Source organism: Bidens hawaiensis, unplaced genomic scaffold (genome assembly GCF_021521415.1).
Source record: "Bidens hawaiensis isolate Kalapana, Puna unplaced genomic scaffold, B.hawaiensis_p1.1 tig00045515_1, whole genome shotgun sequence".
In the NCBI taxonomy this organism is placed as follows: Eukaryota; Viridiplantae; Streptophyta; class Magnoliopsida; order Asterales; family Asteraceae; genus Bidens; species Bidens hawaiensis.
Genome location: NW_027498111.1, coordinates 1 through 55,612, shown reverse-complemented (window position 1 = coordinate 55,612; position 55,612 = coordinate 1). Strand labels below are relative to the sequence as shown.

Here is a 55,612-nt window from a genome sequence, read left to right as displayed (position 1 = left end):
TATAAATAAACATGCGACATGAACAATAAAATAGAGTAAACACGTATGAACACACGTATAGGACCCTAAGCATAACAATTCTAGGTCGTTACGTCTAAGCACCTATCTTAATTGTCATGGCTCTGATACCAATCTGTCACACCCCGACCAAAGGCGGCGGAACATGTCGAGGTGTAACGATTGCCCATAAGCGCATGACACTATTTAAAGCGACAATATTTAACAAACTCATTTCATTTCACAACATCGAAAATGTCACATAACCAAATATTCATAAGTCAAGTACAACAAAATATAGCAAAATATAGCAAATCAAATATTGTTCATTTTTGCTAATATCCTAACGATATTTGTGACGTTTTCTTCACCGAACTCCATAATCAACCTAGATGCAAACCTGTAACATTTCATAAAATAAAGTTTATCAACACAAAGGTTGGTGAGCAATTCATAAGTTTGAACAATATGTATATAGTATGAAACGCCACAATCTTGTATACAAAACCACAGATAAATAACAATAATTTGGATAACATGAGGTTGCTAATAAGAATACATTAGCGGCACCGTCTATAAGAGAATACCAAATAGATTCGGATTTCATGAAGTCGTTAATAAGAATACATTAACGACACCGTGCTATAAGAGAATACTAAATAGTTCACGAATTTATGAATCAACCTTCCAAAAGCGGTAAACACATAAGAATATAATCATGTAAGCATAGAACACCAAAACGAGCATTTATTTAAGTAAAGTATACAATAACGTTTGTGGTTTAAGACTCAAGTATAAAGCATTTGATTTGAATAAGTATGAAATGTCACCCCAAAACAAAAATAGAAAACGGGGTATGAAGTTACTCACGTTCCAGTATTAAACTTGAAAGATTGATTATTTGGAGATTTGCCGGAACGACGAGTTAACGTATGAAGCCTAAAATAAAAGAAGTCTTGAATTTAGCAAGGTTACCTTGAAGATCTTTAAATAAAATAATTGTTGCCAAAAAGTAAACAATTTAAAGTTCGAGGTTTAAAATATAACTATTTAAGAATTTATAATAATATCCCTTTAAAAATGTGAGTTTGCTCAAAACCGGGTTAAAGTATCTAACCTTAATATTTACTTAACCAATGTTAAGTAATAAAGTAAGAAAAATGCTAAAATGCAAGTTCCATTGGGACAAAGATACTAAAACGGGTTTTTAACGAGTGTTCGGGTTGTCGGTTCGGGTCTAGACAAGTGGTCAAACCCAAAGTCAACTTTCCAAAATATTAATTATTATGAGATAACTCATTAAAACATAATAACAGTTAACCAAGTATGTAGATCTATTGTTTTAGAACTAACAACGTACGTTAAGCGAGTGTTCGGTTTTGTTGGTCCAACTATGTTATGAGACCAAGTTGGATCCAACATTTCCAAGTACTTAAGAAAATGATTAAAATCAGTTTGTAAACTATTTTTAAAGAAATGTACAAATCTTGATAGCTAAAAACACACTTGTGTGTCTTAAGCGAGTAAAATCGGATCGGTTCGGTTTCCATCTCACAACAAGTTCATAAATGGATTCTACATACCCATATATCATAGATCTTGTATAAAAATGTACAAATGAAAATATTTAAGTTCTACAACTAAAAAGGCCAACAACAAGTCTTTTTAACAAAAGTTCGGTTTGATTCGGTTTCCATCTCACAATGAGTTCATAGATGGTCTCCACATACCCAAGACTTGTAAATGTGACTAACAAACTAAAATGAGCAGAAGTTAGACATAAATAATATGTATAAATAAGTTATGTCTGTGTATATATATATCAAGAACACGAAGTCCTCCATGAAGCCTTGCCTTATGACGTTCGAAACTTAACCAACCGGAGTCGGTGAAGTAACTAACAAAGGAAACAAGGGGTGTGTATTATATATATGTTGTACCACCATATTCAAGAGTTAGTAATGTTAGATGAACAAGTTAGAATTAAAGATAAAACTCAGTTTGACTTTTAGAAGTCAAACCTTCAAGAACACAACGAAAATAACCTTAAGATCTTTGAATTTGAGAGAGAATTTGGAGTTGTAGCAGAGATTAATGGATGGAAAGGTTGGTGTATATATAGGGTAAGTTGAAATGGTCAAGCATAAAGGGTCTTGCATGAAAATGGGGTGGTTTGGTCACATGTTTACATAAAAATAAGCCAAAAACGTGCAGCTGTGCAGGTGTGCCTTCGCGCTACGCGACCGGATAGGGTGTCCCCCGTCGCAGGGCGCGACGGGGTATATTTCCTGATTTTCCAACTTTTCAAAAATGGCAGTTTTGGCCCCCGAAGTTCGTTTTAAGTGATTTTTTAAGCGTTTTAAAGACCGAATTGAATGTTTTCAAGACCCAACAAGTGTAAAACAATATTGTAACATAAAATCCATCATTTTTATTATACCCCAGGTTTCGGTTTACAAAACGGGTCGGTTTACGTCAATAAAGTTTACAAAACGAATACGAATCGAGACCCGAAATTGACGAATGTCACATTATGAATCATCAACATAAAAGCTTTGGGATTCCTATAAATCATTAATTGCTGAAACTTGTTTTTTCTGTAGATTGAAGCAACTAATTGGTGTAATTTTAATTTTGTAATTTGATTGTATTTGGCTATGTTTTGATAAACTTTTTGTCCTATCTGTCTTTTTTGCTAGTTTTTAGAAAGCTATTAAATCCCATTGCTGTTTAGAAGATATTATCAAGAAAAGAAATCTAAAATAGAAGTCAATGTAACTACATCACATTCCAAAATAAGAGTCCTCGTCAAGATTTTGTGATGGTTCAACAAACTGGGATTGTTCACCTCACCAATCCATCACTTCATACCTTCATTTATTTGATTACAACTTAAATGAAATATTAATAAGTATTAAGTATTTAAGCGTATTCCTTTTATAAAATACATAGAATTAATCCATAAAGAAATGATGATGATATTAGCTTTTACCAATGTGGTTTATGGTCCATTGTTAAAGACATCACCTTTAAAAGCCAAGCACGTTAAAGAGGTATTGAATTCAAGTATCCCAGATAATATAAATTCATCATTCATAATTAAAAAAAAAAGTTTTTACTATCGAGTTATAATAACACATGAAGGCATGTTCATATTAAAGAATTGAAATGAGCTTCTTCTTCAAATAAGTTTTTTTGTTTGTTTGTTTTTTTTTGTTCATCTGATGGTAGGATTGTACAGCATATATATTATATAACAGCGCCAAACAAACGGGACAAATGTAAAATGAGGCATCCTCCAAATAAAAGTACATGTTTTGAGGACGTTATGCCCGCGCGATGCAGCGGTGGACGCACAAACGCAACCGGTGTTAGTACATTTGTAAACTCGCAACGATATGTGTGTAACTCGACGGTGGTATGCATTTAAACGTGCCATCGGACGCGTAGCCAGTGTCAGTAAGCACGCCACACAATGCCTAGACGCGAGCAAATCGATATGTATAAACATTGTTATCTGCGCAACTGATGCTTGAGTAATTGGTGGCGACAATCAAGAAACGAAGATGAAAATGTACAATAGTTTCAAATAAAGTACTTTTTAACCCAATTCGTTTTGACGGACTTGTTCCAACCCAAAAATGTTTTAACTCGAAACCCTTTTTGACATGGCCCCTTTCAATCTAAACCCATCCCAACAAGAACTAAATTAACCTTTTTTGTATTAAACTTGTTCCAACCTTTGCCCGTTCTTACACCATTAGCCGAACTTGCCCAACTTATTGCCGGTAATAACTGGTAATCACATAACATGTCAGTTTTTTTTTTAAATTTATAAACTATAACAATATCATACTCAAATTAAAGAGAATAAAATGCTCTTTTTTATGGTGTACTTTTTTAGAAAAAATATTAATGTGTGAAAAAGTTATGGTCGTTAAAAAGTCGTGGTGGGTAGTTGGTTTATAAAGGGGGAAATGTGTAACCAGTTAATAAATTAATTAAAATTGATTGAAGTTGAAGGACTATTATTGTAAATTATTCTTGAATGAGCGAAGACTATATTACCCCTACATTTTTAAAATTCTATGAATTGTTAGTTGTATAATATGCAACAAGAATGATACATTTTAAAATTTAAAATGTCCCTCACTCCTATATTATATATAGATATAGATATAGATATAGATTTCTATTTACTTAATCCACATTCTAATGGTCTAATACCAAAAATCAATACAATATTTTATTACATTAAAAATGTTAACTCAACATTTGTACATTAAAAAACTTGTTTAAAATGCACGTTATATACGCAGTTATAGTTCCAATATAAATTTTTAGTAAAACATATTTGTATTTGAAATAAAGTATTTTCTAGTATCCTAAACCATACAAAGTGTTGTTACCTAACTTTACCGTAACGAGCTGATTGATACTGACCGACTGATACAGTTACCGGTGTCATTCCCAATGAACCTAGTATTGACATTCGTTTTTATGTTTTTCAGTCAATATAAAGCACGTCTCAATATCGTTCACAAAATTGCAGCATAGGCACGAGTAACGATATTATCGAGACTAATATCATTATTTGTTTAGTTTTGATCAATCTAGAACTCCACTGCAACGCAATGGTATATTTACTAGTTTATGAATAAACAATAAGTGTCGCTTACTAGTACAATCACTATACATTTGAAGGCTATGTAAGATGATTCCCATTGATGTATATAAACCAATATTACTAACATGAAACACTAATTTATAATCTTTGATCAGTTTAAACACATATTCATGCACTTGTATATGATCGGAAACGTACCCACGCCAACATATTTTATAAAAGTATTCAAGTCCACACGTATATCATTTGATGTGAAATGTAAAATAAATTATAAAATATAATCACATGTCACAAGTTAGGTATGTACACAGTAATGGTTATGAATTTAAATAAGATTTTAAACATATTGTCATACAAAGTATAATCATAGAATAAAATTAAGATTATGGGCCTATGGTGTACGTCTCTTTGATGCAATATGAAATTGAATCAAATATACTCATACTAGTTTGTAGGGGTTCAAGAAATCCGAAAAAAACTGAACCAAAATTGAAATAAACTGATCCGAATTCTTGTTCGGACATTCGGATGTATCAATCCGAATATTCGCACAACTAACGGATCGGATTCTGATATGGAATTTTTAAGAAATTGGATTGTTCAGATTATTCGGATATCCATTTAATCCGAATAAAAAAACATGGTTTTAGTGGTATTTTCCGGTTTGATATATTTATTAGACTATTGTTTGAAGTTTGAACTTTACATTTGTGTTCAAGAGTAATTCGTATTTTCCAGTTTGTATGTTTATTGTGATTCTAAACTATAATGTTAGGAACAAAAAATTAGGAAATCTTTTTTGGTTTATTTCGGTTTATTCGGATAGTTTCAGATTGTTCGGATATTATCCGAATCCGATCCGAATTGAATTCAGATAGATTTAGATCAGATAGAAATATTCCTAATTCGGATCGGATCTCAAACAGGGTCCTACATTTTTAAAATCCGAATAACCCGAACCAAATAATCCGTAATCTGATCTGATAAACACCCATACTAGTTTGAATCCCCTATGTTACATGGGTTTATCTAGATTTTTATTTGGAAAATTGGATTTTAATAATCATAACTTAATGCAGTTGGCCAATAATAATCCCAACTTTGAAAATAGCTGTCACTGGTCCCAACTTTCACACTATTTGTTTTCATTGAACCTTCGTTAAAAAAAACTTAACGGCGTTAGTTTTTTTCAAATTTCAATATGATATTTTAGGGTTTTTGATCTGAATGAGGATACGAGTCAATTGATGTAAAACTTACCTCCAAACAGTGGTCCAAACAACTAAATGATGCTTTAATTATGGTGTTTAAACTATAAATTTAAAAATATCAAGCTGTTTGAAGCGCCGTTTCAAGTTAAGTTTTACATCAATTGACTCGTATCCTCGTTCCGATCAAAAATACTAAAATATCAGTTTGAAGTTTGAAAAAAACTTAACGTCGTTAAGTTTTTTTTAACAAAGGTTCAATGAAAACAAATAGTGTGAAAGTTGGGATCAGTGACAGCTATTTTCAAAGTTGGGATTATTATTGGCCAGCAGCATTAAGTTGGGATTATTAAAATCCAATTTTCCTTTTATTTTTAATCATTTTTCTATTTTATATTTTGTAATGATCCGTTTACGGGCAATCCGGGTTTGGTGAGACTCATGACCTGAGAAAATTATTGTTTAATGATGAAATAGTTTCACAAATAAATGAGATGTCATAACTCATTTAAAAAGTATCCGATGGTGAGACCCACACCTACAAATTATGGTCAAATGTATGAGAAATCTCAAATCACAAATCAAGCAATATGGTGGCTTAAGATGGGGTGTGGTGCAACCAGAGAGTGAGACATTGATTTTTTTTTAGACATTTAGATAGATAGATTTTTTTAGAACGACTTTTTTGTATATGGTCTACCACACTATCCAAATTTTGAGAGCCCTGATGCCCCACTCTGGCCAGACTATGGTGTCTTAACCTAGTCCACGCTAGTTTCAGATTTGGGTTGGGCGTTCTCTCGGAAACCCATACCGTCGACCGCCACTTGACAGTCGTTGTGCCACCACAAGAGGATAACTCTCTAGCGTAACACACGGTGGGGCGAAAACCCGGCGGGCTCAGAGTTTGAACTGATCACAACCTTTGCCTAAGGCTTAGCTCAAATCCTTCATTGCCAATATCTATTCAAATGTGACACAAATAAGATTCGAACTTCGGTCTCCACTGAAAATCCAAGCCTCCTACAACTAGACTTATAAATAATAGTATTAAAATAATCATAAGAAAATGATATGAAATAATAAAACATTGGGAGACAGGCCAGACTGGGCCGAGGCCCAACAAGAAAAAACATAGTAGATATACTCTATGCATCTCATGTGTGAAGGCCCAGCCAAATTAATATTATTTAATGAGTTCCACACGTGTTCCCGACCAGTCAAATACAGCATGACGTGGATATCCTCCTTCAACACATTTCAGGCGTCGGTTTATTTACGTTTTCTTGGATCAACGACTTAACGGAAAATCAAATCTGTGACCAATAACGATTGTACCCTGTTCAAATAATAAAGTTTTGATCGACAAATAACAATAATATGGATAATTGCATAACCAACCTGAAAAATGTGAGAGATGATACAAGTTTTTTTACATATTCATAAACAATCTCAACTTTTAATTTGTTACCCACTATTTCCAACTTTCATCGCATTTGTTTCTGACACTCCCGAACTTAATGGACTCAAACTCCATTAGTGTTTTTGCTGACGTGGAAATTATTATTAATAGAAACTAGACTGTGGATCCCATATTCTTTCTTCAACATATTACATCTTCACCGACCTTCAACAATTCAAAACCTAGACCTCAAAACCCGCCACCATTCCACCTTTCACCGCCACCACTCCACCACCCAAAGCGACCACAACTCCACCCACCGCCGCTGTCAGTGTCTTTTAAATCCTTTGCTCGTCGGAAAAACAAGTTGCAGGCTTTCGGCGAGCACCATATTCATATTTTCACCGCCCACCGCCACAACCTCCACCCCCCGCCATCAACGTCGCACCCAACCATCTTCCAGAATTGTTTGCTCATCGGCAAAACAAGTTGCAGGTTTCCGGCGAGCACCATCTTCATCCTCTCTCCACCGGCGCATAATCTCCATGATCTCTATATCTTTCTACACCTCTGCACCATCTCCATTGTCTGAAAAACGAGGTCGCCAAAAAAACCAAATTCGTCGGAAAAATGAGGTCGCCGGAAATGGAGGTTGTTAAGGTTTTATGTTGAAGAAAGAAGATAATGTGGGACCCATAACCTACATTTTATTAATAAAAAATTCCACGTCCTCAAGAAAACTTACGGAGTTAGGGTTCGTTAAGTTTAGGAGTGCTAGAAACAAATATGGTGAAAGTTGGGAGTGGTGGATAACAAATCGAAAGTTGAGAATGTTATCATCTAGCAAATGAAAGTTAGGAGTATTAAAACCAATATCCCTAGTATATATAAAGGGAGGTTTAAAACGAAATAAAAAAAGGATATTGATTTTAGTAATCCGAACTTTGGCTAATTAGCCGATATTAATCACAACCTAAGAAATTCCCTAAGTTAATCCTAATTTTTTCGGGTATAGATTAGATTTTTTAAGAGGTATTTTTTGGGTACAGATAGTGTATTAGAAATGCTCGGTTTCGGGTATTGGAAAAAAGCGGCTTTTGGTATGGAACCGGTTCGGGTTTTCGGGCATTACCAGGTATAAATTGGGCCCGGTTCGGGTTTTAGTACAGAAATCATACCCTATTCCTATCCTATGAGTAGGTTCAGGTACGGGTTCAGGTTTTTTGTGCACCTCTAGTTATCTCTAGTTATGGGGAAAATCCACCAGCCCGAATGCCAACTAATGGTAAAATCCAAACACTCTCATGATCAAACTGAAAATCACAAGGTTTCCGGTCTTCATTACTTGAGCCACCCATGCCCTATACAAATTGTTGTCAGTGAGGTTTGAATCTGAGTCTTTATTAAGAAACTCTGGATTTCTTACCACTACACCACAATGTGTGTGTGACACAAATTTACGTATTTTTTTTTTCGAACGGTGACTTTCGTAGTTAAGATATATCACACTCCTCGGTCCAACAGGAGGAGTCCCGCCACCCCACTAGGGCCACACTATGTTGACATAATCGGGATCCACGTTGACATCCGAGTTTGGCTTGGCCGTTCCCGGTAAAACCCAGTTGGCTCACCCCGCCCGAAGGCACGACATGTTTTTTGCTCTAGAAAAATCCGGTCGGAATCAGGACTCGAACCCAGAACATCCGGATCATCCATCATATTCCTGGCCATTGAGGCAAGCCCCGCTAGTTCACATATTTACGTATTGACACTTGATAAATCAACATAGTTATAATTTCCATTTAAATATTCTTATAAACTAATTATCTTAGGATAACCCTATAATTTTTTTAAAAAGTAATTCCACAGTTTGTGAGGTGGGAGCAAGAATCTGACTTAAATTGTACATCATATGGTTTACTATACTTCTTTGATTGCAAATAGGCTACTTAGATAGTCCTACTTTATTCACTTTGACTTTTATAAGTCAAATATTTTTTTCTTTTTCGGAAAATTCCAAGAAAAAAGTAATTTTGCTATAAACTTGATGGTTATTTTATTAATATTAATATTTATTTTATGTAGAAGAATACCATCTTGTTTAAAGAAGATATATAGAAAGATAAATACTAAGATCATCATCAATAGATGGTGTTTTTAAAGTTTACTCCTTGATATCACATAAACACTCTTTTTCTTCTCTCTCCCCTCCCTTCTCTCTCATTCATGTCTCTTACAAATACATTCTTTATCTATTTTTTCTCAAGAATCTCTCTACACCATCTCTTTTTCACATCACACAATAGAGATGAGCAAATTGTGTATTGGTACCGGCGGTACTGAAACGGTACCCACGTTTTGAGTTTTTGGTACCGGTACCAAAATTTTGCGATTTTTGGGATCAGTGTTTCGGTACCTGTACCAATATGGTACCGATCTCATCCCTATCAAACAATATCTCTTGCACATCATTCTTTTTTTAATTTTCTCAAAAACACCCCAACGAATCTTCTATTGTAATGCTCTAAAACGCTGTCTAATTGATATTTGTTTGACCATAATACTGAACCACCACAATTCATTCACACAATCACACCCTTGTAATCTCAATTTGTAATATTTTATTAAGGAGCCTAGAACATGCAACTATTGTATGAAAAGTGAACGTTTTTGTTGAAACATTATTGATTTGAATGTTGAGTACACATGTAATAGTCTTTTTGTTTGTTTGTTATGCATAAAGTGTATACAACTCAACATATACAATCTATGGGGTCGGTTATCTGTTATCTTGCAGGTACTACACATGTAATAGTCTTTTTGTTTGTTTGTTATGCATAAAGTGTATACAACTCAACATATACAATCTATGGGGTCGGTTATCTGTTATCTTGCAGGTACCGGGCAATAGGCATAACATACAACTTAAGTGCTTAAGAAGATATTGAATAGGTTTGTTAGTTTGTTAAAAATTATGCCTTGATATTCCCAAGTAGGATTAATGCCTACAATATACAACTTAAGTGCTTAAGAAGATATTGCAAACGGAATGCACAAAGACCTAACATATCTTCTAATCTTCTAATATGAAAGATGATTTAGATCACTTAAAGACGACTTGACCATCTTAAGGTTAATTATGAACATGCATCACCTATTCTTTAATACACGTGCCTTGTATACTGAAATACATATAAGCTCTTTATTGACTTAAGAATTTTCTACTAGTTTAGTTTAATTAGACATGGTATGCTCAAATGATCGACGATTGAGCTCGAATGACGATGAACCGCCCATCGGCCATGGTTCTTCTGCTACTTGGCTATTCAAATTTCAATAAGATCCTTGTTAGATACATCGACTTGTATGACATTGCATCGACTACATATGTTCTTTTTATGAAATTCTTTCATTTTTGATGTTTGTTTGAGTTGATTTTATCTTTACAAGCTATTAATGATGGACTATGCATTAGCCATCCCTCTGGTTCTATATATCATGATTTTCTTTTCACTTGTTTGATCTTTTGAATACTTATTGTGATGATTTAAGAATATAGAATATGAATATAAATTTAATTATTTATATCTATGGATATTTAGTAAAAAATTATAATCTCTCTAACAAATCAACTGATGCATGAAACATATTCCACTAAAATTGTTTCTAGTTTTAGATTTGAATAATTGTCACTATGAAACAATTAGCTAGTGACTCTGGGAACGATCACTAATGGTGGCATTTTAGCCTTAGGAACAAACATATATTTGCAATTCTGTATTCTAGATAAATCAATGTAACACTTCAAAGGTCAATATTACACCTATACATAAACTTTTCAATAAAATGTTTTAATGACATTATTTCACTAAGATTTCCACTATAACTTTTTCAGCATAAAAAACACTGACGTTTTCACGCTAATCTACGAAATCATCTAAATCGCAGATTGTGATGATTGATGAACAAATTATCTTGAAAAGGTTATGATGGGAAACCATAAAAACAAGATTTTAACATGATACCACTTACCACCACATAAAGATTTTATTTGACGAATTTCTATGAAGTACACCCTAAAAGCATTGTACTTTTAAGACTATACATAGAGTACCTACAAGCACCGGTAGATGGGAATAACATTATTTAAAAAACTCCTATATATTCTAATGTAGTCATCGCTTATCTGATGCACTGTTTAATCCCCTTACTAATTTTTAACTTGTCAAACTAAAATATATCCTTTAACAAAAAAAAATTGAAGTCGCAAATATAATTTTTATAGTTTAGGAGGGTTGATCATAGGTTCAAGTTCAATAGACGTCACTGATTAAAAAATATTCGCCGTTCAAAAAACAAAGTTTAAAACTTTTAAATTTAAATTCAAAGTTGTAAATTTATACAACACAATATTTTTATACGATATAAAAGTTTGCAACAAACATTCAATTTCGGCTTCAACTACTGATAGAGACCCGTAAATTGGAAAATACTCCAATAGCAAGAAGAGAACAATTTTGAGACAACTTTTTATTATTTTATTTCTCAAAAGTAGATTACAATTTATAGGAAAAACATTGCATGAATATACCTTAATAAGAAAGGTAATTAATAGATAGAATTCAATTGTAACTTGTATTGCAAGAAAAAAAGACTTATTTCTTTATCAAGAAATAAAAAAAATCAAATTGGTAAAGGTAACTTTATCCCAAGCAATGTATCATGAACTTTCACCATCACGCCCATCGGCTTCAATTTTGGCCGAAACATGATAATTTCCCTAGCGGGTGCTACATTCAATGGTTTGAACAATGTATAATGCAATGTATATAGTCCAATTCGAAATGCAAAAATATTAAGGGAATCTAATTTAGACAAGAAGTTCAAGGCTCATGCATCATGCCCATCGGCTTCAGTTTCGGTCGAAACATAATAATTTCCCTAGCGGGTATTATATTCAATGGTTTGAACAATGTATTATGCAATGTATATAGTCCAATTCGAAATGCAAAAATATTAAGGAAATCTAATTTAGACAATAAGTACAAATCTCATGTCGGACCAACCCAAAAGGGTTTGTTGTTCATTTAATGTACAATCAACAAATACGTGTAACGACATTCTCTGATAAAGATCTCGACCAATGAGAGATACGGGACCAACCCAAAGGGTTTGGTTGTTCCAATAAAGGAAAAGAAAGCGTGAACTTGTAAAATTGTTAATAGTGTTTAAAACAAACACCAACTTTTGACAATTTATTATTTGATGCAACATAAAGGCTTTAATATCAATGTGATACATGTGTTTGGTTTAAAAAAAACAGAATTTATATTCAAAGAAAAACTGAAACTAGTAAGCCCTTAGGGGTGTGCATAAAAACGAAAAAACCGAACCGAAACTGATAAAACCGAAAAAACCAAACTGAATTAGAAACCGACGGTTCTGTTTTGAACTTTAGCAAAAATTCAAAACATTGGTTTTGGTTTGGTTTTGTATTTTTTTAAGAACCAAAAAAACCGAACCAAAAAACAAATATCTTATCCGAAACCATTAACACAAAATCTACCGACGACCATTGATTTAGTTTTAACATATGGTTAATCAAATATATTTTGTTGCTACATATGGTTAATAACTAATAATACTAGTACTTTTAGTTTTAATATTTAATATTTTATTAATCATTAGTTTAAAGAAAAAAATAATGCCCAATTTCAATATCTTAGGTGAAGTTTTTTTTGGACCAAAATGTTTTGGCTCGATTAGCAAAAGTGCAAAACCGAAAAAATCGCATCCAAAACCGAACCGAACCAAAAATCAAAAACCGAAACTGAACGGTTTAAAAAAACCACAAAACCGAAAGTTTGGTTTTTAATTCAGTTTTAGTCAAAAATCGCACCGAACCACACCACGCATACCCCTAGAATTAGTTAGCGAAAATTAAAGTAAAAAAGGTATTTTTGGCTAGTTCATTGAGGCATCCAGCTAGTATTAACCTTTCGGTTCGTATTTGCAAAGAAATGCTTTTATTTTAATAACATATTAAACAAATATATTTTGTAGTGTTTTATGTACAGTAGAAACTCGATAAATTAATACTCGATTATTTAATAAATTCTCTAAGATAATATTTTATGCCGATCCTGACTCAGGGATAGGGTGCTAAATTAATAATTCACTAAAATTATAATATAATACATTTTTGATAATTTCTTTAGACTCCATATAAAATATAGATTAATAATTTCTTATATATAACATATTACATGAATGATTTATGAAGGTTTCTTGAAAAATGACTAAATCATCTGTTGTTTTTTTGTTAAAATCAATTTCCCATTGAAAAATGAGCTTGTATTTATATAGAAAATATTTTTAATGTCCATAAAGTGATACATTAAAAACAAGAAGCATAATAAGGTGTGAGATTGAATGTTTCTTTTAAATTGGGCCGTTCATTTGATATACATGCATTGTATACAATAATTAAGTGGAAGCTTGAAAGGTGTTTGTAAACTAAGTATTCTACTATAAATTAATAAAATATTAATTAATAAATTTTGGTGGTCTCAAGTGTATTATTTCATAGAGTTTCTACTATAGATGAAAGGCTAATTATGGATAATAAGAACAAAAAAAGAAAGAAATTATTAAGTTTTAAAGATCTGCTAAATATATCTAGCCGTTTGGTAAAAAAAGACATAGATTTAGCAGATTGAATACTTGGAATACATCCAATCAACCCGTCGTAGAATCTGGTCATTATGTTGGGCAAGTACTAAGAAAGTTTAACGCGTATAATTAACTGTAGTCGAGAAGTGAGAACCGATATATTAACTTGAGCATTCCTAAATTATGGAAGTTAATTAACTAAATTTGTTATATACTTATATCACAATTTGTATAGCATATGGAGCAAATAAATTAAGGATATAACCTAATCATGGTAACCACTTTGGACTACAATCGTAAGAGTTTTATGGTAGTCAAAGCACACCTTAACTTATTGTTAGGGCATATATATATTTTATGTTGAGGATACTTTATCCTTATATAACTTGTGGATCATTTATTCTTGAGATATGTTACAGGTTGCGAAGGATCAATGATCCTCGGTATTATTTGTTTACTAACGATTGTGTTTGAATAGTGTTGTGATTAATAGATATAAAGGCTATATGACCGAGTCTACCTAATATCTCGCTATTGGACTCATTCAGCATGTGGTCAAGAGGCGTGGATGGAGCTAATGGGAGAGTGGCGGATTAATAAGAATTTTAGTTAGTTGTTATTTTTGTTTATAACCGAGTTTATGATCAGCTAGGACACATAATTATCACTTCACACACATTAGCAGTACTGATAGCTCTCTAGAATTACCCACACACTTAGCATTCGTTGTATTACTGATCATAATCTCCAACCTTTTAATACCCTTTTGTAATTAATAAAGTGGTGATAGACGATTTGTCATTACCCGGGGTTTTTGTGCCGGCGATCCGACTGATGACCGTTGTTTGAGTCATTCAAAAACCTAATTAAACTATATAGATAGAGTAAGTAATGTATCGTATCCACCAGGATTATGTGGTCAATGCAAATCGTGTAAACAATATTTAATATTATGAAGTAGCAGATTTTAGTGCTGATCACACAAGCAAATGGTTTGAATTGAGAATTAAGCAAACAAGCAAGTAAACAAGTTTCAATCAATTAATTAAAGCAAATCACACCTAAGACTTCAAGTAAGTAACTTACAATAATCTCATGCAACCTAACAGATTAATTATTAACGGTTAACTACAGACTGATCAACTAGACAAAACCTTAGGCAACAATAATCGTTATACACATGACACTGGTTATCAAACAGTCCCTGCCAGTGTGACTCAGTTAAGGGCAATTATATGCTTTGTCGTATTCAACCTAATCAAACAACCCTATGATAAATTATTATAGCAACTGGTAACTAATCGTTCAGATCAACGTAAACCTAAACCGATTGAACACATAGAAATACTAAACATCAATAATCATAGATTAACCATAAACAATTATACATAAATGTTCTTAGTCACATGAGGAAACTGAAATTGTTACAAACTTTACATCCCGGGTATGATTCGGAGAAGACTAGCCGAGCATCGTCATCGATAGATATTCAATTATGATGAGGAAAGCCATTAGGATTGATCAAGAGATGAAAGTCGTAACAGCTGCTGAAAGTCGTAATAACTGATTAGGGTTCGTAAAATAGAAGATATAGGTCAAAACCCGTTTTTCCTGTTTTTTATGTCCATCGCGATACGCGATGGCCATATGACCATCTCATTGCGTATCACGACCTAAGAAAACCTCATATTCAGATTCCTCTCGTCGAGAAACCCAAAATTCATATATTATGGCTCCCGTACTCATTTTCTAGCCTAGGATATGCCCGTTTTACTTCTTGGTCGCGTTTTGTCAACCCATCTTGTTCAGTTTAAGCATCGTCTTATGATTTCTCATCCATACTCTTCCCGAATCCTTGTAACACTTCCCAAGACATCAAATCATTCTCCAGTCTTCCCGAGATATCATTCCATGCTCGTACAAGTCTCTAATTTAATATCTTTAACGATCAATGACCTGAAATACAAAAGCACGTATGAAGTACCAAAGTTCTAACAATATATTCAATAAAACTACATAATTAATACACTAATATATATACAAAATACCCGACCATCACCGACCATGATCAAGGGCTTTTCCTCGCAACAAATCATTGTGTTCATACATATTTCGTTTACATATTCACCGTTATCATTCAAGCACTAAACCTCAGTTTACAAATTTGGTTACATTATCCTGATTGATTTTTGACCAAAACAATTTGGTGCCCACCGTGGGGCAATTGGTGCTATAATCCAGAAAATACCCTATCAATATTCAACCTTTTTAATCAATACCACCATCAATGGCTTCTCAACAATCTTCTGCTTCATCCACCATGCCTTCATCAGTTTCTCACCCACCAAGAACTTTACCACCGATGCCTTCTCCGCTAACAGGAACACCAAGGGCTACTGCTGCTGGAAACAAGACATAGCTTCCAGTTTTCCAGAGCTCAAAGACCACTGCTGCCACTTCTGTGGTAAACTCTAACAATGATGTTTCTGCTATGTTTTCACAGGTAAAGGCACACATGGAGCAGCAGAACAAGACCAACCAGAAGATCCTACGTGAGATAGAGGATCTCAAGAAGAATAAGAGGCCATTGGAGGATCAGAATCCTTTGATGCGAAGGATGCTGGATTTCACCATTCCAGGATCTGTAGCTCAGCAAGTTCAAGGATCTTCGTTCCTCCAGCAAGGATCATCCATCCTTTAACCTTGATCCATGGGTCAGCATACTCAAGGATCCTCGATTTTCCTGCAAGGATCATCTGTCCTTCAACCAGGATCCATGGGTCAGCAAGCTCAAGAATCCTCATTCCTACATCAAGGATCATATATTCTTCAACCAGGATCCATGGGTCAGCAAGCTCAAGGATCCTCTTTCCTTCAACAAGGATCATCCATCCTTCAGCTAGGATCCTCTGGATTGTATCATCAAGGATCCTTCAACTTCCAACCTCAAGGATCCTTCATGCAGAATCAGGGATCCCCGAGACTTCAACATCAAAGGTCATCGGAGGTCCATGAAGGAGACATCATCCCTATGCAGACCATTGCCTCTGGTGGACCAACTACCATAGCAGATGCTTCCTATCTTGGCTATTCTTCTGGGATGCCAACGTTCAGTCAACAAAAGAGGTAATTCTCACAATCATATATCCTTAGACACTAACCTTGGTTCCATGCAGGATACATGTATCAATCAGGCCTTGGCTAAGGAACTTCAGAAGCTTAAGGATATGATATCCAGCGTGCCAGGAGTGGTCCGACCCATTCCTAAAATACCAGAACGAAGCCACAAGCTATCAAAATTTGCTCCACCAATATATGATGCTGAAATCCCAAAACGCTTTCAAACCCTCAATATGAATGTGTATGATGGTACCACTGATCCAGAAGAGCATGTGGCTCAGTACCAGGAGAGGATGGAGATCAGTCCCATTCCCGAAAGACTCAAGGATGCCTGCCTATGCAAAGGCTTCGGGTCCGCTCTAACAGGATCTGCACTCAAATGACTGCTATGTCTTCCTCCCTATTATGTTACTTCTTTTTCACACTTAGTTAATTTATTCAATAGCCAATTTTCTTGTAGTATAAAACTTGAGAAATTAACTAGTGACCTATATAGAGTTGTCCAACCTTATGATGTATCCCTAAGAGATTTTGTTACAAGGTTTGGCAGGGAAGCCCTAGAGATCCATAATCTTGATATGGATACGACTGTTGAGGCATTCAATATGGGGCTACATAGGGGCTCCCCATTTTATGACGATCTTGTGATGACCACATGCATGACGTTAGATGAAATCAGAAATAGGGCACACAGATTTATAAGGATAGAGGATGACTAGAAGATCCAAGAACGGTTAGGAGCTCCAACAAAACAAGAGTCCCCTGACAAGAAACAAGGATCCTCATTCAGAAATAATAACTCGAAGCCTTATTCAAAATTCAACAATCAAAATGTCCGAGCAGTTGAAGAAGGAGAAGATGATAATGAAGATTATCCAAGTATTTCCGAGTATTGCTTCTCTGTCGATACTCATGGCTTAATTTGTGCCATGAAGGATCTTGGAGAGAAAGCAAGGTGGCCTCGGAAGAATGAGAAAGCAACATCCTTCAAGGACAAGTCCAAATGGTGTGCATTCCATGAATATTTTGGCCATATGACTGACGACTGCATTGGTCTAAGAAGAGAAATTGGCTATCTTCTAAGCAAAGGCCACTTCAAAGAGCTCTTAGGAAGAAAAAGTTCAAGGATCCAGGATCCTGAAGATGTCCCACAAAAAACAACTCCGCCCCCACCTGATGCACAAGTCATCAATTTCATCTCCGGTGGCTCGGATATATGTGGAACCTCCTTCTCCTCGGCCAAGAGACATGCCTAAAGAGACAAAGTTGGAAAACGGAGAGCGACCTGTCATATCCACAACCTTAACAACTGATAAAAGAATCTTTTTTGATGAAGAAGATAAAACAAGCATCCGGGATCCTCATCACGACGGTTTGATTGTAACTCTATTTATTGCTAATCATTATGTGCGCAGGATCCTAGTCGATGGTGGAAGCTCAGTCAACATCATTCAACATGATGTACTCCAGAAGATGAATACCCAGACTCAAATATCGTTCCCCGAGCATCCGTGCTAGTTGGTTTCAGTGGCGAAACTAAGAAAACAATGGGTCCATCAAGCTCCCTATATACATTGAAGGGTTAAACTCTTATAAAAAATTTTGTGTTATAGATAATTTGTCTTGTTGCAATGTAATTCTTGGCAGACCATGGCTACATGGAATGAAGGCTGTAGCATCTACTTATCACCAATGTATAAAATTACCAACTCCTTGGGGAGTAGTGAGAATATATGGCGACCAAGTGGAAGATAAGAACTATTACTCCTCATCCATGAAGCCGGCGACCAAAAAAACGATATCATAGCAACTACAACAACATCCTAAGAACGCACTGGAAGCTCGAGAACAAAACCTAAAAGAAGTATCCTTGGATCCTGAGGATCCACACATAAAAGTTTTCCTAGGATCTAGTATCCCTACTAGCATTGAAGAGGATCTAGTATCCTTCCTCAAGCAACGAAAATCTACATTTGACTTCAAGCACTCCGACATGACAGGTATTTCAAAAGAGGTAATTAATTATAAATTAGGCATTGATAATTCAAGTTTAGCATGGAAACCGAGACATATTAGGTTGAAAGGAAGGCCCTATAGGGGCCCAGGGACTTCCGGCCGCAATTAAGCCCCCCCTTTAGATATTTTGTCATATATATTGTTTATTACTTGAACCATTTTCACACCAAAATATCACAAACTTTCTGGCCAGCTTGTTCTTCATTTTTCAAAGCAAAAACATCAAGTAAGATCATAATTTTTGCAAGTTTTAACCTTGTTTTAATCAAGTTATAATCATATAAACATGTTTTGATTAGTGATAATCATGTTTAACCATCCAAAACCTTAAAAATCACCTAAAATCATGTTTTGATCTTAAACATGATTACAAACCAGAAACATATGAATTATTGACTAAAAACACGGATTAGAACGTTGATATAACGTTTTTACGGTTTAAAAGTTCAGTTTGAAACCCTAACCGAAACCCTAAGTAATAAGGCCTGATGATGGATTCTTTATGCTTGGTTTTGTTGTATTTGATCTGAAGATACTTGTTTTAGCTAACCAAGGACCCGAAAAATTGAACATAAAGCTTAACTGATCGAAAAACCGACAAGGCATTACCGGTTTACCCGTTTAGGGGCTGTTAGTATTAGTTTGTGATGTAATTGTTTTTATATTGTGAAACTTTTCAGTGACATTATGGATCATATAAGTGAGTCCTTGTTCAATTTTGGTAGTTTTTCGATAAATGGAGAATATTTGGCGAATTTATTACTGTTTATTATCATTTTATTATGAAAAATAGTTAAGACTCTTGAAAAATTACGAAATTTGGATTAGAACTCAGAAATGTTATGTTAAGATCACAAATAAAGTTTGTAGTCATTTGGAGATATCTAAGTATAGTTTGTGCATTAGCGTTTAATCGGGTTTTAACAGCCAAAAATGCACAAAAAAGGTATTTTGGCCAAAGAATTAGGTTCTGGAATTTTTATAGGGGTTATGTTATGGAATTGTGATCACTCAGTAATATTATTGGGTTTTCGGGAATCGTTTGGTATAAACGGGTTATTTATCGGTTAATTATAACACATAAAATGAATTTTTATCAATAAATAGCTAATTGTAAAAATTCTGAAAATAATTTTATAAAATTCTAAATATTTTAATTTATTTTTTATAATATCTCATAATTTATATATAATTATAAAAATAGTTATGATAATTTAATGATTTAAATTATATATGTTTTGAAAAACCGACATTATGTTTAACGAACTGACTGGTATGTCAAAATGTCAAAAGTGGTCAAATATCATAGTTTTGAATGAATTTGATAAAAACTAACTTTTTACAAGATTTTCGGACAATTCGGGTGGATTGTACGCGCTTTGTATTATCAAACCCGTATGACAACGGAAACGAACCGTGCGACCAATCCAGATACTGAAACCTTAAATTTCTTTTATAAATCAAATCATTTTATTAAATAGTATGTTTACTTAAGTTTGTGTGATCTTACTACACGTGTAACTGATCTATACTACAATAAGGTGAGTTTCATGACCCCACGTTTTAAACTGTTTTTTGAACTTTTGGGGTGGAAAACATGTTTATGTAATTATGTATACCTATTTACTTGGAAATGTTATATGATGTGAATTATCTAAGTGCTAACACTTGAAAGTCCCCCCAACACAAGTGATTAACTTCGAGCCCATGGCATGTGAATAGTACTATTGGTTTGACAAACCCAATTGACAGGGCCGGTGGGGTATGCCAGAACATGTTTTACAATTGCACATGACCACACGAACCTTTTGTATCATGTTATGTGGTGTTAGACATAGTTCCTTTGGGGCACGTGGCAGTTGAGGCCACGGGAAGACGCGTGGGCAGTGGACGCCACGTACGATAACGTGTCAAGGATTCACTTGTGGCTTAGTATAATTACATACATACATACATACATACATACATACATACTGAGTATTATGATTATAGATACTGATCTCGTACAAACTTATGAAACTCACCAACTCTTTGTAGTTGACCCGTTTTAACATGCTTTTCAGGTGAGCCGAAGTTGGAATAATTTGCTTATGTGCTCGGTGCTAAGAATGAAATTGAACCGATGTAGATAGATACAAGTATATTAATAAAGAATAAACAGCCACGAGAACTGGTTATGTGTTTTCGCCTAGTTTGTAAACTTAGTACCAATCAATGTAATATGATATAATTAGTTTGTAAATTTTCTTAATAACAACGCGGTTGATACCAGAGGGTTCTGTTACATTCCCGTATTACGTTTCCGCAATTACCTAGTCAGGGTGTGACAAAAAACACAATCATTATCAGTACAAGAATTATTTAGTACAAGACTTGTAAGGTAATACTTACTCTTGTGACCACACTTATGTTAGATTCTATAGCTTACTTATAAAATCTTCTCTATCATTAAAGCTAGTATTCACAATAAGTCATACCATAGCAATTCACACGACAACATACATTCAAACACAAGAACTTAGTTGTGCACTTTATCACATATTTTCATCGTACTTTAATCACACTTTCTAGCATTCAAATATATCATTCTCTTTATTACGCACGAGCTTGCTTGAGTGGCCTACGGTAATCCATGCTGACGTTCTTTTTCGGTCCCATTTTCTGTTTGAGTATAAGCATGTAAGGATGCTTAAATCTCTCAACCTTTTGTTATGATACCAACTTGTAAGGCTCCGGACCCGGGAGCCCTACTTTAACGTTGACTTTGCTCATAAACTCGGTTTATTACATCGAAAACACATATAATTTTCAAATTAAGTTATTCTCCCAATTTGCAAACCAAGTTATTCTTTCAATTTAAAAATCAAGTTAATCTCCCAATTTGAAAATTAAGTTATTCTCCCAATTTGTAAATCAAGATATTCTCCCAATTTGCAAATTAGTATTCCCAATTCACATTCTCATTTTTCCTAAACTCCTTTTAACGTAAAGCTTGAGACTATACTGAGCGTTTACTGCAAAATTGACTTCATTTACCACTCCTTTTTAAGAACCGAATACTATTCGCTTTACCCGAACCCTGATCGGCTCATTTATGACAACTTTTGCAACTTTAACACTTATTTCAACCCAAGCTAACATCCAATCAACTTTTATGGCGATTTGACATCAAATACATAACCTTTTTTTTAACTAAAGCATACATTTTCGAAGTCGGTTCAAATTTGGTTTGAGGTTGGTTCAAATTTGGATTTGGATATGGGTTTAATATTGATCTTTCTTCTTGAATGCATTAAAAATGAATACTAGGTGATTCTTGCTCAATCATCTGTTTCTAGATCCGCAGTGGCGGATTTAGACCAAAATTTTAGGGGCAACGTTTAATTTTTTATTACCGTATTTTATGTAATAGTTTTTTATTGTTGAACTTTGTGTTGGACGATATCATCATTTTGTTGAAATTTTCGTTTAAGAGGATTACCAAGAAGACTTTGTCATTTCATAAGTTCTATAATTTTAGAAGGGACAAAATTTAAACCATATATCCATAATCAATTTCAATTTACGCATAAATGTTAAATCTTTAATTAATTACAATTTTCACTTTACATTATCCAAATATCCATCAAACCATAATCAATCATTTAATCGCTACCAATGAGGTGTTAAAAGTGAACCTTTTAAGTTTGAGAGGGGGAGGTCTTGGGTTAAGTCATAAAGACAACAAAAATTAAAAGTTCATTGTTCAAAGCAAAAATCATTTGTCCATAACAAATTTCAAATTAACAATTTATATAAAATAATAAACAATTACAATTTTAAATAGAAGCATAAGAATACCTAAATTGAACAAGTAGAATTTAAACCGTGGAAAAGGGACAGAAGGAGCACCGACGTCGGTTACTCGGCTACAGCATAAGGGTCCGGTGACCGGAGGGGGTCGGGGCAGCGTGGGGTGGAAGCATCGGCTGAATGAAATTTTGTTTTGTTGAATGTTGATGCCCGGTCTAAATCAAACGTCTAATCATCAAGGAACAAAAAACAATTGTTTTAATTGGTTTGGGCTTTATGTGGTTTCAGCTTTTAATTTGGTTGGACTTTAAACAAACAGGGGCAACACTATATTTTTTCAGGAGTAGTGAAATACGAAAACCGACCAAAACACATAAACATTTGCACTACTGGCAAAAAATGGAGGGGTAGCGGAGGCTACCCCTGGTTCTAAGCTACGTCCGCCACTGTAGATCCGGATTAGATGGAGGATGGAGAGTGTGTGCGTATTTTATGTGCGTACGCAAAAAATGTATTATGAAATCTAGGGTTTTAGGGAGGTTTAAGGTGCTTATATATGCTAAGACCATGGAATTCAATCCCATTACTCCCCTTAAGTCCATGTTTATGTCCAAACATATCACCAACTTATTATTATTTGACATAATTAAATAATATCTTAATTATAAATAAATTTTATTTATTTATTATTTTGATAAAAGTCGGATGTTACAACTTCAAGCAATGTACCCGTTCAAATTTAGACATTAACCCCGAAAGTATCGGTTTTGAAACTTTACAACACATAATGATTAACATTCACAATTTACTTTTGTAAATACTCGAAAGTACCATTAAAAGCACCAAACACAATAACATTTGGAGATGTCAAATGAAGTAAAGAAAGGTTTTCTTAACTTCCTAACTAAATCAACAATCAACTATTGTTGTTCCATTGCTTGTGCCCAGGAAACCATTTCGGGCACTTCGGGCTAAAATAACTCGACACCACCCTCTCGTTTAGAAACTCCAAGATCGGCTTATACTTCACACACCTTGGTGTCTTGTACTGATTGATGCTTAATGCCACGTTCTTTCCACAAATGAAACTGAATTGAGGAGCTTTGTTCTTGAATCCAACAAGTCTTAGAACATCACCAATTCTATATCTATAAAGACCTATAATAATTTCAAAAATCATTAAATCTGTTTGTAAAGATTATGTTATCTTTTTAATGAAATCATGATTTTAACACTTTTGCCCCCTAGTTAGTACCTTTTTCTGGATATGTTACAAAACAAATGCATATGTAGGTCCGCAACTAGCAATGTTTTTATAAGTGGACTGCTACTATAACCGGCTCTCTTATCAGTCTACTAGTTGGGTCCATTCAGAAAACCGGATGACTTGATAAATACTTATAAATTTTAAATTATACATAAATAACACTACAAATAAAAAGCCATTTAGTGACATACTTTTTTAATGGCATTTAGCTTTTATGCCACTAATTTATGTTTTTAATGGCACTTTGTGTATGCCATCTTTGCTTATAACAAATTTTTAGTGGCACTTAGTTTTAGTGCCACTATTTATGATTTTAGTGGCACTTTGTGTATGCCACTAAAAATCTTGTGTCACACGTTTTTAATGGCATTTAGGTTTTGTGCCACTAATTTTGGTTTTTAGTGGCACTTTATGTATGCTATCTTTGCTTATAACACATTTTAGTGGCGCTTAGTTTTAGTGCCACTAATTTACGATTTTAGTGGCACTTTGCTATGCCACTAAAAATCTAGTGCCACACATTTTTAATGACATTTAGCTTTTGTGTCATTAAGTTAGGTTTTTAATAACACTTAGTTTTAATGCCACCAATTAATTATTTTAGTGGCACTTTACTATGCCACTAAAAATCTAGTACCACACAATGTTTCAAAATTTAGTTACTAAACGAGCACTTTGGAGGGAAATTCGGGATTTGATCGGGGAGGGTAATGGGAGGTGGATTGTGGCAGGAGATTTTAACTCGGTTTGGTGTGCCGAGGATAGGCGGAATTCTTTGTTTAATGTGGGTGAGGCCAATGAGTTTAACGATTTCATTGATGATTCGAATCTTCACGAGTACTCCTTGAAAGGGAGGCGTTTTACTTTTGTTGCAGGAAATAAATTAAGCCGTATTGACAGAATCTTCGTTAATTGGGATTTCTTTATGGAATGGCCGTGTGCGGAGTATATTGCTCTCGAAAGGAATAAGCCGGATCATAGTCCGTTGGTTTTGAAAATTGGTTCTTCCAAGAACTATGGTCCCAAACCGTTTAGGTTTTTCAATTCATGGCTTGGTAGAAAGGATTTTGGGACGTTGGTTAAGAAGACGCTTGTTGATGGCTCGTTTCATGGTTCTCTGGACGCGAGATTGTTGTATAAATTTAAAGCTTTGCGTGATGCTATCTCTAGATGGGCGATCGATTGTAAAGCCAAAGAAAAGGAGGAAAGGGTTTTATTGGAGCAAGAGTTGCGTGATTTGGACCAAACCATGGAGGTTCGGGATTTGTTGGAAGAAGAGACATGGTCTTTAAGCGAAATTAAAAGACGGCTAGGCGAGTTGGATAATCATTATTACCGGGATTTGAAGCAAAAGGCTCGGTGTAATTGGGCGATTCATGGAGACGAAAATTCTCGATTTTTTCACGGTTTTATTAATAAACGTAAAGCTTCAAATTATTTTCCGGGTTTGGAAGTGAATGGGGCGTGGGAAACAAACCCGGTTCTCATTAAAAAGGAAGTTTTGCGTTTCTTTGCTGGTAAGTTTAAAGAATCTATTACACATCGGCCTAGGTTGATTGGATATGGGTTTTCGGTCTTGTCTTCGGTGGAGGCGGATTTTTTGATCAGTGATTTTTCCGTGCATGAGATCAAGAAGGCGGTTTTTGAATGCGGTAGTGACAAAGCTCCTGGGCCGGATGGTTTTAATTTTAGGTTCATTCGGTTTTTTTGGGAGTTGTTCGAGAAGGATTTTGCGGATATTTTTGATCATTTTCATAGTGTTAAAAGTTTTTGCTCGGGGGTTTAATTCCTAAGGTAAACAATCCGTCATCTTTGGGGGATTTTAGACCGATAAGTCTCATTGGTTGTATTTTAAAGACTGTGTCGAAGGTGTTAGTGAATCGACTCAAAATGGTTATGAATAAGATTGTCTCAGAGCATCAGTCGGCTTTCTTATCCGGGAGATATATTCTTGATGGCCCTTTGGTGGCTAATGAGGTTATTGCTTAGGCTAAGAAGAGGGAGAGAAGAATTTTTATGTTCAAGATTGACTTCGATAAAGCCTATTATAATGTGAATTGGGAGTTCTTGTTGTCGGTTCTTTCTCAGATGGGTTTTCCTTCGGTCTGGTGTGATTGGATTAGTGGTATTTTGTTGGCGACCAGATCATCTGTTCTTGTTAATGGATCTCCTACATTCGAATTTGGGTGTCATAAAGGCATTCGTCAAGGTGACCCGCTATCGCCTTTTCTTTTTATTATTCTGATGGAGGCTTTTTCAGGTATGTTGAAACAAGCCTGTGATATAGGTGCGTTTCATGGTATTACTCTTCCTAATGAAGGTCCTACTTTATCCCATCTTTTATATGCGGATGATGCTATGATTATGGGAGAGTGGTATTCTTTTAATTTTGATAACTTGAAACGTATTCTTCGCATATTTTACTTGTGTTCGGGGCTAAAGATTAATCTCCATAAATCAGTGTTATTTGGAGTAGGTGTAGAAGACGGTGAGATCGATATCCAAGCTGGTTTCATGGGTTGTAAGCCGGGTAGAATCCCGTTTTCTTATCTAGGGATTATGGTTGGCGCTAACATGAATAGGGTGGTTAATTGGGAACCGGTTGTGTCCAAGTTCAAGAAGAGGCTTTCTAAATGGAAAGTTAATTCGTTATCTATTGCCGGTCGGTTAACCCTTATTAAATCGGTGCTGGATAGTCTTCCCACTTATTATTTTTCGCTTTTTAAGGCACCCAAGAAGGTTATCAATGATTTAGAAGCTCTGATGAGAAGGTTCTTATGGGGTGGTTCGGATGAAGTGAGGAAGATGTCATGGGTGGCTTGGGAGGTAGTCACCAAACCTATAAAAGAATGGGGTTTAGGTATCGCTCGTTTAGAGGTTAATAATCAAGCGCTGATTACTAAATGGCTTGGGAGATTTCTAAATGATCATCACGCGATGTGGAGAAGAGTAGTGTTGTCTATTCACGGGTCCTCGCGCTGTTGGGGGCTTGCTCCGGTTAATAATGGGGTTCCCGGGGTTTGGAAGAATTGTGTTATGTTTTGGAACAAATTTAAGGTTGATGGTGTGGGTTTTAACAGAGTGATCCGGGCCACAGTTGGGAATGGTCGCCAAGTTCGGTTTTGGATGGATTTGTGGTTGGGTTCGGCGCCGATTATGGATAAGTATCCGTCCTTATATGCGGTAGAAAAACATAAAAATGTCTTGTTAGCAGATCGGTTGGTGGTCACTGGATCCTCTCGTCGCATTGTGTGGGATTGGCTTAGAGCTCCTTGCTCCCAACAGGAGGTGATCGAGAAGCAAGAGTTGGAAGATCTCCTTCAAGGGGTGGTGATGGTTGACCGTGAAGATTCATGGTCTTGGGGGGTTGGTAGCTGCAAAGAGTTCGAGGTTTCGTCGATTAAAAGATGGATAGTGCGGTCCGTTGTGGATGCTAGGGTAGTGGATTGTTTTTGGTTTTCGGCGTCTTTCTCCGTCTTGGTCATAGTCGTTGTTTGTGTTTGTTTTTAATGAAAGTCAATTTTCAAAAAAAAAAAAAAATCTAAAAATATTATTTTTTTATTTTTGTTTTATGACGCAATTTCTATAAAATTAAGGTGTTTTTTAAATTAATTAATTAAAAAAAGTGTTCTTAATTATTGCTATATAATCGGATACATTCTGACAATTGATATACGAATTAAGCATAATATATTATAGAAAATCAAATAAAATATAGAGTCATGTTTGAAAAGTCAAATAAGATCTTGCATTGAACTCGTACAACTCACTTATTATTATTACTAGGTTATTAACCGGTGGGCGCCACGGGTTGAAATAATTAAATCTTGTAACATAAAACGATAATTTTAAAGTCAAAAACAAAAATCATACATACATATTGCCACGATAATAGAATATACAATTGTTAATAACTTTCCAAGAAAAATAAAACGATCTTTACAATCACTCCATGGATAAAAAATAAAAACTTCATATATTATTAAACAGTTCCTTATAAACCACATTTGAAGTTTGATTTGTAACTTTACCCTCCTTGTCTAAAATAAGCATTTTAACTCCGGCTCTACTCTTCACTCTGGATAAAGCCACATATAACTGACCATGTGTAAACACCGGATGTCGAAGATATATTCCAACTCTTGCTAGGGATTGGCCTTGACTTTTGTTAATTGTCATTGCAAAACAAACCTTAAAAAGATAATAGGTAATCCTACTATAAAATAACACTCAACATAAGGAAAACATAAGTTCAAAGATATCCATATAAAATTCAACCAACATAAATAAAACCCAAATCACAATGTCAAATAAACAAACATAAAAACCAAAAACATCCATAGTCAAACCATTAAAAAAGACAAACGATGCATGCAATAAGCTGCGTTTATTATTAAGTTGCGCCTTCGTCCATTTTAAATATCCACGTCATCAACATTAGCATCAACAACTGGTTGTTCATCAACCTTCGTCTTGGTTGCAGACATACCGGTGTCATCCTGACCATCATAAGTATCATCCAACTTCCGCTTGAGTTTTACGTCAACCTCTGGTAAAGAAATAGCCTTCCCATCAAGAGATGAAAGACGATCCGGAATTACGTATTTAGAGTTTGAAATAGGAGTGAAGTGGTCGGACGAAGGTGTCAACAACTCCTACGAATCAGTTTATCATTCATGTTTTTAGTATAAACATATAGATTTATAAAGTTTTGGATTATTAAAAAAACGGATTAATAATCCAACTGTTACATTTTCGGTTGATTTCAGGTTAGAGGATGATCCAACTGTTAAAGACTGATTGTCATTAGGCTGCACATAAAGTTAAATTGAATTATATTTAAAATTAAATAAATACACAGTTTGTTAATGTACATTAAAACATTATTTTTAAAAACGGAAACAATAATCATACCTGACCATGAGCAAGCTGTTTATCAAGATCAATAAGAACGTCCTGGTCATCGGTTAACTTGGTGACACCGTAGACGTCATATGAGTTCCTGATGTTGTAGTCACTAACCTCAACAATGAAAGCAAATTTCTTTTCTAATATAGTGTTGAGTTCTTCAGGAAACGTGTGCATCAGATCAACCTTCAAAATAACAATTAAGAAAATGAACATAATAAAAAATCATTTAATGAAGTTCTAAAATGTAAAAAAAGAAAAGTCAATGATTTGAAAATCAAGTTAAATAGGATAAAAGCTGTTTGCGTTTTATTTTATGTTTATAAGATATTAAAAAATTCCGGTTTTAAAACAATGAAAAAAAAGAACATAATAATATGAAAACTAATAGATTGAACTAAATAGTGTAAATGACACAAAAAAACATATTGTATGGGAGAATGGTACAAATGTCATACATCAACATCAGTGGTAACAAATATATCAGCAGGCTTATTGAACAACTGTCTAGCATCCCTATCAAACAACGTAAGAGAAACAACACCGGTCGTATCTTGTACACGAATTGGAATTCGGAATCTCTAAAATAAAGGGGACTTATTTTAAAAATTATTGTAAAACACCAGTTTAATTTAATATTATTAAATGAAAAAGTAATAATATTATATATTTTAAATTTATAAAATAGTACCTCGGTCCAGCGGTTACACCTTGAGAATTACAACTTGAATTCTTACATTCATAAACCTTCACTCAATCAACAAAAGTAGAAGTAACCATACGACTACAACGTTTACATCCATTATAGTACCATTCCTTGTTACCCAATATATACTTAACGGTAACAATTATGACGGCGTTTTTAGCCTATAATAATAACATGGTGAACTTATTAGTAAAATTTAACTCAACATGAGTATTTACAAACACAAATGGTTACATACCTCCAAAATGGTACAAAGATCACTGATTGAATAGAACGAATACTTCTTCAAAAATTCATCCTTAACAGTTAGCAGCTTAGATGAACCAACCGGTTTAGGTACTTCGACATTGACTTTCGAGGATATTTCAAGCAACCTATTATTTCAAAAAAATAAGTCATAAGGTGTTTAAAATAAACAATAATGTATACGTGTAATAAAATAAAATTATAATTAAATAGTTATAATACATTACCGTTTCTTATAATCAATCACTTCATACAAGTAATCATTGATCATCAACCTTGACACTTGGTTACCATAAGAGTTTTGAATATAAACATTTTCTGCCAAAATCATATAAACGTATGTAAAGTTAGAATTATTAACTATAAAGAATTTTAAGGATTAGAAATAAAATACTCAATGTATAATGATACCTCCATAGTACTTGACTCGTGCGAATTGGAGGACGATAATGAGATACTCCTCATTCGGGTTGTCAGAAACATATTTGTTAAGTTGTTTAAGATAGTCATCCTATAAGGTGAGATAAATCGTTTTGCCACTGGTTCATCGAAAAGTAGAAGTTAACAAAAATGAATTATTTAATTATACATGATAATATATAAATTATTTACAAGACCTCAAATCAGCAAATTCCATGGTTCTTCGATTCTGGTGTTGTGCCTCTCGGAAGAATGAGTTTTTATTGTCGAAAAACTTACTGACATGACCGATTACATCTGAGAAATAATTTATAATGAGGAATGAAACAGATATTAAACGATCGTATATAACTGTCGTAATATAATGTATTGAATTTAAAACAAAATTTAATTAAAAGATTCAAAAAAGGATACCTATCGTTCCATTATGAGTTACGTTCTTGGCTTTGATATCATCAAAGGTAGCAAACGACAATCCATAAATGTGACCTTTAAACTCATCACAAATCGAAAGTCGAGTTTCTGACGTGAAACAGAGCTTATGTGGGCTGTCAACTACACGGTATGTTGACAGATTTGCACAAAGGGAAGCTTTTCGCACAATCAATGAGCAATTCTCAGCAAGCCAAACATCATGTTTCGGTATGCAAGATTTCCTTACATACGCCTGCATTCGATGACCTTGTTACAGTATTAATAAGACAAACATTATTGTATGCATATAATAAGAAAGAAATGAAAAAAATATAAACAATTATTGTATGCATATTTCTCATACCGTCTCATCTTGTCATTTCGATGGACCAGTCCTCTCCTGGTTTATTGTTGTCCTTCAAACGCCACAGTCTAAGTATACGAACCTTCAGTAAGCAATCGTTGTTTGAAACATCCAAAGAGTTGAACATGGTAAAGTTTTTTGCTTCCATCTTGCTGTGTAACAAAAACAAAATCAATGCAAAGATAAAAGAATCGGTAAATAAAATTTACATGAGTGAAAATAAATATTTATATGTATATTCGAAAATGAAAACCTTGAAAATGAAACAAATATGAAACGAAGACAAAGAAAGTGAGAACTGTGTGAATGTCTTCGTTATGGTTACAGTATATATAGACACGGAGTATTTGTTACAAACTTGGAATTATTAACAAAAATAGGAAAGCTCTAAATACGGTTAATTGAAGGAGAACACAATCAGGGATTTATAAAAAATAATCCTAACAACTTGCCAAAATTTGATATTATTTGTAGAATGTACAACTTGCCAAAATTTTTAATAATTTGTAGAATGTAAATCTAAATAACATTTAGTAAACTTTTTGAATATATTGATAATAAAAATTCTAATACAAATATTCTAATACAAATAAAAATCATAACAACTTGCCAAAATTTGTCATAAGTTGACTAACAATTGAAATTTCGAATTTCAAAAGTTGATATAATTACTTACATTAACAAATCAGGGATTTATATAAAATAATGAATTCTAATACAAATATTCTAATACAAATAAAAATCATAACAACTTGCCAAAATTTGTCATAAGTTGACTAACAATTAGAAATTTCGAATTTAGTAAAACTCATTTAATATACTATGAATTAATATTTTCTTTGTAACAACTTTCTAAAATATTTAGAAAGTAAATACAGATTTAATTAAAAGGAATAAATAAACAGTAATAACTCATAGGTGATTACGAGTTCACAATTTGAAAATTAAGTTGACTAATAATTCAAATTTCGAATTTAAAAAATTGTTAGCTCTTATTAATGATATTAATCAATAAAAATCAAAACTTAATATTACAAAAAATATAACATGTTATTCAGATCTTCACAATGAAATTACTTACCGGAAAATAAAATCCAATTGACGGGACGACAACAATGTCTTTCAGATCTGATTAACAATAACCATGACGCGACGACAAAGTATCCGAACATCTGATCAAAAATAACCATGGATCTATTGAATAGCCGTGATAAGATCAATGATTATTTCGTTATTATAGCGTCTTAATAGCCGTGATTTTGAAGAAAACGAACTAAAAAATTCGTCGGAGGGACGGATAAATTGATTTCGTCGGAGGGACGGTTAAACTGAAGGATATTATCATAATACGATTGAACTGTAGATACTGGTTAAACTGATGGAAGATACTGGTTAAACTGATGGAAGATAATGGTAGAATGAAGAGAAAGGAGATCCAAGGAAAAAAAATTAATCGTAATATTGTAATTAATTTAAAGTATTTAATTAAATTAAATGCATTTAATGTATAAGGAAAATAATATGTTTTTGATTTATTTTAATGATAAGAAAATTAGAGAAGTGAGGGATATTTTTGGAAGAAGAGACTAACGTCCAATAGGAAGGGGCCATGTGGCACAAAACTCTATTGTTTTAATATATTGTAGGATTATTATTATTATTATTATTATTATTATTACTTTATTCTTCACTTCTCCATTCTCACCGCTCTCACTTACTTTCTCTCCTTGACCAAAATGTCGACGGAGTCACCACTGCCGCCGCCGCCGCCTCCGTCACCGATACTGCCGCGTCCGTCGATTCCGCCACCGATGAACCGGTTCAGCACAGTTCAATTGACAATTCAAGGTTTAAGTTGAAGCTAGAAGATCTTAATTTTGCAACCGACAACGGTTTTTTTCCAAACGATAAAGAGGTCATTTTCCAAAGACATTATACGGTGGCAATATGGATAATAGACTTGTAAGATTAACCCCTATTTGTTGTCCATTTTTTTAATCACAATAGGCGTAGGTACAAAACAAACTGATTTCACAAACACAGGATCCCTCGCCATCAATCCATCGCTCGATTCAGCATTAGAGCTCCTTCAACTTCGTGTGTAACTCTCATTCATCTGTACTCTTATTACTTCTTACTTTTCATCATCGTTGTTCTATAAACCCTAATTTCGTTACTAATTCGATTCGTTACTTTATTTTGGTGAAATTGAAGCTTCGTGTGAGTAATTTTGTGTCTAGAACGTTCGTGGATTCAATTGATGTAGTGTTTGCTGATTCTGTAACCCCTAATATCGTTAATCATTCGATTCAGTACTGTAATTTGATGAAATTGAAGCTTCGTGTGTGTAATTTGTGGCTAGAACCTTAATTTTGTTTAGGTTTTGATTATGTAAACCCTAATTTTGTTAACAGTTGAACTTTAATTTGATAAAATTGAAGCTTCATGTGAGTAATTCGTGTCTAGGACCTTTGTCGATTAAATTCATGAAGATGTTGATTCAGTCTTGGTTCAATTTATGTGATTTCGTTTTATTATCTGATCTCGCTAACAATTTAATTTTAGACTTATGTTAGGGTTAGCTTATTAGGTCACATATCTTAGTTCTTAGTTTCATTTGGTTCTAGTATCTGATCTCTGTGATGATTTAAATCCAAAATATGGTTATATATCTTAGTTTATATGATTCTTTGTTATTTGTGTATTATATGATTTGTTGCCTATTGTGATTCGATGCGTTTAATATCTGATTTACTAGTTGTTTTGTTGAAATTAAGTCCGATGTCTTATATGATTCTGCTTTCAGATTTAGCCTGTTTGTTTTTACTAGTGTCCTTAGTCTATACGTTTTCTTTTGTATTTCCTGTTCGTACAGCAAGTGAAAAACCATACGGCGTACATGCTCCAGAAGTTCAAGTTACTAATGTTCTATGCATAGGTTATTCGACAACCAAACATTAAGGTATGAATTTGTCTTTTTAAAAATTCTCTTTATATTACACTTACAATACAATCATTTAGATTAAAGTTTACATATATAGATATCCTCCCTAATTATTATATATAATGTCAACAATAATAAATCTAGTGTTGATTATGACCATTAGACTTAAAGTACTTACCAATTTCGTCTAAAAAGTAGCATCATATAAAAAAGAGCATGCCTATAAAGTGATTATTTCATCTACAATCGTTTTTACAAGCTAACAACACAAACACGTTTAGGCTGCCAAATAGGATAACAACAAAATAAACCAGCAATTCGAAACAGTCTGGTCATTTCCGAGTGTTATAGTAATGATTATAAATGTATGTTAAATTTCACATATCACTAGCAATTAGTGATCGAAGACTAAATATGGTAATAAGGCATGTGTTGTTTATTAAATCTAGGCTAAAATGGGCGTAACCGTTTTAATAAATATATTAACGAACGTAAACGAATTTACATGAATGAACATTCACGAACATATATGAATGAATGAACGAGACATTTATTCATGAATACAGATTGCTTAAAAGCAATAGAGACTTCAGCAAGAAGCGGTTACTGCAGCAACTAATTGTAATAACCAGGTCGTTGAATGCCATTCAGCTTATGTAAGTCCAAAATACTAGGTGTATATTCAATGTTTGCTAACCGTCTTCTTTGTATAATTGTTGTGGTTTTTAAACGTTTCAGATTGTACTCGGTATAAAACTTGGAATAAAGCAATCATTAGTTGGTGGTGCATCACGCTTTGAAGGGAAAAAAAGGCGCCCGATTAGGGGCACCATTGTTGCATCATTAAAAGAGGACCCGGGGGAAAGTTAAAAAATATGGATCGGTGGTTTATGAGGTAGTGGCCTGTGACTCTGTGCAGCCATTTGACCCTTAAATATCTTAGATTAACATATGAATTGAGCTTATTGTTGGTCTGTGACAGTTTGACTTTGGTTTTGGCTCTGGAAGCTTATTGGACTCATTATCCGATTACCTAACTTCACTTGAAAGTGTAAGCTTGCTTCAGGTTTTAAGGGGGTTTGTATACTCAATCGATCTATAACAAACTAACGCTCGATTTGCTACATGAACAACAACAACAATTGATATGCGCTTTTCATTTGGAACATCTTGTGGGAATATCAAGTTTTTTAGTATCATTATTGCAACACTTATTTGCTTCTGGTGCAAAATATGGATTTGCAAAGGTATGTGAATTTGGCTAGCTTGTGAAAAATTCAAAACGTGCTAGTGCTTCATACAACAGAGCCTCTTGTCTATGTATATTTGATGATTTCTATTTAATTTCATAGATAAATACATAATTAAACAATAGCTAACTTGATATGAATTACCACTGCAATTCGAAACATTCTGGTTATTTCTGACTGTTAAATTGAAACAGTTTAAGTATTCAGTTTCACACATCACTGATGAATTAATTTCAGTATTATGTTAGGGTTAGCTGATTAGTTCACATATCTTAGTTTTTAGTTCGGTTTATTCCTAATTCCTGATCTCTCTAATGATTTAAATCTAGATTGATTAGCTTCGTAAGCTTTATTTTATGATTTGGTCCTGTTTTTTTTTTTTTTTTTTTTGAAATTTGGTTATATATCTTAGTTTATATGATTCTTTGTAATCTGTGTTATGTGATCTGTTGCCTATTGAGATTCGATGCGTATAATATAAGATTTACTAGCTGTATTTTGTTAAAATTAGGTCAGATATCTTCATTTATATAATGTATAAGCATGAGATTAAAATGTAGTTAAGGCCTTATATTATAGCGAAGTTTTTATCTTGAACTATTTCTTAGATTATATCTCCTCAACTTGAAATAATAATAATAATAATAATAATAATAATAATAATAATAATAATAATAATAATAATAATAATAATAATTGTTCATAAGTTGCTACATTAGTTCTGACTATTGGCGGTATTAAAAGGAATATAGAGAGTGCAAATCCAATGGATATCAAATAGTGTGAAGAAAGTTTGATAATCGCTTCACATTTCACACTTCAGTTAGGCTTTTTTTGTTGTTTAAACTACCGAAAAGATGAATGGCTGGTCAATTGAAGTACTTGCCACATGTCTACTCGGCGAAATCAACTAAAGGAGGTCAACTTTAAGTTCACTCACATATGGTGTGCTATGATCTATAAAGGTAAAGTACTACTGGGTTATGATCACAAGTCTAGTTTATTTCCTCGAGTATATGTGCACTAACCCTTACTAGTGTGTCTGAATAAAGATGTGTAATCTTCTAGATTGACTAACGAGTGTTGTCAATGTTATGTTGAACATTATTCAAGAACATATTCCCATTGCAAACTTGTCTTCGGTTCTTAGCGATATGAACATGGAGGTACTCACATTCATAAACTATTGTTTATATTTTTATTGTTACATATCTATATATTAACATTTTTTCTCATTTATATGTTTTAGGTACCGAGTACAATTTCTTCGGTTAACCAAGTATCATCTTCACGAAATAATAATGATAATTTGTTTTATGTGATTTGTTTGTAACTCGAGGTGCAAATCCTAACCGGTTAACCGAACCAAAACCGGTTACTTTTCAATTGTAACTAATGATTAGGAACCGGTTATGGATTTTCACATGAGGAACCATTTAAACTAAACAGGTTAACGAACACACACACACACACACACAGACATATATAATAAAAATATTTTCCTCGTAGCCGGCTCGAGCTCGACAATGAAACTTGGGCTCGTTGTAGAACGAGCTTATTTTTAGGCTCGGGCTAGTTTAGTTTTTTCACAAGATCGCAAGCGTTGAGATGGTTGATTTTAATAGGTTATTATCGATTTTAGATTAATAATTAAGTATGCTACACAAGTTAAGTGTCCATATTATTTACATATTGTAATGTTTTTATTTTTCTTATTAGGCACCTTGTATGAAGATTGAAGATGGTGAAAGAGGTTAACAAGTGTGGTGAAGTTTTTTCCTTTTTATTTGAATATTTGTTATTTTCCTTTTTATATGATTGATATTTGACTTGACTTGAGAGTTATTAGACATATAATATGCATATGGAATGCGGTTAGTGTGTGTTTAGAATGCGATTGAACTTTTAGTTGTGGTAAAGATATTACAATTTCTGTGTTTGGCGGTTTTATTTTTATTTTATGTTGGTAGACGGATAAAAATGCCACTGAAAGTCCAAAATGTTATAAATGGCATACGAAAAAAATGCCACTAAAAGTCCAAAAATTTTTTAATGGCATACTGATAAAAATGCCACTGAAAGTCCAAAATTTTTTTATGGCATACGGAAAAAAATGCCACTGAAAGTCTAAAAATATTTTAATGGCATACGGATAAAAATGCCATTGAAAGTCCAAAATGTTTTAATGGCGTAAGGAAAAAAGTGCCACTAAAAGTCGAAAAGTTTGTGTGGCAGACGAGATAAGTGCCACTAAAAGGCTTTAGTGGTAGCGCTTCTAGTGACATTTTTTTTGTGTGTCACTCATTCCAACAAGGTTCTTTAGTGTCACTTCTTTGATTTCTTGTGACACTTTTTGTATGTCATTAAATAGCTTTTTATTTGTAGTGTAAACATGAAACTATTTATCTTTTGGCGTAAAATTACCAATTTTAATAAAACATGAAACCTTTAATAAACAAATTTTGAAGTAGGAAATAGTAAGGGATTTGATAAATGATATTTTGAAGGTAGAATTTGACATCCGGTCCGATACGGTTTCAGAAATTCAACTGGCCCGAGTGGTTCAAATACGCTTAACCAAACCGGTTATTTAGCTGGTTATTGGTTCAATCAAGATTGAAACTTTGAATCAAAACAAACCTGCATAAGTTGGTGACAACAAGCTCATATTCTTGACCGAGTTTAACATCCGCAAGATCAACCAATTGTTGATTTTCTTTCTCCTCATTTGTCGGGCCCATGCACGCAACACCATCGGCCCGATGAACCGGAAGGAACTCAAAATAAGCCATGGTTGGTATGAGTGTGTAAGCCACCTCACTAGGGTCACATAGTGGGTTCAAATTAACACCAAAATAACACTCGGAAGATGCATACATTGTGCACACAAGAGGTAACCCATTACTATAATAATCAAGAGTCGGTATATACTGAGCCAAGGACCCCGTGACAATAACATCAACATATTTCGTGTTCGGCCATAATCTCGTGATGATCCCTTGCCACGACTTTCTCGAACACTTAAGCTCGATAAAACCCGCGAGTTCCGGATCAGGTTTCAATATTTTCATCACCGATTCCCGCACCAACGGGTCGGTGATATCTGGCTTCAAACACCCGGTTCGGATATCATGGGCCAAAAGACTCCAATGCTTTTCTAGAAAATGAATCGAGAGAATGAAACCGGACGCGAAAACCGCACCGACCCGAAGCACTTGTTTGTTGAGGCACAACCCACAAAGCATTTGGGAATACATGCTTTGGTATGAGTCAGGGCATAGAATGGTTTCGTTCGGGCTGGTGTAGTTGGTATATGGGTCGTAGGGTCGGTCTTTAAAATGAATGCTTTTGTAGTAACTGGTTAAAACTGGCCGGGCCACGAGCCCACCCGGGGTTTTGGCTTCTGATTTAATGAATAGAAAGTACATCCCTTTGCCTTTATCTAACCCGGGTACAAACTGGCTCATAACCGGCATTAAAAGACTGTATAGTGATGTTCTTCCGAGCTCGGCTTCAATGGTTGGCATCAGTTTTCTTTCTCCTCCAGAAGTACCAGAACTGTAAATAATAAATTATTGATCCTTTTATATATAACACAAACCGAACTACATCTGGATAATGGGTAAGCGAGCAACAAGTTGCGCCGCTATCCCCTTTTGAATCGCAAAGCCTATTCTACTAAATATAAATCCTTGGTTCCTCGGGCTCTGCGAGTCACTGTGGACCACCTTCTGCAACCGCTCCAAGAAGCGAACCGCCTCGGGAGCTAGGGATCCAAAAGTGTCGAAGGCAAATGGAATGAACACGTGCAGATTCTCCAAACACAATGTCTCATGCTTAGCAACCTTCCTAGACTCCGCTCTCAAAACCGCCTGTCCCGGTATGAAGCCACTGTCTCTCAGCCCCACCAACGGGACACCCCAGTGAGGTCAACACACGCATGCTTACCCCCTGCCCAGCCAAACACAAGAACATCCGCAGGACTCTGGGTAGATTTTCCCTCACGCGGATCAGTCAAAAAGTTAACAGGTGCCTCTTTCTTGGCTGAGATCCCGGCACGTCTAAGCACATCCCATAACACATCTCTAACCCAGTCATGACGATACTTGAATCCCGGCAATTCCTTACAGTGGAGGGCATGCTCACCGAATCTATCCAAACAAACTTTTTTACAAATGGGGCATAATTCATCTGGAGGGAAAAGGGGAATCATAAGCTAGTATTTAAGGAAGGCTCTTTATTCAACTGCCGACATCGTTGCCCAAGACCTTCAATGGGCACAACAGTCAAAAAATCCTGGGCATGAGCCCCCTTGAGACAACCTAAAACTGCCTTTTGTCTCGGGGGTCATATCGAATCGCTCCTCCAAATCATGTATGTGTTTACCATAAAGAGCACTCACCAAGGTTTGTTAAGGTTTCTTGGGGGCGGTCTCCTTATTAGTAAAACCGCCTATATCAAGGTTCGGGAGAGTTGTTCCAATATTACCAAGTGCAAAAGAGTAGTCAGGATCTACCCCTGTAACACTAGCGTTTCGCAGGACGTGGTCTTGCAATTTCCACGACAGAGACCTGGAAGCCACAAATGCATATGCGGAGACATCTTCAGCCGAGAAAATTCCTAAGCCTCCGCAACGCATAGGGAAGGAAGCCAACCTCCACTGGAGGCCCCCAAAATGCGGTCCTCCACACACAACAATATCTTCAATTGCCCCCCGCAGGCCTGCATCAAAGATGGACACAACCTCTTTGACATGTTCAGGTTGACAGGAACGGAGCCCAAACACTAACTTAGCAACCCCCATGCATGAGCGTAACAAAAGGAGCTCACTTTGGGGGTCCCTCAGGTCCGGAAGGCGTTTCATAAGTTCAACCGCCCTCAAAGCTCTTTTAGTTTCCAAAGACCGAATAAACCCTGCATCCCGACTAACCGCTCCCCCCAAGAGTTTAACTCCCATCGCAGGCCTGCTAATCTCTCCAGGGAATAAACCCGACACTTTCTTCGAATCATCACATGACGGCCAAAAAACCTCTGTTTTTCGAATATTAAGCCTAAGCCCTAGAGACGCCCCCTCTGAGCGAATAATGCCCAACGCTCTAGCGACCTCCTCAGCTTTACCAATAATAGTGCCATCGTCTAAATACCAAGCATGGAAGGGCAAGGGACAGGTCCCCTGCACCCTAAGGATGAGCGGATGAAGGACCAACGCAAAAAGAAGAGGGCCAAGGGGGTCCCCTTGCTGCACCCCAGTAAAAGCCCCGATATGAGTATCCCCCACATATAAACTGGCGGGGCGGGCATATAAAAACTGGACCCATGGGAAGATGGATGGACATATGCAGCTAACTTCCCTGAGAAGGGTCGTCCGATCCACCTCGTTGAAGGCGTTAGAAAAATCAACAGTGAGCATAGCCAGGGACCCGTTAGAATGAAACGCGCTCAAAAATCTGGTAGCACTATGCAATACCGCTTCTGCCCCATTAGGGATCCCGACCCTGAATTGGAAATCCCCTAGATAAGCAGCAACCTTTTTCCCTATTTTACTCATAGCGACTTTCGACACCAATCTTCTCCAAATGGCCCCCACTGCGATGGGTCTAATTCCATTGTCAGGCTTCAACAGGGGGGTCAACGGTGCCGAAGCAATGAACTTCGCTAGAACTTTTGAACAAAGCCCCCCAAGCCACAAGTTGACAACATCAGTGATGGCCTTTAAGAGCCCGGAGGCGGTCGGAGACCCCTGGCCATAGAAAGCGTCTAAAATATGTTGGGCCCGCAAACCATCCCTCCCACAAGATGTACATTTCGGGAAGGTTTTAATACATTCCAACACACAATCACCGTCCACCTGCAAGGCTGGTTCCGATGGCACGACGGAGGGCATGGTCGGGGGGTCCACCACAGGATGTTTATCAATCAATGCTCTCAAAGTATCCCCCCCGACAGGCGCGCCCCCGGATGAACACATGACTTTGATCGCCGCTGTGTAATGGCCGTCCGCTACCTTCCGGAGGCACTGCTTGATATTGCCCCCTCCCTCTTCTTTATGTTGGCAATCCCACATCACTGGAAGTTCAAGGAGCGGTAGCACCAACTCTTCTAAACCTGCCCCATCTTTCCAAACAGCCAAAGCCCGCATAATGGAGCTACATTGAAGCGATTTCCTGTTACCGGACCTTCGTTCTTGCCTAGTAGCCGGTTTGACAACACGTAACGTGCAACGAGGCAACAACAAAAGTTTAACCCAAGCCTCAATAGACCTCGGGGAATCCACCACTTTACGGAGCCCCCCTGACAAAGCCTGGGCAAAAGCCATGCGAAACGCGGGCGGGGTACTTTTGACAGTGGCAATAGGAATGGCGAGGACGCGCTCAAGGAGAGCGACATCTACCACAAACGTCTCAGACTGACCACTCCCAAGTTCCACCTGCGAATCGCGGGGTTGAGGGATCCCCACAATAAAATCAAAGTCGCCTTCTGCATGTGGGGTGCATTTAACAACTTCTTTTCCTTGCAGACAAGGTCTATTCAAGGCATGCAGGGCCATGCACTCCCCGCATAACCAGTTCTTAAGCAAGCGCAAGGTTTCGACAACGTCATTGTAGAGTTCCAAGTCCGAAGCAAGACGCTCCTTTAACTGATCTCTCCTTTCCTTTACATTGAAGTGATCCCGCTGAAAATGCATGAGTAACCTAGAGTACCCCGAGATACAATCTTTGCAAACATGAAAATTTTTAAAGGGGCAACGCCAAATCCCTGTGCCCGAGCTAGGACCGGGCTCTCCACCACATGCCCTCATAAATCACTTAAGAAATTAAAACTTTTTTTTTTTTGGAAACAAAGGAAATTAAAATAAAATTTGGTGTTGGCATTTAATAAAACACCTAGCGGGCATTAATAGCGAAACCTCCAAACTAATGTCATTCAAAACAAATCGCCCAGAAAATGAAATGATAGAAGACCAAATAAGCAAAAACCGAGAATGAGTGATGACGGTGGCAAAATAAGGGTGGAGCAGTGAGGTGGAGATGGGGGGGGGGGTAACGGCAATGGCGGTGGTGGGTGAGAGGCGGAGACGGAAAGGGAGGGTTACGGTGAAGCTGTGAGGCGGAGATGGAGGTGGTGGGTAATGGAGGTGATGGCAGGAAGTTTTTAAAAACTAAATAATTGATATCTTAAAAACAAATTGCTCGGTGTTGCATCGTCACTAACGTAGATAGCTTAAGAAACTGAAATTGTTGACAATGGGTTATACAGAAGTAGAAACTATGTCACTCTCTCCCTCTGGTAGCTTCTTGTGGAGAAGCCACGTATCTGATGACTACGTTTTATAGAAACGTGGCAATGAAGTACAACTGTTAAAGAAAGGAGTACCTGAGTATGACTTGTTAATAGCTTTTGTGGTTTGTCGAGTCAGGTCATAGTTATTCAAAGTTCAAACAAGCTAGTTAAATTTTTTTTAAATAGATTAAAGTTGTTGAAACTTGGTAATTTTTAACACAACCATGTACGTATATAGTTATATATGAATAATAAATTAATAATAATAATAATAACTTAATGTACGTATAATATGTAATTTATAGAGTACAAAATTTATTACTTATATATATATATAGAGGAGAGTTATTCTAAAATTAAGTAGTTTCTTAGGAAGACTAGGAATAAATCATAGCCATTGAATCATGTTAATCAATGGTTGAGATTTAAAATTACCAATAACCGACATAGTTTCATAGAATTGTTCTTTCACCATAATTTGTAATGCCAAATGTCAAAAATTTATTGATTTTTACCATTCTTAGGAAACTCCTTATTCTTATTTAAACTCTTTTATATATTTATATATATTAAAAAGCACGGGTTATAATTTACATATATTAAAATTCGAGCTTTTATTAAAATATCTGGTGTACCTTGCCTCAAACACTCGTTCATAAACTAAGCTAAGTAGCTTGGCTTTATTTATAAAATGAGACTCGTCAAGCTAACATATTTTAAATTTTACTTTTAAATTTCTTATGTTTAAAACATATTATCACACTACAACTAAAAAACAAGTATTTGCTACGGTCAAACCCGTAGCATACACCTATTTTGTGATGGTAGGTAGAAGCCTCTTAGCTAGTTAAATTATTTGCTACGAATTTTAGCTAAGGGAATAATGTTTACGACAATTGTGTACACGTACTTATATTATACTAAATCATATATCTTAAAATTTATCTTTAATATAAATGAGCGAGCTTATCTCGACTCGTGATCAAATCATTAACATATTGAGCTTAGCGGTTCAGCTCGTTTCTAAACAAGTCAATTTCGATAGTTTTGAGCAAGACTTGAGCCACGGTTTTGGAACACCTCTATGATAAATCTTAGAGGTTTTGTTTATGGTACCTTGTTAAGAATTCAGAAGTGGGATGTGAGCTAAAAATGGGTGATTTATCACCATTGGCGATACGAATAATATCCGTATGGATATCTTCATAGGTTACAACCGGAATCAGTTTTTTAAAAGTTTCACGATCAGTAGTATGGCCGGAAAGATCGTGGCGGTGAAGGTATTCGACGGAGGCGTTTTGGGTGAGGATTTCAGTGAGTATGCGTTGCTGGACTTCATCAGGGTTAGAGGTGACATCTTTAATGAACTCGAGAGAGTTCTTGTGCTTATCGGTGAGAGTGTAGCCGTCGTTAGGTGCTTCAGGCATGATGGCGGACGATGGTGTAGATAGAGAGAAGTTTTAGAGAGAGAGATGGTGGCTGTGGGGTGGTAAGATGTGAGAAGGTGGTTTATATATAGAGGAAAATGGAGGTGAGGTGGTGATATATCAGTGGCATGAGTGCAAATACATAAGTTGCTAAGGGTATAAGTTTGTTGTGAAAATTAAATTCTAACCAAAAAAGAGAAAGAATATAGAATTTGAACAGAAAGTTATATACACGACCTAGTTTATTGGATACATGGTGACAACTTTTGTATTTTAGAGTTTGGAAAGAAAACATTTATGTGTCAACGTCATTTGTGTATTGTGGTGAAATTTTTTTTATTACATATTTAGCATCTCTGTTAGGCTATCCATTATTGTAAGGGGCTCGAAGCCTCTTTCAAACGCCACGTTAATGTTACGTGGGCGTTGGAAACTTCAAAGCCTCACTTCAAATATGCCCCTCTATGGTGAGAGAGCTTTGAAGCCCCTTAATTTTTTTTATTTATTTTATAAATTTAATAAACCAACAAATTTATTAAATACAATAACAATAAAATATAAACTAAATTAAAATTAAAAACATATACCTAAAAAATCAACTATTTTTAGTCGTTGTCGCCGTCGCCGCCGTTTTCTTGTTTTTTTCTCCCAATATGTTCAACCAAATCCGATCGAAGACTGAAATTCGTTTTCTTTTTTCGTGTTCTTAATAAGTTAGCAAATTTCTCATCTTTGTTTAGTATTGTCATCGGATCCGGCACATCGTTGTACTCGTTTTGACATATTGCTCTACCCGAGTCCTCCAATATCATATTATGCAAGATAATACAAGTGTACATTACATTTCTTAACTTATCAATTTGCTGAATACGAGTCGGATGTCTAACTATAGATCAACGTTTTCTTTAATACCCCGAATGCCCTTTCGATGTCCTTTCTGGCAGACTCGTGTTTTTCTTGTTATATTTTCATTTATCATCAGTCGGGCACGTAAAGCTATGAACCAACGTGGCCTAATCCGGATAAATGCCGTCGACTAAATAAAATTCGTATTCTTAGTTGACACCGTTCGTGAAAAATGAGGTGTCGGGTCCAACCTCGTTTACGAGACGGTAAAAAAGAGGTGACACATTTATCACAGCTATATCATTATTTGCATCGGGCATCCCAAAAAATGCATGTCATATCCAAAGATAAAATGATGCAACAGCATCAAGGATAATTGTTGGTCCATTATGATCACCCCGATGATATTGACATTGCCAAGCAAAAATGTGTGCAACCAAGACTACCAAGCATCCCAGGAAAACTGTGTCTCTGTTCATACACCTCGTATATTTTTTGTATGTAGGTTTGAGTCGGCTTCCTCAAATATTTTTTATGATATAGTTGAGGAATATCTAATATTAAATTTTTAAGGCCAGTTTATAAATTCTGCATTTAAAATAAGAGGATTTATAAATACATATTAAAAATGATAATAATACTCACATTCGCAAAACTTATACTCTTCCATGGCGTCGCTCGCGGTCCCGTACACAAGTTGACGAATCACCGCCGTGCATTTTTGCAATGGAGAAAAACCCGGTCTACCTCTAGCGTCATCCCGCTGTTGAAAAACGCATAATCGCGTTCTAAATCACAAACCATTCGTAAAAAAAGTAGGCGACTCATCCGAAAACGCCCCCCCACCAGAATCGTTCCGAATCAAAAATCGCGTCCGGCGAAAAATAATCTTGCATCAACCGTTCATGAGCACCTACACGATCATGTTGTCGATAAGGTCGTCTTGTTCGCAGTTGTGAGCTTTCGCAATGCTCGACTAAGACTCGGGCAACATTTAGAATAGCACTAAATATCACCTCATCCCCTGAATCCGAGTCTGAAATAACGTCAGGATCGGGGTAGAATTCGGGTGTCGAAGATGATTCGGAAGACATTTTTTTTGGAGAAAATTATATCAGTTTTGAAGATGTGTTGGATATGTTTAAGTTTGTAGAGATTGAGTGAATGATATATATATATATATATATATATATATATATATATATATATATATATGTGAAGGTTAACGTACAAATGAAATTAACGTGTTAAACGTGAGAATCAAGTAGAGTAATTATATATACAAGTAGAGTAATTATGTAATTACTCTACGATAATTACTCTACTTGTATATATGATTACTCTACTTGATTCTCACGTTTAGCACGTTAATTTCATTTGTATTTGATCCAAACCCTATATATATAATCTTTTTTTAATATTTTTTATATTATCGTTAATATAGCCGTTGAAGGGGAGGGGCCCCACCAAAACTCAACACCGTACCGGCCATTCAAACCATGGGCACTCCCAGCGCCCCACCACCAAGGGCGCCCCTTGGTGGTGTTTCGCACCCAAGGGTGCCCCTCTTTTCCCTCATTAGCGCCCCATAGCGAGGGGTCTTAGGCTAGTCACTATGGTGGGGGGCTTTAAAGCCTCCAGAGTGCCACATCAGCACGTAGGCAATGTGTGCTTTAAAGTCCCATACTATAATGTCCTTCTATGGTTTAATGTCTTTAGGGGGTTTAAACGATCTTTTTTTTTCATAAAACAAAAAAACCAACACAATAAAATAAAATACTATAATAACAAAAAAACAAACTAAACAAAAAACTAAAGAATTAAAAAACATATATATAAAAACTAAAAAGAAGTTACAACTATTTTTAGTCGTCGGCATAATTTTGCTTGTTCCTCCAAAGGTGTTCAATCAAATCCGATCGAAAATTGTGATTCGTTTTGATTCTTAACGCTCTTAATAAATTAGCAAGTTTCTCATCATCGTTTAGTGTTGAGATCGGCTCTAGCTCATCGTTGTACTCGCATTGACAAATTACTCTACCTAAGTCCTCCAATATCATATCATGCAAGATAATACAAGTGGACATTATGTTTCTTAACTTATCCATTTGGTGAAAATGAGTCGGTTGTCTAATGATAGACCAACGTTTCTTTAATTCCCCGAATGCCCTTTCGATATCCTTTATGGCCAACTCGTGTTCTTTTTTGAAATATTGACGTTTATCGTTAGCCAGGCACGTAAAGCTAAGAACCAACGTGGCCCACTCCAGATAAATTCCGTCGACTATATTATATTCGTATTTGTAGTTGACATCATTCGTGGAAAATGAGGTATCGGTTGCAACTCCGTCTATGACGTGGTCAAAAACAGGGGACAAATGTATCACAACTACATCATTGTTTGAACCGATCATAAAAAAATGCATGTCGTATCCAAAGATTAAATGATGCGACCGCCTCAAACATAGCTGTTGGCCATCATGAATACCCAGATGATATTGAATTACCAAGAAACTAGGCATGCTTCCCAAGGCCAGTGTGTGCAATCGAGGCTACCAAGCATCTCGGGAAAACCATGTCTTTGTTAACGAACCTCGTATATTTTTGTAGGTCACTTTGAGTCAGCCTCCTCAAATATTTTTACTATATAGTTGAGGATTGCCTAATATTAATAATTTTAACAAAATTAATACAATTTACACTCAGAATAAGAAGGTTTACAAATAAATAACTAAAATGATAATAATACTCATACTTGCAGAACGTGTGAAGAGTTTCACGACTCACTGTCTCCGACATCTGTAAATACACTTCCATGGTGAGGCTCGTAGTCCCGTACGGTAGTTGATAAATTGAAATAGTGCACTCTTCATATGGGAAAGTCTTGGTTTACCTCTCGCATCATCCCGTTGTTAGAAAAATGCATAATCGCGTTCTAAATCACCATAAATTCGTAAAAATTGTTGGCGACTCATCCGAAAACGGTGCCGAAATCGCTCTGAATAAAAAATCCGGTCCGACGAAAAATAATCACTTAACAACCGGTCATGAGCACCTACACGATCTCGTTGAAGTTGAGGTCGTCTTGTTCGTGGTTGTGAGCTTTCACAATGCTCGACAAAGAGTTAGGCAGCCTCTCGAATTGCACTAAATATCGCGTCATCCTCTGAATCCGAATTCGAAATAACGTTGGGATTGGGTTAATAGTCGGGTTTCGAAGATGTAGTCGAAAGACATATTTTTGGAGAAAATTTTATAAGTTTATGTGAAAGAGATGTTTGTAGAAATTGAGTGAATGATGGATATATATATATATATATATACACACATATATATATATAGGGGTGGGTTATTGTACAATAATCAGTTATCGTACATTAGGTATGCAAGCTTTATAAACGTCGATTTAATTTTTACGCGGTGGCATAATCGTAAATAACCTAAATCTAATTCTACAATCTAATTCATCAATTGATTCATCAGACGTCCATCCATATCAATATAATTCAATCGTCGATCCATAACAAACTAATCTACATATTGACATCAAACTAAATTGAGTTATCTAAACCTAAAAAATGTTTGTTACCTGCGAATAAACATCAAACACAATGGGTCAATTTTTTTGCAATTAAACAAACGATTGTTGTTTGTTCTTCAATTTTTCGCCTAATCATACAAATTTGAGCATTCAATTTTACAGTTGCAACTTATTTTGGATTTTAAACAAAAACTGAAGACACTGTACATTTAAACTTTCTGACCAAAAATGAACACCTTTAAACGTTCAAGTTTAGAAGTTCTGTACCAAAACTTTAGAAGTTCTAACAAAAAGGTGTTGAAGTTCTAACAATAACATCAATCGATTATGGAATTGCAGAAATAACCCACTCAATCGAGCTCTGTTTAGGGTTCAAAATATTATGTTTAAACGTTCTGAAACAAAACCGAAGACCTTTAAACGTTCTGGCCAAAAAAGAACATCTTTAAACGTTCTAATACGTTCACAGATGTTCTGGGTGTTAAAAAAAAATGAACATCTTTAAACATTCTAGTACGTTCTAAGAAGTTCAGGTTGTTTAAAGAAGTTTAGAAGTTTTGATAAAGTTTAGAAGTTCTAAGAAGTTCTGGGTGTTCAAAAAGGTTTAGAAGTTCTGATAAAAAGTTTAGAAGTTCTAGGTGTTCAGAACTTCTAAAACTAACAAAAAAAAATTAAACACCTGTAAACATGAAATTGAACACTGAAATCACTTCATATAATCTCATAATCATCAAACAATCGTCAATAAACAGTTAATTTGATCATTGATTCGATCATATGAACAAAATATGGAACGTTTGCAACTGGGTTTCTGCAAAACTCAAAATTGATCAATTGAAACTTCAAATTGATGATTAATTGAACCAATTTCAAAGTTTAATTGATCAATTAGTGCAACAATTTCAATTTCAATTAGTCAATTTTATCAACTGACCTGTGAAAAAGGCGTGACGAGGAAGATGGTGTTCACGACGGTACCACGACAGTCGCGGCGGTGGATGCAATCATTGGACGGTGACGGTGAATGTGAAGGTGTACGGAATCGATGGAGCAGTGGATTAGAGTTGATGGGAGCAGAGGATTAGAGCACTAGAGCAGTGGAAGGTCACGTGTTTTTTGAAATCGATGGTGTAGAAACTCGCGTACATATTGTATGATAAGGGATTATTGTATTGGATCCTTTATATATATATATATGAAGATCAAGAGAAAACTCATCCTTAAAAAGAAAACTTAAAAACTCTTAAATAATTATTTTTAATTAAAAATAAATAAATAATTTCTAATTTCTGATTTTTCAATTATTCTTATATTTTGTTACTCTACACTAGAAAAAAATTAAAAAGAAATAAAAAAAGACGTTGTAATGCACATACGTATTAATGTGCGATACTGTTGTAATATACATGTGTATTACTATGTATTTATATGTTCAATAGTGTTTAATTTTTATACATTCAATATTTGTGTATCTTATATGTGTAGTAGTATTATATTATATGCAATATATATATATATATATATATATATATATATAATAGCCCATGTAGTGCACATATGCATTAATGTTGTATTACACATACGTGTTAATGTGTATTCGATGTGTGTATTATTCTTATATTGCACATATACAATAGTGTGTATCAAATATGTATAATAGTGTTGAATTATATGCAATACAACACTTTTGCATGTATATAATGCACACTATTACAAATGTGCACTACGCTGATGAGATTACCAACGAGATTTTTTTTTGAATCAATATCAACATATAAGAATAATGAGAAAAAAATAATATTTATTTTAAAAAAGAGTTAAAAATAATTATTTAGGAGTTTTTAAGTTTTTTCTTTAAGAGAAGTTATCATTTTATCCCACTCCTCCCTATATATATATGTGTGTGTGTGTATATATATATATAATTTTAGAGATTTATTTTATTTAAAATGGTCATATTACCATTGAAAAAGGAAGAGAGCCCACTTCCTCTCCCACACACATAACGTTGGTCTTCATGAGGCCGCTCCCCTGACGCCCTTTTCTTAGCGCTCCTCGGCGGTGTTCAAGCCCAAAGGCGCCCCAACCCCACCCCAAACCTCGCCCATAGCGAACTGCCTTATAGTTTGATGTTTTTTTTAAATAGGTCTGACAATTTAGACAGGATACACGAATACACGACACCAATCTACACGACGTTAACATGTATCTAGTATGACCTTAACAGGTTTCGTGTAATAAACAGATAGACACGAATTGGCATGTTAATTTTCGTGACTAAACAGGTAAAGTACCTGGAAACCTGTTAAATACCTCATTATATTATTTTATAAATAAAAATATATAATAATATAATACGTTATATACCCTAAATAGTTAACCCCAAAATTTTAAACTAAACAACTGAACACGACACACATTATTACAATCCGATATCAAGCAGACGACGCACAAACCCTTCTTTGATTCTCCATATCTGGATCTCTGGTAGTCCTGTGGTTTCCTTCCACATCTCAAGTAGTCGCAGCCCTTCAATTCTCATATCTTCGTCACCACATCTCTGATTCTCTGGCAATCCGTCATCCTCGTCACCGGCCACTGAATGACTGAACCCTTCCTTGATTCATCGGCATGTTCGTGTCTTATCGTGTATACATGGTATTAACATGTTCGTGTTCGGTTTTAGGATACTTGTACATGATAAGTTTTCATGTTGTTTACATGTATATATGTTTCGTGGTCGTGTCTTATCGTGTACGGGTATACACAATATGCCAGCTCTAGTTTTAAACACTGGAATAAGTTACAACATTTCAGCCTTTTTTCCTTTATTGGGACAACCAAACCCAATGGGTTGGTCCCCTATCTCTCCTCGCTCGAGATCTTAATCTAAGATTGTCGTTGTTATACACATTTGTTGAGTGTTAACAACATTAATTGAACACCAAACCCTTTGGGTTGGTCCGATATGAGCTTTGTACTTGTTTAAAGATTCTCTTAATATTTTTGGCGTTTTGACTTGGACTATATAAGCCAGGGTTCCGATTGCAACAAAGTGCATACCGCATTCCACAAGTGCTAAATCTACAAAAAAAATCCGCCACAGTTTGCAATCCTGTAAAATGGTGTTGACTACAGGGATGATTTTTGCCCTTAGCTCATATTCAATGATATTGATAGTGTATTGTATGTCTACTATCACTATTACAGAAAGTAACATTTTAAAACGGTTATTTAGGGATTTTAAAACGGTTTGGAAACTGTTTCATATGTTGCATATAAAAAGATGAAATATGATATCTAAACGGTTCAACAACCAGTGTGTTATATCTAAGTGGCAATTAACACTTAATGGTGGTGCTAAAAAATTACAAAGGGCCTCTAACCGGTGTATATATTTGGCAATTACAACGTTAAAAAAACTTTGTATTGTAACTAAGTAGAACAGAACTGACGTTGATAAAAAACCAGGGTTATAACAATGGGCATTGTAACATCCCTAAAATTTCGATCCAAATTTGACAACTTAGTAAAGTTGAAGGATCAAAATTATTATCCAAAATAAGAAATGAGAAAATTTAAATAAGAAAAAATTATTTCATAAGGAATTAAAAATATTCCATGAATAAGTTCATCCCATGTTAAAGATATGTAAAAGGAAAATCCATCCCACATATAAGGATGTAAGAAAGTGGAAGCATTCCACATGGAAAATAAGAAAGAAATGGAAACTCTTTATAAGAAAGAAAGTTTCCATAGTAATATTATTTTATGCCAAACATGCACTTAGTGGTCCTAGAGGAGGGTGCAGAGCACCCGAAGCGCACGCGCACGGTCTCGGGCTAGGGCGAGGACGAGGATGATGGCGATGGCGAAGGCGACGGATAAGGGCGTAATGTGGCGCTGCAGGCGCACTTTGCACTTCGCACGCTCGTATCGTCGCGTGCCACCTTAGTATTTTTGAACCATGGGAGTTAGCCCAGACGTGACAAGCTACTAAAAGATAAGGGATCAAAAATGAAAAATTGTATCCACGATCCCATCGCGATACGCGATGAGTCCAGGAATAAGGCCATCGTAATACGCGATGGTCCATTATGACTCAGTGACACGTGTCGCATCCAGGTGGCAGGTGTCGCATCATGCCACGTGTCTTTCACATGCCATAGAGATACGCAACGGCTTAAGGAAATGGTCCATCGGGTATCGCGATGGGACCAGTTTCAGCTATAAAAAGAAGGGTTCACAGCAGTTAAAATCTCACACCAAAATTCTCTCTGTAAAAATATATTCTCTCACTACCTCGTAAAGTGTGCCCTCGACCCGGTAATTACATTCTCGTAAAAAGATTCACCTCGAAGTACGTGCCAACCTAGAAGTGCGTGCTAAGCCCCGAAGTTCCGAGGATTTAAGCCCTAGTATGCGGCATATAGTATAAGTGCTGCTTGTACGAAGTTTAGGCGTGTAAGCTCCAAATACTGTGCAATGTGTGGGTTCTGTCTAAGTTAATATTTTATTATTATATTACAAGGCTTAGACCCTAGTTGAGGATATAGCCTAGATCTTGATTAAGATATATAAATACAAAGGTTAAGTTAAAATAATGTTTCTTTAAAATTTAAAAAAATTTGAAATTTATATACATGAGGATATAGTTAAAATACCTTCATGATTCATAACGATAAGCTTTTACCTTCAAAGGATATAGTGTTTCTTTATAATTATGAAACATAAGATTTCATATACAAAGGTTATAGACATATGACGTTTCTTCTTGAATAAGAAACCTATATTATAGATGTTTCTTCATGAAAAATAAATTCAGTACATGATTGGCGAATAAAGGGAAAGATTTCAGATCTAAATATATTATTCAAGCAAATGATCAATCAAGGTTTAAATCTATCCAAACCAGACTAAAGGTCTGTAACCGGATTAAGAGATGATCCGGGTATTTATATAACCCTATTTTATTATAGGTTAATCAATCATTTCATTCATAAAGGTTTTCAAACGAGACCAGCACATCATTCATAACAGACAATCACAGGTGAATACGTTAAGGATTTTCAATCAGTCAAGATAAACGGGTTGTTTATCTTAAACAAAGTCAGTCAAATCTTTTAAAAGATTACGTGATCTCTTACATAAAGATTTAAGGATTACGTGATCCCTAATTTACAAGATAGAAAATAAAAGCAACTCAGACCGAGTACACATGTGTCTGGATCCAAACATAATCTAGTCTTTCAAACAAGGCTACGTGGCCGCAGACTAGAGATCATAATAAAAGTTCTCAAATGGGCATAAGTTCTCGGAGAACCGTAATTGTGTGTGTATGGCAGTGGCACAAATCCAAGAAATAAGAGACGTTTCTGCTGAGATTGTTCAAGAAAACTATATTGTCAGTCAAAGGCAAAAAAAAAGATCTAAGACCAGGTGTGCTGGTTACTGAAACTACACTAACCAACCAACCTAAGGATTCTGAGCCGGTCCGTCTAATACTAATCAACGAACTCAAGAACAGATATTCGATGACATTACTCATGAGTTAAAGTTTGAAGCGCAAATTCAATCCACAAATGAACCATCGGGATCGTCTGACCCGATTGGTCAACAAAGTTCAAGTGCCGCTGACAAGATCGCAAACATTCTGGCAATGCAAGACAGATTTTGCAAGATAAGGGCAAGGGGATTGTTTTTGAGGCTGACCCAATTGATGTGAAATCCTTGAAACGTTGAGTCTTTGAACTTGAAAAAGACTCGGTGGTGAAGGATGTGCGGATCCAAGAGCTTGAAGCAAGTAACTCTGATAAAGACTCAAAGATCAACGAACTTCAAGCAAACATGGGTGGACTCACTGCATTGTAATTATACCTCCAACAAAAGCTTATTAAGAAGTTTGAAGATGAATTTAAAAGTGGTGAGGAAAGTTCTGAGAAGACAACTGTTGACAATCAACGTAGTGGTTTCGGCGTGCGCCCTACGTCTAATATTGATGCTTCCGAGACACTGGAAGAATATCTTGTCGCTCCACCTAAGACAACCGAACAAGTTGAGAGGATACAAAGTAAGATGCTTATCAGAAAGAATTCAAATCAACATGTGGTATCTTCTGATCATCCTGAAAATTTTGTTGTTGAACTTAACAACAACTTTGCAGATAAATATGGTGATCGTTCGGAGCATGGTTTCATGGGGTTATTATGTGGACAAACAGATGTGGTGGGTAAAAAGGAAGACGGGCAACACGGAGTATTATAAGAAAATGAAGAGTTTTGGTTTGTGGACGAAGGTGGAGTTAACAGATCTAATAAATGCACCTTTCCACAACCCGCAAAATGATCTCAAGGTCATCAACTTTTTGAACTACTTGAGTAATCAGGACGAGCGTGGATTTCCCAACATGACTACCACTGAGTCATTTCTGAAGAAAGCAAAAGGGGCTTGTGATCCTCGCACCAACAAGACCTTAGTGAATGTGATGTGGCCTCCAACTGATAAAGAGACATCCACTCCAATCACACAGAATTGACATGCCCCAGGTTTGAAGAATTCGATGACAGGCCTTCGCTGCAAAAGATCCCGGAATTGGTCGATTCGGAATCGGCTGGATTGGATAAAGGTTTGTTTCGTCGATAGCATTATCTGATGTGGGATGCGTAGTAGCTGTTGTCACGGTAGGGGTCCCTAAGGCGGGAATTGTTCTAAAGTAGCCATAGCGTTGATTGCTCTCCTTGTTCTATTGTATGGGCGAATTATCTTAACGAAAGCTTTCTTTTTGGCCCTCGTGTGAGGGTTGTCATAACTTGTGTCTATCTGCTGTTAAATGACTTCACTTAATACAGTCCTAAGGGCAGTCTCTTTGAGAAGGGGCCGTATTAGTTTTTATTAGCTGTCCTAGGGAAAAGAGTAAGTATTGTCTGTTGGCATGTCCGAGCTAAGATCGGTTAATGAAGTTCTAGACATACGGTGGTGAAACAGCTACAATGATTATATGACTCGTTCAAGGACAATATCATCTTGTTGATCCAAGGGATTTATTGAAGTTTGGCAAAAGTGACATAAAGATCCTTAGTGGCTTTCAGATTACAGCTGAACCACTATATGAACCAGGCGCTAAGGAATATACAAGAATGGTTGGATCGATTATACGTACAGGTT

The 55,612-nt window shown here is 35.4% G+C and overlaps 1 long non-coding RNA gene and 1 pseudogene across 1 annotated transcript; one reads left to right on the top strand and one right to left on the bottom strand.

The window, feature by feature from the left end:
* Positions 1 to 23,750: 23,750 nt before the first annotated feature.
* LOC143595763 (indole-3-acetic acid-amido synthetase GH3.5 pseudogene) lies at positions 23,751 to 44,061 on the bottom strand (annotated as a pseudogene).
* Positions 33,121 to 37,271, top strand: LOC143595767 (uncharacterized). The gene is made up of 6 exons (XR_013146582.1): positions 33,121 to 33,260; positions 34,035 to 34,121; positions 34,670 to 34,759; positions 34,842 to 34,998; positions 35,086 to 35,350; positions 37,073 to 37,271. It is a non-coding gene; the product is annotated as an uncharacterized LOC143595767 (long non-coding RNA).
* Positions 44,062 to 55,612: the final 11,551 nt, after the last annotated feature.